General features: G+C 42.5%; 1 protein-coding gene across 4 annotated transcripts; it reads right to left on the bottom strand.

The window, feature by feature from the left end:
• Positions 1–3,527: 3,527 nt before the first annotated feature.
• On the bottom strand, positions 3,528–45,296 carry RANBP3L (RAN binding protein 3 like). Of its 4 annotated transcripts, XM_063128151.1 has the most exons (16): positions 44,745–45,296; positions 43,981–44,020; positions 31,452–31,507; positions 30,346–30,382; positions 28,621–28,698; positions 28,004–28,078; positions 25,685–25,756; positions 24,357–24,493; positions 22,833–22,915; positions 22,056–22,140; positions 20,155–20,257; positions 16,962–17,095; positions 16,358–16,478; positions 15,470–15,612; positions 14,516–14,702; positions 3,528–4,047 (listed from the first exon to the last, which is right to left on the bottom strand). In XM_063128151.1, the coding sequence occupies exons 1-16, from the start codon at positions 44,760–44,762 to the stop codon at positions 4,004–4,006; spliced, it is 1,413 nt and encodes a 470-aa protein (XP_062984221.1). In that variant the 5' UTR covers positions 44,763–45,296; the 3' UTR covers positions 3,528–4,003. The 4 variants fall into 4 exon arrangements, with proteins under 4 accessions (XP_062984221.1, XP_062984220.1, XP_062984218.1 ...); XM_063128150.1 differs by lacking the exon at positions 43,981–44,020 and having other exon boundaries at positions 31,452–31,498; positions 44,739–45,296; XM_063128148.1 differs by lacking the exon at positions 43,981–44,020.
• Between the last annotated feature and the right edge of the window lie 17,303 nt (positions 45,297–62,599).

Below are 62,599 nucleotides of genomic sequence, written 5' to 3'. Positions count from 1 at the left end.
TTAAAGCTCTCCTTAATATCTATTACTGTGCCAATTTTGATGTGTTTATCTTTAAAGCTTACGCAGATGTAGAGCTTTATCACACCAGCGTTATACTGTGCAATCACTGCAAATTGCGTGCAAAGGACTCCGAAGTTTTCCAGTTTATAATCTGCTTTTATTGTGAAGTACTCCCATGCATCCTGCTTTAATTGCACTTCTTAACCAAAAGAAGTGCAATATTTTGCTATTAGTTTTCGAATGTATCATTTGTTGTTTTCTGAGCAGTCACTGGGGTGCAGGAGCAGGATTTGAAGAATAATTAAACAAATGCTTACATCTGTGTAAAGACAGATGTAAGATAAAGACATCAAAATTGGCACAGTAATAAATATTAAGGAGAGCTTTAAGCATACCAAATTTGTATCGGATTGGGTCATCCGTTGATTTTTTATGATTTTTTTTACATTTCCCCCCTTAAACCCATTTCCTGGTATGCAAAGTAGCAATAACAACAACGGCGACAGCTTAGCACTGTAGGGGATAATTCGAGGGAAACAGGTACATGGGATGAAGGCTGTAAGCATTTGTTTAATTTTTCTTTAAACATATCAAATCCTGCTCCTGCTTACCCCAGTGGCCACTCGAAAACAACAAATGGTTCGCTCGAAAAGTAGTACCAAAATAGGGCGGGGCTTTTGCCTTTGAAGCACAATTAAAGCAGGATGCATGGGAGTACTTCACAGTCAAAGCAGATTATAAACTGGAAAACTTCTGAGTCCTTTGCATGCAATTCGCAGTGATTGCACAGTATAACGCTGGTGGTGTGATAAAGCTCATAGATTCCTTGTTTGTGCCACCACCTGGCAAAGCTGGGCAGAAACCATCTTTCTTCAATTTGGTGCCCTCCAGATGTGTTGAACTGGGGCATTCTGGGAATTGGAGTCCAACATATCTGTAAGGCACCAGGTTGAGAAAGGCTATAGATAATCCGAGGGCTCCTAGCATCACACTCTTCCAACACTTCCTAAGAGGTGATGGGGTGAGGCATATGTCCTACATTTATTTATTGATTGCCAATATTTATATACCACTTCTCATTTCCATACAAATCCCAAAGTGGTTTAACAAGAATAAAAGCAAAACACACACATAGATGCACCCCTAGCCCCACACAATAGTATCTTGACACTGGTTTAAAATTGGGATTCTTCCCTAATCTGGTGCCCCTAGATGTGTTGGACTACAACTGTTATCAATCCCAGCCAGCATGCCCAATGGCAGTGCTGGCTATGGATAATGGGAGTTGTAGTCCAACACATCTGGAGGGCACCAGATTGGGGAAAGCTGATCTAGGGCAGTGCCATTTTGGACAAGGAAAATCAACCTCCGAACGGTGGTGAAAAGTGGTAAGCAAGCAGCATGATACTATATATATATATATACACACACACACACACACACACACACCAGCTTGCCAAGGCACAGTCCACAGACTATTCTTCTTTCAAGAGAAGGCACTAATTTTAACAGGATTGCAAAGGGATAAAAGGCTTGCGGATAGCAGCCTCAAGTCATTATATAAAAATGGGGACAAAAGTAGCCCAAATTCACAGTTACAAGGATGAATGATATTGAAGCTGCAACCCTAAACACACTTATTGGGGAGCAAGTCCTATTGAACATAGTGGGATTTACTTCCAAATCAGCATGCATAGTCTTGCACTTCATGAAGGACTTTATGTATGAATAGTGTTATCCATCAACAGGAGGAACAGATACATCCAGACCAAAAAAAGATGGCTCATGTAGTCGTAACCCATGAAAGGCAGAAAATCTTTCTTCTAAAAACCAACAACCATTAGCTTATGGAATTAATAGTATCAATCACTAGCTTTGCAAATACTCTTTGGACTGTTGTGTGTGCTAGGCTGAAAGATACATTCTTTGCAAACAAGATACCAGCTTCTAGTTTTGTATGTAGTTAATAATAAAGCTATTACCATTGGCAATAGGATATCAATCTCACACATTGGGCAAAGTTTAGCAGGATCTCAGAAATATTTTTTGGGCATCCCATTGCATATGCAAAATATACAGCTCTCTACATAATTACGCTTGGAAGAGTGCAATCCAATGAATGTTTAGACAGAAAAAAGTCCTACAACTTCCAGCATTCCCCAGCTGGCTAAAGAATGCATGGCTGGCTGGGGCATGCTGGAAGTTGTAGGACTTTTTTCTGTCTAAACATGCATAGGATTGTGCCCTATTGTAGACAAAAAGTGCAAACAAGTACATTTGCAAATATTGCTGGCTTGCTACCTGCTGATTTGAATTCTTGAGGCATAATTGTAAGAAAAATGGAAGAAAGACAAAAAGAACACAACCCTTGCAAACAAAATCCTAGTAGACAATAATGGATGGGGGGAACACTTTGAGAAGCATATTACTAAAAACAATAAGACAACCAATACAACATTATTTAAATACATCAAAATCCAGAAACAAGCAAGGGAGGTGGTTGGACCATTGGTAACAAGGAAGCTAAAAGTCTACTAGAAGAGGATAAGGAGGTTGCAGAGAAGATGAATGAATTCTTTATCTCTCTCTCCTCTGCAGAATATGTCCCTGAACGGATATTCTGAGGAAGGGAGTCTGAGGCATGGCTCTTAATACCAGATTCTGGCAGCACATGCTATATTGCCATGATATCCTGCTTTTGTTATCTATCTGGCCACTGTGCAAAACACGATGCTGAACTAGACAAGTCTGTTCCAGGAGGGCTGTACTTACGTTTTCATCCATTTTTGTTGTATCCCGTTGAATGTGCATACTGTCTACATTATGTAAAAACTATGCACATAATGTTTACATAAAGATACATTTGTGAAGGGAAAAAAGTGCAAACAGGTGCAAATATTGCTGGCTTGTTACCTGCCTATTTGAAAGCTTCAATCATCGTCTAATGCCCACATTAGTCTGTCGCAAGAATTCTTCAGGGCAGGGCCACATCCATTGTCCTTAATATGGTAGCAATAGCTAATAGTGTTCCTTATTTTACAAAGAAACGTATTATTTAAATAGAATTACTTTATAGGTATTGACTTTATAGACATTGCCCCCAATCTCCAGAGAAGACTATTATGCCAATTGATAAACAGTGCCCAGAACACAACCTTTGGGGAATCCCTACAAGATACAAGATGCGTTATTGTGCCCCCAGCAAAACAAAAAAAACAGATTTTTGTGCACCTGTATGGCAAATCTAACTGCAAACATTTGTTTCTACATTCATATTGTATTTGCTGGTTTGGGCTACCAGTTATTATGCTTTCAACATTAACAAAAATATTTATAACTGCAGTTGATATTATATACGTTTTAGGGATAGTAATAGGCTAATAAATCCTTGGAGAAATAATACAGTCAATAATTCATAGATAAATGATGAGTGCCATCAATATGATGAAAGTACTTGGATTAGATATATTGTTTTCTTTAAAGTGGTCCTTAGAGGTGATTCGTTCCAAAATCTGAAGCATTTTAAAAATGTTTCTAAAAGAGCAGGAGTCATTCTCAAATTCCCATTTGAGTAAAGCAGTGATGACTGGATCCTTTAAAGTGCTTCTTTCACATATAGGTGTCCTAAGTCATCCTTGAAAAGTTTTTAGATGCTTCCTAAAAAGGTTTTTATCTGCAATCACTATGCCTCATTCACAGAATTTTACAGGAGTTCTAGAAGATGTTGTTTTCAACTTGTAAACCTCCTATGTTTTCCCAGCGCTGCTTCCAGTTTTATTTCTTTCCACAAAAAGTCCATTAGGGAAGAAAAGATGGAATACCTTCACAATGCTTTTGGGTAGGTAGCGTTAGGAGCCTTCTGTCTGGAAGAACCGTTTGTCCCAGGGTCATAGAACAAATGCTGCGCCCAATTTCCTCATGGACTGATGCCATAAGATCACTTAGGATATTTTAACAAAACACTGTTCCATTCTTGTTACTTGGTTTGGAGGTAAGGAATTTGTCACGAACAGACCACAGGCTGTCTGCGGATCCATTGAGAATGATCTGGAGGATAATATAAAGTCATTGGTTATTTTATGGAAAAATAGAACCCTTAAGCCACGAAATGTTGTTATCTAAATTCAGACCACTTAAAATGCCAGTGGACACATATTTCTGGGCCAGGGTTGCCAAGTGGCCTGGCCATTTCCAGGCTACCCAACCATTTTACGCTTGGTTTGACAAGATCATTCCCCCTCCTCCTCTTCTTTTCCCTCAAATTTAGGAACAGCGCAATGATATTTGTGGTACTGTAATTTCAAATATTTAATTATTTAAATAAACTTACAAGTAAGCAATAGCTGGGTTTTTGGTTGTGCTACTCTCCTATGGACATTCATAGTTCACCTGCTGAGTGGTTTTATGTCAAATGGGAGGGGGGAATTGAAGGCTGAGCAGAAACAACTTCTTCTTAGAAAAGCTTCAAGATCAGTTTATTAGAAGAGAGCACGTTTCTTGGAGAATTGCTTAGGGTGGATCTATACCCAATGGAGACATCGCAAGTGATGTCAATATCCCATGAAAGAGAATTCAGTGTTTGGCTGGTTCATATCCAATACTAAACCGTAGTTTAGCATAGCAGGAATGAGCCTAGGTTTCCCTGGGTTCATGTGCTCCTCTGATGCAGGAGTTTAGAAGCTTTCGCTTCCATTTTTGATTAACTGCAGTTTACCATTTCATCCCAGCCCATACAAATTGTGGGTAATCTTAATTATGGTCAATATAAACAACAACGCTTCTGAGGTAGGTTTCTGAAGTGGCTTGTTTTCACTAACAGTAGGCACAATGAACCATGTTAAGGGTTCGGGGGACATGCTAAACGGCAGTCAATCTGAGAGGAAAGTAGAAGATTGCCATGTTGTGCCAGAGAAAGAAAAGGGAGCATATAAGTCTAGGGTGAGGCGAGACTTGTTTTCGTAATGATAAATCATGGTTTAGCTCAGGGGTGGGGGAATCTCTTTCAGCCCAAGGGCTGAATTCAATTTTGAAGCAGCTTGGGGGGGGGGGCTTTCAAGTGGTGGGCAGGTCCAAAGGCAAAAAAGGCAAGGCTGAAGGAGCAGGGCCCAAATATCCAGAATACCAGCCTATTGTAACTTGAAGTTCTTTCTGCTAGTAACAGCCTTAGGAGAGGCATTTCAAGCTTTTAAATGTGGAAAAAACTGCACAAGAGTTGGGAAACCACCAACCCATCAGTGGTTGAGGGAAAGGGGTGTGGTCAGGGAAAGGGGTGTGGCTATCTGGGGAACCCTGGCGGGCTGGGCTAGGACCTTCCCTGGGTTTGAGGTTACCCAACTCTGGTTTAGCATTACCTCTGAACTCAGCCACAATCTTGCTCAGCATCATAACAGAAATATCTGCTACGTAATCATTTATCTGTGGGAAAAAATGGACCATGGATGCCATAAGGATTAACTGAAGAGTACAACTCTTGTTTATGCTTTTATGAAGCGTGTTTTGCAAACAAGTGCCTTGCTATGTTTTTCCTGTGGGAAAATCTGTATATGTTTCATCTTGAAGCCAGTATGCATGAACTGTCTCCAGATTGATGCATATCATTTCCTGCATATCATTAGTGTTCTGGCTGCAGTCCAGCGAAAGTTAGTCTTAAATAGGTCACACTGAAAATAACTTGCTCCACCCCTATGCCTGAGGTTCTACTGTATTTAAAGGGGCTCCCCACCCCCCGCTCCCCAAGTATGGCCTGTTGTGATGAAGAGGAAATTTCACCAGGTTCCCCATATATACAAATGACATCTGCTGAAATTTCCTTTTCAATACAACTGTTAAGGATACAGGAGCCCTGTCCTCCTTTTCATATGGTCACCCTAGTGGTGACCAGAACTGTACACAGTATTCTAAGTGTGGTCACACCATAGATTTGTATAAGGGCAGTATGATACTGGCCGTTTTATTTTCAATTCCTTTTCTTATAATGCCTAACATGGAGTTTGCCTTCTTTACAGCAGCCGCACACTGGGTGGACATTTTCATTGAGCTGTCCACCACAATCCCAAGATCTCTTTCTTGTTCGGTCACTGCCAGCTCAGATCCCATTAAGTTATACTTGAAGTTGGGTTTTTTTGCCCCAACGTGCATCACCTTCCACTTGCTTACATTGAACTGTATCTGCCATTTGGATGCCCACTGTCCCAGCTTGGAGAGATCCCTTTGTGTTTCAACAACCTTAAATAATTTGGTGTCGTCATTGGCAAACTCGGCCACTTCACTGCTCGCTCCTAATTCCAGATCATTTATGAACAAGTTGAAAAGAATTGGTCCCAATACTGATCCCTGTGGGACCCCACTATTTACTTCCCCCGATCGGGAGAATTGACCATTTATTCCTACTCTCTGCTTTACTCTGTTCTGTATGTTCCTGTTGGAAGCAACTTCATGCAAATACAGATATAGCCATTCTGTTTCCATGTAGATTGGTCCTATGTTTGCATAGGATTGTAGCTTTAGCTTAATTGTTTGGCAAAATTTTTTCAGGCCCCAATAATGAAATACAGTGGCCTGGCTGGGATTTTGCCCATTTCCAGAAAAGCAAGGGGGCTAGGCCAGAAACTGCACAGCTTTGCCCCAACCATGACAGAAAAAAATGGGATTCCATCCTATGGCTCCTTCATGGACCTAGTCCCTGGGCTCTGTTCTTAAAACCCCATCAAGTTCTCATGAGTTTTCCCTAGTTGGGCAAAAGGCGGGATAGAAGTAATAATAAATATAATAATAGTCCAGCCTTCTCCAGCCTGGTGCCCTACAGATCTTTTGGATTTCAATTCCCATCATTCCTAACCAGATAGCTAACAGTCAGGGATCCTGGGAGTTCTAATCCAAAACCTCTGGAGGGCACCAGGTTGGGGAAAGTTGCCCAAGTCCATGGTCACACATCTGTTTTTATGCACAAAGAGCATTGGGAGGAGGGGAGGATTACGTCCATGATTGATTTTGATTTATGCTGTATTTCTATTTTGTCTTTAGAGTTGTTAAAAAATAAATCAAGGTTAACAAATAGATTTTCCATGTGTCTGTTTTTGGATTGCCTGTAGATTTTCTTTTCCAGTTTGCTCACCATCATATACAGATGTATATACTATTGCCTTATAGATATATCAAAAATGAAACAATAAAGCCACAACTATAATCTAGGAGGATAACAGTGTATCTTATTGGATGGAGCAATGACCTGGAATGTGGGCAGTTCTTGGTACAATGCTGGAAGGAAGGAAAGGAAAGGAACCTCTCGTGCAAGCACTGAGTCATTACTGACTCTTGGAGGGATGCCAGCTTTCGCTGACGTTTTCTTGGCAGGCCTTATAGTGGGGTGGTTTGCCGTTGCCTTCCCCGGCCATGATTACCTTTCCCCCAGCTAACTGGGTACTCATTTTACCGACCTCAGGAGGATGGAAGGCTGAGTCGACCCGAGCCGGCTGCCTGAGAACCAGCTTCCACTGGGATCGAACTCAGGCCGTGGGGAGAGTTTCAGCTGCAGTAACTGCTACTTTACCACTCTGCGCCACACGAGGAACTACAATGCTGGGGGTTAGTACAATGCTTAGTACAATGCTGAAAAGTAAAACTTTTCAGGCTGAACAAAAGTACTCTTGAGTACAAAGCAAAGGGGAATTTTGAGCGCCTGGAGCACTGTGAGCATTCACATCTACCAGTTTTTCAAAGACTTCATTCATATATTATCCTTTTTGTATAAATTTGAGAACAACATTGGTTGTGGAAGGTTTACATTGCATGTTGATAGCGGAAAATACAGAAGAATCAGAGATTATTTTTAAGTTTCCACCACATGCTGAAGAGGCAACCTACTTTTGTTTGATTTTAAACAGCTTACCTCTTCAGCAGTAAAAATGGCTGCAGTGGAAACTTAAAAACAACAACTTGGCTGATTGTTCATGAACAAACCAATTCATCCTCAAGGACATAGATAGCCTCGGTGAATTGTGGCTAAAGACACCAAATGCAACACGTCAATTTTAATTTGGGAGGATTTCAAGTATCATCCCATATGGTGACTACAAGCGAAAGAAAAATGTAGCAGTTTACAAACTAGAACAATAGTTCTTAGTACAACAAAGTTTCCATTCCAGGCATAGCATCAAGGCTCAGCCGTACCACCAGGAGTGGATCTACACATAAGTGAATAAACCTCTTATAAACGTTTTTAATTGCGTTTTCCATCTTATCCCGCCACATGACGCTTAGTTTTTATCGTTTTATCACTTACTGCTCCTGTCGTTATATTTTCTGATCTTACCCATATAAGTAGCTGTATATTTTCTGTAATGTGGCCGATTGTGTCGTTAAGAAACATTCCATTATTTTCAAATGCTTTCCCTTAGCCAATCACCTTCCTCAGGGGTGTTTCCTGTGTTTCCCGCCCAAATAGCAGCCCTTTTAACTCTTTCTTGCCTTGTGTTCCTCTTTGCAGCCACAACTTCCCTTCCCCTTTCTATGATCTGCATGTGATGTAAACAGTGGAAATCAATGGCTTTTGCTTTATAGTAAATCCCCTAACCCTGCTGGAGGCTCCCTGCATGTGTATGGGCATTGTTCAATATGTGTTTACTCCGAAGTAAGACTCTCTCTGTTCAATGGGCTTTCCTCAAAGGGAAGCCAGTATGTGATGTAAACAGTTGAAATCAATGGGATTTACTTGAAAGTAATACCCTAACCATGCTGGAGGCTCCCTCCCTCCGTCCCTCCCTCCCTCTCGGAGGAGGGGCAATGGAAGAAAATAGGAAGCGGGAGGAACAAACCGCAGACGGGGGATTTGAGGAAAAAACTATTAAAAATACATTGTGTGGCCCAGATCAGCACATATCAATGGACAACACAACGGTAAGAAACGTTTTAATAAATACATGTGCCCAGGGATGTATAAAATCGTAATAAAATAATATGTTTAATGACTCAAAAAACGACGTTTTATATATGTGTGTAGATCCGGCCCAGGGCTCATTCACTTGCTCATCCCCAAATGTGATATATGCTATTATTGCCTACAAATAATGGACTTCTGCAGGACAAATAGGCCGATCTCTAAACATACACAAAAAATGGCTCCTGTCAGATGCCAGTGTAAGAATGTTACAAACTCCCAAGATGCTTTGCTGCTGACTTGGAAGTCAACATTATTGAATAAATGAACATCAAAGGAAGCCTCCATTGTGAAATTGCTGGACTAGAATTCATCAACAAATTTGATTCTATTCATTTAGGACCCAGTGAAGAAGATAGCGATTCTCTCTCCCATTCCAGGTGTTAAATTAACATAGCAAAGATGAGAAGACTGTGTTATCACCAATTACTAATGCCAAGTATGTTCATGTTGAGTATGTTGTATGTGTTTATTTTATTTATTACATACTCATCCCATCCATCCTCCAGGGAGCTGAGGACCATGTATAGAGTTCTCTTTCCACCTATTTTATCCTCAGCACAATCTTATGACATGGGTTAGGCTGAAAGATAGTGCCTCACTCAACATCATCCAGTGAAGCATTATGACTGAGTGGGACTTGAATCAGGGTCTCCTGTTTTCCTCCCCCAACATGGTGATTTGTTAATGGGAAAAGCTGTGCCTGGCAATTTCTACCAGTCACGCAAATCTAAAGGGAGCAGGCAAGATTTTGCAAATGTTAGTATTTGGAGCAAGAGCACAGCGAAGTTGGAATGCAGACCTTGTCATGATTAGAGCAGGGTCAGCTAGCAATGGCATGGAAGATAAGCAGAATGAAGTAGACATAGTGAGGATAAATAATATAAAGCAGGAACTGTCACAGGGTTTGCCAAGGTTGCTTGATAACAGATGGGGACAGGGTGTCAGCAGTCACCTGGAGCTAAATGGAAGAGGAATTTGGACAGATGGGCTGTAAGGAATTGCCAGGATTTATATTACTTCAGACTTGACTCTTTTTATCTTTTTATCTTTCACACACACACGTACACAAACACTGAAGCCCATCATCACAATGAAAGGAATTTGCACCACAGTATGCATGTCGTCCAAGGCCTGTGGCCTCTGACCAGCTAACCTGTAACTGTTTTTCCCAAATCTGTGTCAGAGGCCTTCACTTGTCAACATGATTGTTTAACTTGCATGTTGGCGCTCAGATTGGATATTGCCTTCCACTCTGCAAACAAATTTCAGCTTTTTAAAGAACGTCCTCTGGAAAGTCACCCAAGAGTTTTCAGAACGATTCTTCCAGTTAAAGGGAGAGGTTATGAGCTTTACCACACCAGTGTTATACTGTGCAATCACAGTGAATTGTGTGTAAAGGACTCCGAAGTTTTCCATCTTATAATCTGCTTTGACTGTGAAGTACTCCCATGCATCCTGCTTTAATTGTGCTATAAAGCCAAAAGCCCTGACCTATTTTGCTACTAGTTTTTGAGCGAATCATTTGTTGTTTTCAAGTGGCCACTGGGGGTGCAGGAGCAGGATTTGATACTCTTAAGCTTCAAATTAAACAAATGCTTACATCTGCGTAAGTTTTAACGATAAAGACATCAAAATTGGCACAGTAATAGATATTAAGGAGAGCTTTAAGCATACCAAATTTGAATTGGATTGGGTCATCCGTTGATTTTTTATTTATTTTTTACACTTCCCCCCTTAAACCCTTTTCCTGGTATGCAAAGGATCTTAGAAGCTCTGCCTCCCGGGGTGTGATTTAGCTAACAACTACAACAACGGCGACAGCTTAGCGCTGTAGGGGATAATTCAAGGGAAACAGGTACGTGGGATGAAGCTATGTATATGAATGCTGACTGAAGTAGTATTTTAAAGGGAAGAGGACACTCTCTGGCATAGCTCTTTTTATAATTTGAAAATGTCACACTCAGCTCTTGAAGCTTTATTGCCACAGGTTATTTTGTTACATCAGCCTTCTTCACTCTTGGTGCACTCCAGATGTTTTGGATTACATCATCCCCACCCCCCAACATACACATTTTTCAATGAATAAAGTGGCATTTGTGCTCATTTTCCCCAAATGTACACTTTTTGTGTGTGAACAACATTGCAAAGGTAAAAAATGTATGGATTTTGATGGCAAACTGTGTTCCAGTCTGTGTTTAGGTTCAGGACGTGCGCATTGAAATGGGAACCAAACAAATTTCTGACCTATGCCTAATGGTAACTAACCATCCAGCAGGCATTATCCACTTTGACAACAGTCCCACCTCTTGGCCATGTCACTGCTAGGTCAAAGCCACCTCACGGACGCATGCCCAGAATTTAATGTGGATGGAGGGGTCACATGGCAGAACTGTGGGAGATGCTTTAAGAAATAAATAAGGGCTAAAAGGACTTTCAGAAAATGCAGCTTTTCTAGAGGGAAGATGCAGATTCGTGACAACGTCCAGTGTCCCAGTGGACTTCAAACTGCTCTTGCTCTGCGTAAATTGCTTCTGGAGGTTGCCCTCAGGTGACTGCCCTCAGGTAAACATTATTCCAACCTGAAGGGAGGATTAGCAGTTCAAAATAAGTCTTCCTCTCCCTATCTTATATATATACACACACTGCATATATTTAAAATACCAGTACATGTGAAGATTCAAGAGGCTGCATTGACACATGGTGTGGTGAGCATGCATATGTACATACAAACTATCAATAATTATAAGCTCTGTACAAAATAATTGCATTTTGCATAGTGAGCCTATTTACACAAAAAAACAGATTTTCACCTGTGCAGCAGGCCTTTTTTCTGTGAAAAATAGCTCTTCAGCAGTATATTGGAAGATGCTTCAGAATCTCTCCTGTACACTCCATTTTTTATAAGCAATCAACTTCCAGAAGCCAGCTAGGTGCTATTCACACTGCTTCTCTTGATTAAAAGTGCAGTCCTGAGAGTTTTTTGCTGCCTAAGGCGGAGAACAAGATACCATTCCCCCTACAGAGGCCAACTGGACGGGCCATTTAATCTTACTCAACTTTTGCGGTGGGACAGCTTCCTCCACCTCACCTGAGGTTTCACATATTGGGCCCAGGGCATGCCACAAGGAACACACAGTTCTGTCCTATTTTATTTCTTTATTAAAACATTTATATCCCGTCCTATATCACAAGGATCTCAGGGCGGCGTACAGATAAAATCAAACATATAAAATAGAATAAATATACAATTCTAAAACAAATTAAACCATTAATATGTTAAAACCAATATGAAAATTTTAAAACAGTAAAATCCAATTAAAACAAGCCAGCGTGCAGGCTGGTGGGATAATCAGGGGGGCTGCTGCCAGTGCTGTCTCCACACCGCCCATCATCTCTTGCCTGAAATGACCAACTCACTCTGCCTAATAGTAAGACCGGCCCTGCTGTAAATGTTCACCTCTGCATCCCCCCCACTCTGCATTTTAGCTAGATGGGTGTTTTTGCCCATCTAGCTGAAGCATCAGGGAGTGAAGGGATGGAGGCTCGGGAAGGCTGGGGAGAACTCCTACTAGAACACTTTCCCTTCTCTCTGAAGTCACGTTTGCGAGCTTGTAGAGGCAGCTATTGCGGTTCTCTCTGAGCTGGCTGTGAGGGGGAGCTGGAGGGGGTGGGGAGCTCGGACCCCTGGGTTGGAGGTCGGAATGTTGTCACCAGCCTCGGATCCAGGAATCCAAAAAATCCTATGGCCCCCCCAGACAATGTCTAGGGGCCATAGGATTGCTAACTAAGGCTTTATATTAAAGTGAGGCATTTAGAAAAAAAAATAAAATGTTAAAATAAATTGTCTGCTTGTACATAATCCCCCACTCCCACACATGCACGCATGAAATAACAGAAGGGATGACTAGTTCACACCTTATTTTAAGATGAAGGATGTTTATGAAAGGAAACTCACAAAGCTGCTCTCTGCTGTCGTACACAAACACCACATGTTTACAGAAGGAAATATCTCCAGAATGTTAGTAGATAAAAACTGAAAGAGGAGAACAAAGAGTGTAAACTGTGATATATGTTTATTAAATGAAAGAGAAATCTTGTTACTGCTCTTCCAATGGGGCTTATCCCAGATAATTTTCCAATTGATTGTATTCGGTGAGCTGAATTCAACATTGAAGAATAGTGCCTAGTGTTTAACTACAGTTCTTTATGCTCTGATCGCTTCTTGGATGTGTTGCTGCAACGTGTTATACATGGGGCTGCCACGTTGTTTGGTTATGGAAGGTCACAGTGTCCAAGACTGAATGGGAAGTCTCCACAGTATAGAGTCACTACAGCCCTCTCTTAAGTGGGTCCTACATCACAAAGGGGCAGGGACTCTGCTGTAGAATTCCGATGGGAATTGGACCATAAAACTTGCCTTGCAAGAACATAAGAAGAGCCATAGGTCTATCTCATCTAGCACTCTGGTCACACTATGGCCAGCAAGCTGTCGACCATGGACCCACCAGCAGGACATGGTGCAACAGGACAGATAAAAGGAAGTACTTCTTCACACAGTGCTTAGTTAAACTATGGAATTCATTTCCACAAGATGTAGGCCAAGCAGGATATTGCACTATGAAAACGGTATATAAGAGGCAGGGGATACTAAAGGCAAAACTGAAGTACTTTGGCCACATAATGAGAAGACAGGACACTCTGGAGAAGATGCTGATGCTAGGGAAAGTGGAAGGCAAAAGGAAGAGGGGCCGACCAAGGGCAAGATGGATGGACGATATTCTGGAGGTGACAGACTTGACCTTGGGGAAGCTGGGGGTGGCGATGGCCAACAGAAAGCTCTGGCGTGGGCTGGTCCATGAAGTCACGAAGAGTCGGAAATGACTGAACGAATAAACAACAACAAAGCCACACCAAGCAGGATATAGCACTATGAAAGTGGTATACGATATGTGTCAATGGGCCCCAACAGTTGGCAGTGCACTTCAAAAATGCTATAAAGTAGTAGTGTGGCTTCTGCCTTTTATATACCGCTTTCATACCACTTTCATAATGCAATATCCTGTTTGGTGTAGATTAGGCTGTAGTGATGGCCACCAATTTGTGCGGATTTAAAGGGGATTGGACAAATTCCTGAAGGATAAGGCTACTAGTGCTAATGGCTATATGCTACCTCCAGTATCAGAGACAGTATGCCTATGTACACCAAGTGCTGGGGAACTTGGGAGAGAGGGCACTGTTGCACTCATGCCCTGCTTGTGAGTTTCCCATAGGTAGCTGGTTGGCCACTATGTGAACAGAATGCTGGACTAGATGGATTCTTGATCTGATCCAGTATGGTTCTTCTTAAATTCTTATCCCACCACATTTGAAAAATAAAGGAGAAAATTGCAGCAGAGTTATTGGGCTCTCCCTACTCCCAACACACATAGACAGCAAAGCCAGACCCCATTTTTTCCGTGCACATGGGTACTGGGTGATGCCCTGCAAAATCAGGGTTTGGAGCAGTCTCACGCAAAGTATATAATATGGGGTTTGAACAGACTTTGGCTGCTTATGCAAAAATAAAGTTCCGCTTACCCGATTTGTTGTCTCTCACTGGAGTCATTTTTTCATTCTCTTCGTCATCACTGTCACAATTTAGTGGCTGACTATCTGGCTCTGGTTCCACCTGGTTTGTATCACATTCCTGCGTCACACAGTTTCTCAGTGCGACAAGTCGGTGGTGAATTGCTGCATACAGAGACCCGGCATCTTTTGAGCTTGCCTGTGTTAAGACAAAGTGAATGGTGAATCGATGAAAAGTTGAGCAAACTGAAGAAAGATTCCAAAATGACTGAAAAGAACCAAGTTCCTTGGTTGAAAAATTGAATTGCCTATTTATAATCTGGTGAAACTAGTAGTTCCTGCATGTTCCCAGGAGGATTTTTAATTAATGAGCTTGTATGTGCAGCGGAGGAGAGCACACACATCCCTACCACCACATGTATGGGTTAATAATGCACAAAGGTGGTACAAACACATTCACACATATTAGTGTAAATTCCACACGTGCTAATAGTCTGAGAATGATTGGATGAAAAGACGTGATGTTAGAGCAGGCACTGTTTGGCATGGAACTGTCAAGCAATAGGAAACTGTTTGGTATGGAGCAAATAAACATAGTTTTGCTATTAAAACTCAAGGTTTGAGCTTTTCCGAAGTTTCGAAATTTTCTGCACACCTGCAAAGCTCAAGCTTCATTTTTTAAAAAATGAGGAAAATCTGTCTGGTAGATCTTTAGTAATATCTGTTATGCTAACTTATTCTTATATAGATGCACGTACAACCGGTTTGCATGATCTTCCTCTTCCATTTTTTTTTGCATGGGAAGGTTTGTACAAAATCAAACCTACATTGTACACATGTAACAGTGTTTCACATGCTACCTGGTCCCCAACTGCACAAATTCCCATTGACTTCAATGGGATTTACTTCTAAGTAGACCTGCTTAAGATCGCACACTAAAAACACTTCTTTATTTTTAGCTCTTACCTGTATTAGAAACACTTTGACAGTACAATCCTCCAGGTCTGTTGCTGTGATGCACAGACTCTTCCGGTTTGCCCTTTTTATGACCATCTCAGTCCAGAGTTTGGCGTTAAGAATGAGCCTCATGCTTCCTTGATTTCGCATGACTATAAGTAGGAGAAACTGAATATTAAAAAGAAAGGCAAGGAAATTGAAATCCCTCACTACAAAACTCAAGTTACTTCCATTGCCTTCACTCTCTTAGTGTTTAAAGTCTGTGTTTTTTCCTCCTGTTATTATATAGGAATGCTAGTATTTTATATCTCTTTAGAAATTTTACATTGGGCCTGTTCACACAATCATACAGCTCTCTATGGCTTATTTAAACAAGGGTGGGCTGCAGTGTGTGCCAGTGGTCATTTTGAATATTGAAGCGACAATCTTGGAGATGTGTTCCTAAGATGATGATGATGATGATGATGATGATGATGATGATGATGATGATGGTGATGATGATTTTAGGCTGGCATGCTATAAAGTGAAAGACTGCCCTTCAATGCCATCATGTTTTGGTTACAGAAGAGTGATTTTTATGATTTGGGACTCAGACCCCACCTCTGTTCAGTCTTTAGATTCTTGGCCAAGTTACTTTTCTTTTAGTCTCACTGGTTTACCTTCAGGGGAAAGAACCACAACCACCCTGGCATCCATTTTATGAATGGGGAAGCCCTCCCCTCATGGCAGCCATTTTGTGAGAGTGCCCACAACACTTTCAAAATTCCAGATGTGCCCACTGACCCCACCCCAAATTGGGGTCCCTGCTATAATAAGTACAATTTAGATGTGTTTGCACATTTTCTGCAATAATGTATATGGGGAAAAGATAGAATTAAAGATGAAATTAATTCTTACCCAACCTTGATTGCAACATTCCACACTGATTGCTGGACATATCATTAAGTCTCAGGGAGCCGCTGCCTCTTTCAATCCAGGACAATGAGGCTTTATTAAATAAAAAAAGCCTGCAATTGATCTAAGATTGGAAAACTTAATATGAATTGTCATTCAGGGTAGTTACAAGTCACATTGTAACTTTCAAAATGATTGATTATTATTAATGATAAATTATTAATTTAACTACAAAATGGCAATTGATCAATCACAAATGGATATTAGGTTTATTCACTAATAAACCAGAAAAGAAAGGAAGAACATAAATCCCTTCATGTAGAACATCATTTCTCATTCTTCTCCAATTCTGGGAAGAACGTAGGAATAAAATGAACCTGCAAAGTTAGCAAATTAAATAACATGGTAGATGTACACCAGGAAGAGATTATGTTCTTGAATCAGTAAGTGGTCCCAATGCAGAGAAAACTAGTAGTGTGCTTAAGTCCCTTTGACATCAATGATGCAGGTTAGTCAAAAGTCATAAGGCCACTATGTTAAATCAAGGTAGTCTGTTTTTTAAATAAAATAGAAGTGTTCCCAAATAAATCTTTAGCGAAAGAGATACCTGCAACACATTGTGTTCCGCTTCTTCTCCTGTTGTAACTTCAACTTTATCAAACAAGTATCTTTGTGTTGGTTTGCTAGATACATAAGCAGCTGCCGCTTCAACTAGTGTTGTATCCTTGGTAAAAACAGGTGCTATTAAAGAAGAAAGAGAAAAATAGAAACAGAATAATAGAAAATCCTGAAATGTCTAGAGGACGAAATTGGTTGGCCACAGTGCAAACAGAAGGTTTTTCAAGATGGACCGTTGGTCTGATCCACATCTTATGTTCTTAAGAAGGACTTGAAATATTAAAAATGAGTTGGATGTTATGTGTTTCTCTTCAGACTGCCTTTAACTCAGAATTAACTAGCTTTAATTTGTATTTCATTATGCACATCTATGTTTTCTGGCTGGCTCAGTGGTAGAGCACAGTACAGTGGAGGCTGATGGCTCTGATTTTGGTGGAGCTGTAATTTCATTCTGGATTTCAGTCAGAACCAGCCAGAATTCTGAATGAGCTATCCAAGGTGCTGGATCCAGTTTTGGGATAGGGTTCAGCTCCTTGGATAGCTCATTTAGAGTATTGGCTGGTTCTGACTAAAGCCCAGAATGGAACCACAGCCCCACTGAAAGCAGAGTCATCAGCCTCCACTGGCACACTGCCCTGCATGAATAAGGGTCCAGGTTCTATCCATAGCATCTTTAAAACAAAGGTTCTGAGAGGTAGCAGGACTGGGAAAGGCCTCTGCATGCAGCCTTGGAAAGCTTCTACTAGTCATAGAACCACAGAGATGGAGAGGACCTTGAAGAAGATCTAGTAGCATCCACATGCTTGATACAGGTAATCCAGAGCTAGATTGTCCTTAACAGATGGCTATTCAGCCTCTGCTTGAAGTCCTCCAACAAAGGAGATTCCACCTGCTGGTAATTGGTTCCATTGTTGAACTGTCCTCGCCATTAAGAAGGTTCTCCTAATGTTCATCTGAAACAAAGTAAGTACTGGGTTGTGATCTGAGGCCATAGTTAGACAGGACTTTATCCCAGGGTGATCCCCAGGATCATTCCTGTGCATCCACATGATGAACAGGGGATCCCGAGATCAGGGAGGGATGATCCCTCCCTTGCCCTGGGATATAGCCCTCCCCTTTGGCCCCGGTTTTTCCACGGTCCCGGGCTGAGCCCAAGACCGCGAAAAGCGTGGCCGGATGCCATGAGTTGATCCGGCTCAGCATGATTCCTCGTGAGGAGCTGGGAGGAGTGCTGTGCCCATTGGGGGTAGGGTGGAGGGAGCGGGGAAAATAAGTTAAATTTTTAAAAGGATTTACCTTTTGCGCACAAACGTTCGTGCGCTGCTGGCCCTTTAATCTAAAAAAAAAAGTGGGCACAACGCCTCTCCTTCTTAGGTCATCACGCGTTGCGTGTAAACAAAGGAGGGATCTCGCATTAAACACAACATGAGATCTTTCTTCCTCTGTCGCAGGATAACAGGTAGGTCTAGCTAAGGCCTAAGTCAGTATAAGTCAGTTCCGTACATTCACATGGCAACAGGGATTAAACCTGTTGGCTTTTGGTTACCTTTCAAATTAGGCACAGACGGGGATGCACAGGATAAATCCAAACCTGACATCCCTTGAAAGGTCCCATTGACTGAGGAAGAGGGAATCATGATAGTCGGGATGTACAGATTTTGTAAAAACTTTTCCGTCTATGTTTTGCAGATTATCAGGTGCCTTTCATTCCGTTCTCTACTCACTGGTGGAATCAGCCTTTTTTCCAGTTGCATAAATTTGCATTTGTGCACATTCACTCTTGCGAAGATACTCAAATTTCCCCCCAAACATGCATTTTCATGCTTTAGCCTATGGGGGAAATGCTAATTTTTGCCCTGTTTTTTCTTTATTTTACATATTTTCCTACAACTAAATTTGTGTAAAATTCTGGAAAGTAAAAAAAAAAAAAAAAAGCAGCCTGCAAGTCTGCGGTATCTGTGCAACATGAGAGAAGCTGGTCTCCTGCTGCATCTGTGGACTGTCATTCAATTTCATTGTGGATTTCTCCAATAGAGCGCATGTTTTGCATACAGAAGATCCCAGTCACCAGCATATGAGGGGAGGGGCTGTGGCTCAGGGGTAGCTTCCTATATTCTTATGTGTGTGTGTTTTCTAAAAAAGGATCAGGAAATAGGTGATGTGAAAGACCCTGGAGAATGGACTACTGCAACCTTCTTCTCTCTGGCCTTCCTTCATCTCACACCAGTCCGCTGGTCTCTGTCCACCACTCTGCCGCTAAGATCATCTTCTTGGCCCGCCGCTCTGACCATGTCACTCCACTTCTGAAATCTCTTCATTGGCTTCCAATTCACTCCAGAATCCAATATAAACTTCTCCTGCTGACCTTCAAAGCTCTTCACGGTCTAGCTCCTGCCTATCTCTCCTCTCTCATCTCACACTATTGCCCTGCTTGTGCTCTCCGCTCCTCTGATGCCATGCTTCTCGCCTGCCCCAGGACCTCCACTTCCCTTATTCGGCTTCGTCCTTTTTCTTCTGCTGCCCCTTACGCCTGGAACGCTCTTCCAGAACACTTGAGAACTACAAACTCAATCACAGCTTTTAAAACTCAGCTAAAAACTTTTCTTTTCCCTATAGCTTTTAAATATTGAGTTTGTTCTAACTCTATACTGTTAGCTTCACCCTACCGGGTGCCTGGTTACACTTCCCTGTGCCTGTTTGCATTCTCCTTCCCTCTTTATTGTTTACTACAACTTTATTAGATTGTAAGCCTATGCAGCAGGGTCTTGCTATTTACTGTGTTATCTGTACAGCACCATGTACATTGATGGTGCTATATAAATAAATAATAATAATAATAATAATGACTATCAGTCGGAATAGATAACACTGGACTTGATGGACACAATAGTCTAACTTGGTGTTCGGCAGCTTTCTAATTGACTGGGGCTTTGCTCTTAGATCACTCTTCCCCAAATCAGTGTCCTCCACATGCCTTGGACTTCAACTCCCATCAGCTTCAGCCAACGTGGCCAATGTCCAGGAATGCTGGGATTTGTAGTTCAAAGCATATGGACGACACCAGGCTGGGAAGCCTTGTCTTAGATTATCGACATTGAACACAATAACAGCACATACAATATCATGAAAAAAGCAGCACGGTAAGGTTTACGCTATTTCATTTGCTAAGGAACACCACTTACTTCTCCGAGGAGAACTGGTATGAACGCCTGTGGTAAATGTTGATTCTTTTTCATTGTCATGTGACTCTCCTTTAGAATACACCTCTAAGGCATTCTCAGGCCTCTAGGAAAATTGGAGAAAGAAGTTACAGCTGAAGAAATATAACTGTAACTAGAAGCATTTCAGATATTGATGATATTTGACATTTTTTAAATGCACTGTGCTGGAAGATGAATATCTGTGGTAAAGTCAGATCTTATCATCATTGGCTTGATTTGTATTATAATTCTCTGCTTCATAAACCATGACCTGGCTTAATTTCCTGATTTGTTAACCAACATTAAGCTAACCATCCTAGGTTCAAATGTAATGGAGAACTCTGGCTTAATACAAGCCAAGATCTTGGCAAAGAAGCACGCAAGGTAGGAGTACTTGGCCCGAACACTCATTCCAAGCTACATAACCATTATTTATAAAGCTGGGAATAATACTTCAAACCAGGCCATTGTCTATATCACTGTGCACAAGATAGCTGTTCCTACTGTTCTTCCACATACCTGTAAGGCATATAGCGATGGTTGGCACATAATGTAAATCCATGCTGTTTTTTGTTGAAATCTGGCTTGTTTTTGTATCCAAACCCATCCCTGTGAATGAACCATGCTTTGTTAACTAGCTATAAACCAAAAATAGAAGCTATGGCTTGTTGTTGGCTGCAAAGTCTGGGTTGTTTAAACCATGGATTATTGTCAAGTCTGAACCTAGGACCATGACTTATCCCTAGCTTGTTTGAGCTGCTGTCTGAACAGCAGCCTGAAAATCAAACCACTCTGAAGGCTGGTAAAATGGGTAAATAGGGAAAAGAAAGCATGTTTGTCTGCAAGACATGGCTGAAGCAACAAACTATGGTTAGCATAACCATGGCTTGCTGTTGAACATAAATGCAGCCATGGAAAATTAGCACATCTCATTTTTTACTATTAGGACATTTCACACTGAGGAACAAAAACTTGTTTAATCACATGCTATCCTGTGTTTGAGATTTGCAGATCTAGACCTAGTTTGCACATAACAACAACCCATAGTTATACGATGGTTTAGCTATTAGTTATTAACAATGAACAACCCAGAGTTCACAAACCAACAACAAACCATGGGTTCTTTTCCTGGGTTGTTCATGCTTACCAACACATAGTTAAAGAGTTCACATAGTGCAGGGTTCACATGTAACGACAACCCACAATTCAACAATAACCCATGATTCAATGACAACACATATTCAATCCATACTCTGAGGCCTTAGCTAGACCTACCTTTTGTTGCGGGAGAGAGGAGGGGAGACCTCCCGTTGTGAATAATGCGAGATCTCGCCCTCATTTACACGTAAGGTGCGACGACCTCAAGAAGAGAGGCGTCGTGCCCGCCATTTTAAAAAAAATATTAAAGGGCCAGCTGCGCACAAATGCATCAGCGGAAAGGTAAGGGTGTTTTTTTGTTTTGTTTTGTTTTAAATTACTTTCCCCGCTCCCCCACCCTAACCCTGATGGGCGCAGCGCTCTGAACCCTGCCGCATAGGCTTACAATCTAATAAAATCATAGTAAAACAATAAGGAGGGGAAGAGAATGCAAACAGGCACAGGGTAGGGTAAGCAGGCACAGGGTAGGGTGCCTAGAAGATATATGGCAGGGATGCAGATCACGTGGCCCTCCAGATGTTGGTGGACTGCAGATTCTATCATCTCTCACCACTGACTATGCTGGTTAGAGGTTGATGGGAGTTGTAGTCCAACAACATCTGGAGAGCCAGATTTTCCCCACCACTGATATATGGTGCAATATATTGCTGCGGATATAAATTCAGCTGAGTTACTTTTCCTGATCTATTCCCCACCAGAATGAGACTAAAATCTGTAATACTTACCAAAACTCTTTCTACTATGTTTTCTCCAAAAATGAAGTCAGAATGAGTACTGTCTGAGAATTTTTTGCCTTCAGGTAACTGGCTGCTTAAACAAAAAAAGAGAAAACGACATCAACTTTGGGTTTTGAAAAAAGAAAAATTAGCTAAGCCAGTTAGAATATAGGTGTACTAGGGGCTCATCTACACCAAGCAGGATATTCCACTATGAAAGCAGTATATAAAAGACAGGAGCCACACTACTGCTTTATAGTGGTACTGAAGTGCACTGACAACTGTTGGAGCCCATGACACATCTACACCAAGCAGGATATAACACTATGAAAGCGGTACATGGTATGTGTCAATGGGCCCCAACAGTTGTCAGTGCACTTCAATATGGCTATAAAGCAGTAGTGTGGCTCCTGCCTTTTATATGCTGCTTTCATACTGCTTTCATAGTGGAATATCCTGCTTGGTGTAAATGAGCCCTAGGGCTTTATACTTTCTTTCCTGGCAAAGACACAGAAGTTCTGCCAGAAATCCCCAGTACTAACTACAGTACTTTCAGTAGGCTCTACTGCAATCATTCGCTCTTGCTAGAACACATAATTACGGCATTATCTTAGGTGACCAGATGCAAAAGAGGACAGGGCTCCTGCACCTTTAATAGTTATGTAGGAGAGGGATTTCAGCAAGAGTACCTTGCCAACAACTACATTTGCTGAATATCCCTCTTCTGCATAAGAGGACCCATATTTCTGGTTATTCTAAAACGGGAATAGACTTCAGTGAACTTACCCTGTTGTTTTAGGGCCTGAAATGTGAAGAGAGTGAGCTGTTTTTTCTGAGCTATTTATCCAGGAAAATGTGTCTTCAGATACCTAAAAAAAGAATTAATTGAATCAGTTATGCTTCTCTTGGACCATAGCTAGACCTAAGGTTTATCCCAGGATCATCCTGGGTTCATCCCTGCCTGAGCACTGGATGCCCTGTGTGGCACTTAGATGAACAGGTTTGACCCCAGGACAATCCTGGGATAAACCTTAGGTCTAGCTATGGCCTTGCTCTCTAAAAAAGAAAATCTGAGATGTCAAGCCATATAGAAGCAGATTAAATAAAAATAAATAAATAACATACAGCATTGCTAGGTTTGTAGAATAGCAATCCTCAGTTGCTTTATTCCACTGTAGTAGTGATGTCCATCGCTGGGAAATCCAATTCTATTTTGACTTGACAGAATTGCGTGTCATGTATGACTCAATTTGAGTTGTGAGCTGAGCTGCAGGCTTTTCCCCAAACTCTGGGAATGTCTTTGGCACATTTTTCCAGCAGGTTGTGCAATTTGAATCCATCTCTGGGCAATTTACAAAAATTGCTGCCAAATTTGCATGCATTTCTGATCAATTTGAACAAATCATGACCAAATTTGTGCAAATTCGGCCATAATTCGCACACATAAGTTTGCTAACATTTCAGAACCTTCAAAATATGTGCAAAATGCCCAGAAAAATCTGCAAACTGGCCCAACTCAAGGCTCCACAGCAAGAGACAAGACAAAGTCCAGGGGATCAAACCTAGGAAAACACATCAAACTCTACCTGCCAAAGGGATTTCTCTGAAATCCCTACTTTAGTGGCATTAAAAATAAGCAGAATGTTACTAGAAGTAAGCCTCAGTACCTGCTTTAAAACCACTTTCACACAAGAATGTAAGCTGGCTCTTATATTTTAATGCCGGGGACTCAAATGTGGTGGCTCTGGATAATAGTGTGGCTGCAGACATCTCTTGTGACACCCACCTCCTGATTTTTAACATCTTCTTTCTTAGATTTATTTATTCATTGGATTTTTATACGGCCGAATAGCTGAAGCTGGTTTCACATGTCTAACGTGTGAAGAGGGCCACACAGAACCTGCCAATGCCCTCTTGTCTGTGTAACTGGTGCATGAACCTGGTATTCTTTTGCATATGATACACCCAATTATCAAGGAAACTAATGATATATTTTGGGAGACATCAAGGAGATAAAGGCTGCTTCCAGATGGAAGGCTCTGAGTGCTACAAATCAAAAGACATTGTGCACCTATGCCGTCTTTTCCTCCTTAATGATAAGGGGAAAAAGACAGAAGATACAATGAGAAAACACAAGAGGGTTACAAACAGAAGACCTCGTTTGAGCCCCCATCAAATTTCATGTTTGAGGCAGGATGATTGCAGGATAAAAACCTTGTCTGGAAGCACTCAAAATCCCATTCCATAAAATATTTTTAGTCATGTATGGAACAACAGCAACAAAGACTTCCTATTCACACAATATTTTACCTCAGTGACTACTTCAGGTTTATCCTCCAGAACATTTTCAGCACCTATCTTCATTGCTAGTCTACATCTAGGAGTTTGTGGAGGTTGTAAGATGGCAGGCCTTAAAACATCCCATTGTACATTAACTGATGGAAAACCTTGCAAAATAGAGAGAAAGAGGGAGTTTAATTTTTATTGTCACTTCCTGTTGCATACCTTTCTTTTACAAGAGTTTTTTTTAAAAGTCACTCTAACTAAAAACTAACCCTTCCATTATGATAGTGGTAATTTCCAGAGCTGTAGCCGTGTTAGTCTATAGCAGCAAAAACAACAAAGACCGTGTTCAGACAACACGCTAAGCCACGGTGGTTAAGCATTTTGAGCTAAACATTATGGCTCAACTTGTCATGTGAACCATTCCTAACCATGGTGGCTACATAAGCACAGTTTAAACTTGTTCACTAACCGTTTGCTGCAAAAGGGTTAGCAGCCTAACCGTGGTTTAGTGTGTTGTCTGAACAGGCTCTACTGACTCTCAGAAGTGAGGATAAAATAGAGAAGAGGAGGACTATGTAAGCCACCTGGAGTTCCTTACATGTTGTCTGAACAGGCCCAGAGAGTCTTGTGGCACCTTAAATAACGCCTTTATTTATTCTGGCATAAACTTTCATGGACAATGTCACCTTCATCAGATTCAGGAAGTGTCAACCTCAAATTGGCCAATCTATCATAATGGTGTTGTCAATTAGACATCTGTATTATTTTTACTCTAAGAACATTGCAACTCAGCCATCTTAAGGCTTTCCAAATTTTTTGCTTTGTTTTTCTGAAAAGCTCTTTTCTTTACCTCTGCACACTAAAGCTGAAACAAGAGTTTCAAAATTTCAAAATCCTGCATGGATGTATATATGAATATGATCACACACAGGGCAATGGCATTCCTGGTTAACCACGAGTTATGGGGTTTGCCTGCATGGGGGTTTAAAGGGGGCTGGAGATACCTGCAACCTGATCTTCACAGTTTACAAGTCCCAGCCAGTGGAGGCTGGTGGCTCCAATGTTGGTGTGGCATTGAATCCGCTCCGTGTTTTAGTCAGAACCAGTTAGAACTCTAAAGGAGCTATCCAAGGTGTGAGTTCTGACAGTTCTGAAATCCGGAGCGGATTCACCACCCCACTAACCTCAGACCCATCAGACGTCACTAGTCCCCGCAGCTTCCTGACATGAATGGCAGCAAGACCTCATGTGCTAGAGAGGCTTTCCCCAGTAACCTTTATCTTTTCCCTTCACCTCCAGTCTTTAAACAGCAAGTGGGAGTGGTCCTACTATGCTGTGATCATTCTACTTACCCTTCTCTGTGTCTTTCACACCTATGTTCTTTTGTAGTAGTGCAGAGGTCATGAATATGTTATTCTTCTTTACTACAAAGCAAATGTTTGTCCAAAGTGTTCAACAAAATCGGTTTTCTGTTCCAATTTTACATTTTCACAAAATACTTCACTATAATGTGCAAGCTTCATTCTTCCGAACACCCCAAGATTTTTAACATGAAATGCTTTTTTGCAAACTAATTTTTTTACTAGAGGGTGAAGATATGGGGGACAATGCCAAATTCTTGCCCAGTCCATAGGGGTGTGCAAGGGGTGTGCCGGGTGTTCCCAGGCACACCCTAATGTCTCAAACAACAAGTGCCAAACTGAGGGGGCATTAAATAGGGATCCAGAGGGGGATCCAGACACAGCAGGAATGGTCCTCCAGCTGCTTCACTGCTGTGCAGAAGAACTGCTGCCTCTGAGAGAGAAGCATTGCTCCCAACAGCAGGGATGAAAAGGAATCACTCTGCTGGGAGCCTCTCTGCCGGGAGCTGCATTTCAAAGAGGCCAAAAGGAGGAGCCCAAAAGCTAATATTGCTTCATAAGCCCCTTCTCCAGCCAGTCTCACCATGAAGCCCCACCAATGCTGGGGCTTGAGCACTATATCCCATTCCCCGCCTCACCTGCAACAGGCCTCCCATGGTCAGGCAAGCTGAACACAGAGTAGGGCATCGGTGTCTACAGTGTTTAATAAATGTCCTTTATGACTGAGTATCCAATAAACATTTACCTTTTTAAAAAAATCCCTGGGTGCACACTCTAATAAAATGTGTTGCACATGCCTTTGGCCCAGTCTACAAAACCTCAGAAGAACTCTGCTATAGATTTATGTGAGTGAAGAGTCTGAACATATGGGCTAACCCCAAAAAGATGAACCGTGGAGCCAATAACCTCATGGACAGAATAGTTGACGATGGGCTGGAGATGGATGACAGTTTTTAAAAGTGTAACAGGATTAACACACGTTATATTAGGTGGAGGGCTCTGATCTTAGAGCCCTCCATCCATCCATTTTGTCTAAGAGAGCAATCGAACATCTGTTTAGATAGAACAAAGTCCTACAACACCCAGCATTCCCCAGCCAGCCATGAGGGAAGTCAGCTGTGGAAAGCATTGATTTGATAATGCAATCTGTCCTCCCCACCAGATGTTTTGACTACAACTCTGACCATTGGCTATGATGGATGGGGCTGATGGGAGTTGTAGTCCAAACTATCTGCAGGGCACCAGGGTGGGGAAGACTGGAATGTAACAAACACAGTGGTAAAGTACCTGCTGAGTCTTTCTGCATTGAGCAGGGTGTTGGACTCGATGGCCTTGTAGGCCCCTTCCAGCTCTGCTATCCTATGATTCTATGATTCTTCTGCTTTAATGTTAAATCAGATGGGCTGATGGGAATGATCTAGTTAAAATAATCTGGGCGTGATTAATACTAATTTCATCTTTCGTATCATTAAACCCATAAACTATTTTCACCCGAGGCAGTAAATCACTTGTTGTACATGGACGTTGTCAAGGATTAAGTGGGCTCAGAAGATAAATTGAATGTACATTCCCACCAGCAAAGGTTTTACATTATTGAGAATGTAACTAGTATCTAATAAAAGTAATTTGAGAAAGAGTTGATTGAAGCCTAATGTGTGAAGATGCCCCCTTTGAGGTAGGAAACATTTACCAATGAGCCAAAATTCTCATTCTCTCTTTCTCTGTCTCTCTGGGCATTTCTCCATGAGACTTTTATATTGCACATTTACCAAGACTTCTGCTTCTTTGCAGGGTTCAGCTCCTTTACATATGCTTTTTCCTCTAAGTTTCTTTCCATGCCTTTCTATAAGTTTCATTATACAACCACTAGATGGTGCTGTGGTATAGTGAGATTGTGCAATTACACAACTTACTTTCTGCCATTTCTAAATAATACAAGACTTTTCTCTTTAGGAACACCCCACACCCTGCAATAATTGTTATAAAGCAGGGGAGAGGGCCTGGAGGATAGCAACATTGTGTAAAAGACAGTGAGTGAATAGTCATGAGTGCACAATAAAAGCTTCATGTAGAAAGGTTCTCTGTCTCTCTCTCTTCAAAGAGAGAAAGAGAGAGAGAATTTTTGTTCATTGGTAAATGGTTTCTATCTCAAAAGGGGTATCTTCACACATTAGCCTTCAATCAACTCTTCCTTAATTTACTTTTATTAAACACTAATTGTTGGAGAGAAAGAGGGAGGGAGAGAGATTTTTTAAAAAATAACACTTCTGGTCCCCCGAACTGATTTTATGTATTCACTAGTTAACCTACCTGGCTGGGACGGTGGAAATGTTGGAAGGATGGTAAAGGAAGATGATCTCGCTCGCTTTTGGGAGAGAACACTTTCTGAAATTACAAGAAGCAAGTCATAATTTTTCCCAAGAGTACTTTACATTTTAAAATTTTAGCAAACATAATTAGACCTGTATGCAAACGTGAAAATAGTAGTACATTTCTTTGATAACAGAACATGGCAAATATTAGGCATGAGATTTGTTATATTGTTGGAATTTCCATCCCAACACCATCCATTGCACCATTATTCCATCATCATCCATTTCAAGCCATGCTTAAATCCCTTTGAAATCAATGGGAATTAAAGCACACCATTCAGCACTTAATTCCAATTGAGTTCAGTGAGTACAGGTCCAAATCAAATTTAGGCCTAATCTACACCAAGCAGGATATCACATTATGAAGGAGGTACATAAAAGGCAGGAGCCACACTACTGCTTTATAGCGGTATTAAAGTGCACTGACACCTGTTGGGGCCCATTGACACATACCTTATAACGCTTTCATAGTGCAATATCCTGCTTGGTGTAGATTAGGCCTTACTCTCAATGTAAATACATCTCTGAAAATTAAACAGGGTTAAGAAGTCTTACCTCTATACAGTTGGGAGTCTGAGGATTGAAAAGAAAAAGATGAAGATCTTGCACGCTTCCTGGAACAATCAGTGGAAACTAAAGAGGGGAGAAAAAACACAACACATCACCCTGAAATTCAAGTCCTTTCAATTGCAGCAATATGTTACATCGAAACAATCCAAGAATTCTACACAAGACAAACGTACATTTGTTAGGGTGCAATCCTATGTGTTTAGACCCAAAAAAACTCTGACAACTCCCAGCATTCCACAGGCATTTATGCTGGTTGGGGAATGGTGGGGGTTGTAGGACTTAAACACAAATAGGATTATTTATTTATTTATTACATTTCTATACCGCCCAATAGCCGGAGCTCTCTGGGCGGTTTACCTTAATGACCTTAATTTACGCTCACTGTTTGACTGCTGTATAGTTGTCAGGGGGTAACTGGCTGGTCAAGGGACCTCTCTAAACAAGAGGAGGCGATCCTGGGCCCTAGCTCAGAAGAGGGGCAGATTGGCGGCTTGTCCCTTTGTGCAGCTGAGTGGGAATTACTGTAGCTTCAGCTTGGGAGTGCCATGACTAGATGTGATTAAAGCCTGTGGTTGGGTCCCTCCTGGGTTTCTATCTCTGAAACTTGTACCTGTGGCCATGTCTACACCTCCCGGTGTTCCGGGAGGGAGCGGGGAGGATCTTACGATATGCTGATCGCGAGATCGTCCCCCTACATTCACACACAGCATGTGACATCCAGGGAGGAAGGAGGATGTTGCACCTGCCATTTTTTTTAAAGACACGAGCTGGAGCGCACGAGTGTTCCAGCGAAAAAGTAAGTGTTTTTTTTAAAAAAACAAAAACAAAACCCGACCCCACTCCCCACCCACTCCTGATGGCCCTGGATGCACAGGGACAATCCCGGGACAATCCCTGGTATATCACCCAGTATAGACATGCCCTATGTCTTCCACCAGGTGGGTTATGAGCAAAGAGGACCTGCTTCGTGAAGGATTTGGTGGGAGTGAGTTGTTGTTGTTTGTTGTTTTTTATTATTGTTGTTGTTGTTGTTGTTGTTGTTGTTGTTCCACCTTTTGCCCAATACTGGGCCTCAAGGTGGCCTTACAAAATTTAAAACATACATTTTAAAACCTATGAAAAGAAATATACAAAAGTTACAAAACTGAGCTGTCTTCCTGTTTCCTTGAGATCTAAATGAGGTCTCATTCCTCAGTGCCAGTAGCTTCCCAGTGAATCAAGAATGGGGGTACAAATCAAAGAAAGGCAGACAATAATGCACAAGATTTAATCAAAAAGCTGGCATTTCTTTATTCATTTTTGGAATAACAACGTATGCAGGTTAAGAGATATGTGTTTATTATAGCTGAATTTAATACATTAACACGTGCATGTGGGTGTAGACAGATATGCAATTTTATATAAACTGAATAAAAAATATGTTTTGTATATACAGAGGGGTGGGGTTTTTCTGTTTTGTTTTTTTGCATAGACAAGAGAACTCACTTCCAAAAAGGGACAAGAATCTATCCAACATCTGGTTTGGTGCCAGGCCAGATGAGACAGAGAACTGCATAAGGATATAACTTGGCACAGCAATATCCAGTGCCAGGAGTGAGGAGGGGCCGAAAGCCTGTGATGTAGACAAATCTCCAACCACCAAATAAAATGACATTACACCTTTTACAATGAGATTGTGGCATCAGAATTCTCAACTAAATTCAAGATTACCATTTTCAGTCTTGCACACAGGGTCTTCTGCAGGCCGCTGAACACAAAGAAATATTAGTTAGACCTAGGGTGAGAGTTGCCAGGTGTTAATTACTTTTAGAGATACCCCTAGTTTGACACAACGTTCATAGGTCCTGAAAGTATAATTGAGATTATCCCAGTTTCCCCCAACTTCATAGCAGGACATAGAAGAAATGCTGAAAATTTATCTTCAAATACATTTTATTGGTCTATGGCACAAAGGCCGTTACAACCACGACAATAAAACAAGGTGTCTGTATGACAGCCAAAATTCTTACAAACTCAGAGGGAGAGAATTCATATAAAAGAACCAAACTGAGATAAAAGGCTGAGATTTATACTGGTGAAAAAATGCTGCAGACCCTAGTAGCAATCATAAAAGAAAATTATAGCAGGTGGTTTCCCTCTGCAATATATGCCTGATTTCTTTAGAAAATTTTGGTGGATTCTTTGAGCTGCTGCAGCAAAGATTGCAACCTTGATTATAATCACTTTACTATAATGTGCTAACAGATCACAGATAATATCAGCAGTGGGCCAACCTGCTCTTGCTCTCAGATCTCCCAGAAAATAATCTCTAATATCTTGATACAAGGAACAATGTAACAAGTAATATACTACGGCCGTAGCTAGACTTAAGTTTTATCCCAGGATTGTCCTGGGGTCAAACCTGTTCATCTAAGTGCCACACAGGGCATCCAGCGCTCAGGCAGGGACGAACCCGGGATGATCCGGGCATAAACCTTAGGTCTAGCTGCGGCCTACATCTTCCACCTTCCCTGCACCACAAATACATGTCCGCTAAGCACAGGGAATCCCTTTATACTTCTCCTCCAGATAAACTGTAGGCATTGTTTGGAAATGGAGCTCTTGTGACTGAGAAACTTGTTTTTCCTGGATTTGTGATCATGTAGACACCCCTATACACACACACACACACTCATACATATGCATGCTTTATGCAAACACTCAACTGATCATGCGTAGGCCTGCCTCTGCAATCAGACTTTACACACCATGTGCATTCACTTACCCTGGATAGGTTGTCTAAACCAGGTGTAAAAGGAAGGGGCTTCAGTTCTTACCTTGTAAGGCCGTTCCTTCTTGAAAATAAATATGGGCTGTGCAATCACTGATCTGTCTGGAGAAGAAGAAAGTCCTAATATTAAACAGTGCGTGAATGCAGATATATATCCATCTTACTACAAAGAAGATATTTCCGTTGATATGGGATTTCTGTGTGTACTCTGGGAAAGCAATCTGTTTTCCTTTGAAACCATGTCCCCTTCAAATCCATAAACACCTTTTCCATTCCCTCTTGCGGATGCAGCTGTACTAGGTGAACATGCAAAAACTACAATGAAGAAGAGGAATGATCTGTATCCGTAACGCACGTCTGCATTCTTATCTACAATACTTGCTATTCTGCAAGATTTTAGCTTAAGCAGAGATGCATAAAACTATAGCGTATTTGCTACTTCCTTGGATTTTAACTTTGTTTTTGTTTTCTATTTTAAATTTGCCACTTCAGCCCATGATATTGACTTTATTCAATATTAAAGTATGATTAGTATTATGCCACTTTATTGTCACTTTTTAAATGATACAGTTGTTTATGGGCCTCTTCAGACAACATGTTAAGCCATGGTTAAGCTGCTAACCCTTTTGCAGCAAGTGGCTAGTGGGTGTGTTTAAACCGTGGTTATGTATACACCATGGTTGGGAATGGTTCCCACGACTCGTTAAGCCGTAACGTTTAGCTCAAAATGCTTGACCACCATGGCTTAGCTTGCCTTCAGAACAGGGTCAATCTATACATTGTGTTTTACAGTTTCCCCTAAGGAAGGTATCTGAAACATGTGGGAATCATCATCATCAGAGGGTGAAGTTCGCCAAGCTTTCATCAGCCCTTGCGCCCCCAGACTTTGGCTTACTTACCCATGAGCTGGCCCAACTTAATGCAGATTGAGCCCACAATTTGCACAAATTGCGGGTACAATTCGCAAAAACTGCAGCCGAAATGTGCGCAAATTATGCAAATTCCACCCTCAAATTGTGTAAATGTCAATTTAGAGGGTGGGTGTGTGATGAGAAGAGTTCCTGGATTCTGGGAAAAAGCCTTCATCTGAGCTCACAAATGCAAGCCAAGCCAGGGGCTGTGGGGAACTTCTTCGAGCTTAAAACAGCTGGATTTCCCTGCAACGGCCATCCCTACTGCTGCCTTACCAGGGAGCAAAGGGTTACTCTCTTAGAAGCAGTAATCACAGGGTCATCATCCAGGAATGATGCAATTATGGCCCATACAGCCATCTTTAAACGGACTGCTGTTCGGCTATGTATATAAATCTATTTAAAGAAACGGAATAATGAACTATTTCTCCTGAGTCATTCATTATTATAGCCCAGGTAGAATTCTATTTGCAGAGGTACTTATTGATAACTTAACTGCTTATCTCCAGTTGGAGATATTCAACAAAGGTATAATTTGTACAGCCATCCCACAAGATCTCTATAACCTGTATGCGCATCCCGCAAGAGAAACATATTAAAATGTTAATCGATTCACTACACACACAGTGAAGCAACTTTATATAGAGAGCTTGGCTTAGCTAACATACCCATTAATGTGGGAACATTCTGGAAAAGTTGCCAACTGCAGAATTGGCATTTCCCTTACAAGGTGTTTTAAAGTGTATTTTTAATTTATATATATATATATATATATATATATATATATATATATTAATATATAATCTTTCTGTGCATATATGTGCATATATACAGAAAGTCTCCAAAGTATTAGGGGTGGAATCATCATCATTACAAATCTTGTGCAATCCCATATTTCCAGTTCTCACAAAACTGGATGCAAGAATGTGTAATGAATTGGTAATTATAATATTACATATGAAATAATATAATTTTCAAAATCAAACTAAAATTCCTTGAATGATACGCCAGTCCCAATCTGGCCTGGTATGGGAAGGAAGAAATAAGCATAGCTCCTCGCCTATTTGGCACATGGTCCACCCCTCCACCACCCACGAATGCAGGAAGGGGACATCCCAATGTTGCCTATCCATGAATATAGTACAGTGAATTCAGAATTAAAAATTAAAACACTACATGGCAATTCACATCACAACATGGCTGAGGACTACCTGGGAGCTGTGGAAAATTGACAGAAAAGTTTTACGGGCTATGCTTGACCCCAATTTGTTGACAGAGGATTAAACTTGAACCTTCCAAATGTCTGCACAGGGCCAGCCCTAATATTGGGTAGAACAAGGCGATTGCCTCTGGCATCAGATACTAGGGCAGTACCGGCAGCCTTCCAGCTATTTCTTCTCCTAAACAACCCAGCAATTACTGTCTGAGGATAGAGCCATATATGCCACACAGCCTCTCCTGGGGAGCCCTGAACTAGCCTGCTGCCTCAGGTGTGGTGGAGTACATTATCCCATTGCTAATGTTGATGTCAGATTGAACTACCAGATTGAACTACCAGTCCATCTGGCTTATGTACATAGAATCATAGAATAGTAGGGTTGGAAGGGGCCTATAAGGCCATCGAGTCCAACCCCCTGCTCAATGCAGGAATCCACCCTAAAGCATCCCTGACAGATGGTTGTCCAGCTGCCTCTTGAATGCCTCTAGTGTGGGAGATATTAAGAGGGGGCGCCATCTTGTCCTTTGCATCAGGCACTGCCAGTTGTAGCTTTTGGAGAGCCCATGGGCAAGAACCACTTAATGGGTCCCCTCCCTCAGTGAGTCTACCTTCTCACTGCCATTGTCACCAGCTGATCTTGCTCCTCAGCCTATTTCTCATCACTGCTACCACTTGCTTCTTGACAGGGAGCAAGGAGGCAATGGCATATGTACCTTCCCTCTTTTTCACCACACCACTTTCTGGGCCAAAGCGAGAGGCAGGTGAACAAGCAGGTTGCAGAAAAGGGCAACTAAAATTATCAGGTGGCTGGAGCATCTCTCCTATGAGGGAAGGTTTCAACAGCTGGGATTGTTTAGCTTGGAAAAAGGAGGCTAAGGGGAGGCATGACAGAGGTGCACAAAATTATGCATTGCATGGAGAATGTGGATAGGGAGACATTTTCCCTCCTCTCCTATATACTACAACCCAGGGTCGTCCCATGAATCTGATTGGTGGGAGATTCAGGACAGAAAAAAGGAAGTACTTCTGCACACAGCATATAATTAAACTATGGCACTCACTACCACAAGAAGTAGTAACAGCCACCAATTTGGATGGTTTTAAAAGGGGGTTGGATAAATTCCTGGAGGAGAAGTTCTGATGGCTATGTGCTACTTCCAGTATCCGATGCAGTAAGCCTGTGTGCACCAGTTGCTGGGGAACATGGGTGGGGGGTGGGAGAGTGCTGTTGCACCTTGTCCTGCTTGTGGGTTTCTGATCGACAGCAGATTGGCCACTGTGTGAACAGAATGCTGGACTAGATGGATCCTTGGTCTGATGCAGCATGGCTCTTGTTATGCTCTTAATGGTGAAGGGGAAGAACAACTCCATTTAGCTTTTGTCAATGGGCCCCTGCGCTCTTAACAAGTGCCCAACTATGCCTACCTTTGATGCTAGCTCAGGCCACAAAATATCTCAGGCCAGTCCTGTTTCTGCGGCATCACTAGTTTTAGTGTTCTCCATATAGGGACTCGCATACAAACCACAGTCTACCACCACTACTGGAGTTAAAAGAAAATCTTTGTTTATTAGTAGCTATAAATAGCTCATGATACCAAGTTGAAGAATTCTGATGCACAGCAGAGGGCAGTCGTGGCCATTTCGTTACAGCAGCTTTACACCCATCTTTTTTATGTTCAAGACTGCAACCTTATAGGCTTACTAACCCATTCATTTAAGGTTCTCTTTTAATGAGGGCAAATTTGGCAGTCCTTCCCAGGGATTTTTAATGGATGGGTAAGATCTCCTGAAATAATAATAATGATGATGATGATAATTTATATCCTGCCTTTCCCCCAGTACAGGGGCTCAAGGCGGTTTACAAGATTTAAACATGTACAATTAAAACATATAAATAGAAATTTACAAAAGTTAAAATAGAGTTAAACCCACAGTAAAATTTAAAATGTTTTAAACAAATTAAAACAGTAACAAACTTTCAAAAAACTTCTTTTAGAAAAGCTCTACATTTCTTTTAGAAAAGCTCAAGTTCAAAGACTTGAAGTTCAAAGTCTCAAAAGCGGACACTTTTTAAAGTCTTGTGTCTTTCAAACATATTGCACTAATAAATAATGAAGTAAAATGAAGAAGAAAGGAAGTGAGAAACAAAATACCAGACTCATTACAGTTAGCTATCAATGAATTACTGTTTAGTGAAGCTGCAAGGCTTTAGAGAGCTGGCAAGAATCACAAATATTCTGTGCCAGAATTAGGAGAGGAAAAAACCCTGTTGCAATAGCTGAAGCTCTGAACTGGGAGGAACTGAGGGAGGGTTTCTGACTGGCTGTTTTTCTGACTGGTAGAAAAATCAGGCGATTACTATTATAAACAGCAATAGACTTATTCAGGAAAAATAATAATCAAAGGCATATCTCTGTCAACTGCATCCCAGAACAGAGGGTAAGGACTCCTTCAAAACGGTTACTGATAGCACCTGGAGGACCCATGTCGATTTATTTCCCAAGGATCCCCCATAGTAAGTTCCGTACATTGCCAAGAGACAAACCCAAACTCAACAGGGCCCATCACCTTTCCCTGATGAGTTTACCTTTATTAGGGTTGGGCAACAACTTTTGGTGCAGGGGCTCCAGTGCCCCCCCCCCCGGAACAATCCAACAGGCCAGATGACAACAAGAGGGCAGGACCCCTCCCTCTCTTGTGACATTATCCATTCCTCCACCCCCTTTTCTTTCCTCTGTTTAGAGGGAGGCACAGAGCTTGCAGGACTGGCTCCTGTGAAGGAATTCCCAATGGGATAACAAAGCATTTCCCCTGCATGCCACATACCCTCCCATTGGTAGGGGGAGCAACACATAGGGTTATCTCCAATTGCAGGTTAGAGATAACATGGAGATTCTTCTTCCCTTCCAGGGTGTGGGGCTTGGAGAGGGGAGGGGAGAAGAGTGGCCATGGATGGTGCTAAGACCTCCCTGGGCCAATTCAGGAATCTCTGCAGACCAAATCAGGCCCATAAAGCCGAGGTTTCCCACCCCTGACCTATATAATAGGCATTTTGACAGCCACATCTTTGTTGCATTCACAAGTTACATACTTAGGTGTACACTTACAAAATGTAAACTGTGAAGCAGCCTAAGACACATACCCTCCATCATTTCACAGATGAAAATAGGGGCAATTTCTGTCCATGACTGGATTGGGCCTAGTGCACAGGGCAGCCATGTGACCCACTTTACAAAGGACAGGCCTGTACTTGAAGGGTTGTATTTCTTTTTAAATGAATGTAATTCTTTATAAAGTTGGGTCTAAACCAGCACATGTAAATTTTATGTAAATCTGGGCCCTGTTTTTTGGTGATGTGTAATCGGGTGTGTGTGTGTGTGTGTGTGTGTGTTTGTGTGTGTGTGTGTGTGACACAATCCAGAAGCAAATGAGTCACAAACAGAAACTGCATGCAACTTCAAGCAAGGCCTGCCCTACCATTAGGCAGAGTGAATCAACTGCTTTAGGCAGAAAGGGCGGTGAATAGTAAGTTGTTGTTGTTGTTGTTGTTGTTGTTGTTGTTGTTGTTATTTTGCCACCAAGGGAGGGCAGAGGTGTTATGGGATTTTTCTGCCTCAGCTGCCAAAATAACCTTGCTGGCCTTGTACTATGCACCTTGATTTGGGAGTGGAGCACCATTGCCTACACACACACACACACACACACACACACACACACACACACACACACACAGACAGCCCTACAGACACTCACCCTGAGGTCAGCCCCTATCTGCCTCTCCCTACAGCCTCTGAGGATGCACAGAGGAACACAGGCAGTGAGTGAGGCCGAGGAAAGGGGTGGAGTAGGATACAAGAGCCTGTCCTCCTCATGAGCAGCAACAGGAGATGCCCTGCCAGGCTGGTTTAGCAGGAACTGGTTATGACCGGGTTGCTCCAATTCAGAGCAGTACAGCAGCTACTTTTTGAGTACAAGAGAAGGTTACTGGAAAAGTCACTGCAGAAGCCTGCCAAAGAATGGGCTGCCTCTGGCCGGCAGGACTGGAATAATCCACCCCTTTCTGCCAAGAGAGGACCAAGCAATGAATCTGCCTGCCAACGTCATAAATAATGTCTGCAGACAGACCAGGGCTCTTATTTTCTCTCTCTTCCTTTTCTAGAAATGTCCCGTGGACTTTTCAGAGCTTCAGCAAACACAATTAGCCATTTTCAGGAAAGAGCACAACTTTACATCTGTACTGCTCAGACTCTCTTTACGTGCCCCACTTTCCCCCCTAAAAGAAGCATTGTGTGGGCAGTACTTTCACTGTGGGATTCCCTGCCCCAAAGAGGCCCATCAAGCAACCTCCTTTGCTATTTTTACAGCTGGTTAAAGCATCTTTTATTTTATTTTACAAGCTGTCTGGAGGATACGGCTGAGTAGAGTTGTTTACATGTGGTGGTTTTGGGTATGGTGTGTGAGGTGGGCTGTGTATATTGGTTTTATATTAGTTTTATTGGCTTGTATGAAATGTAAACTACATTGAAGAAGGACCGGTGTCAAAGGTAGGCATAGTTAGGGTGGCCATTTGTGAATTCCCCAAAAGGAAGACAAGCATCCATGAAAAGAGGACAAAAGAGGACAGTGACTTGCATCCTACTTGCATATGCTAATGTATAGATATAGATACAAAATTAGAAATAATTATTATAATTTAAATAGAAATTCCATACACCTCACCATACTGTTTAGACTGTGACCAGGTGACCCGTGTGCCTGCCTGCTCAGTCTGCTGTCCAGCTACTAATTGTTGATAGGCAATAGTTCTTATAGTCCTTTATCTTTAAACTGGAATTGGACAGGACAGCCTTTCAAAGAGAGGATGTCTTCAAATAGGGAACAGTCCTCTGGCATTCCTTCAAACAGAGGACTGTCTATCAGCCTCAGAGGTTCTGGTGCTGCCATACTCATGGCCTCATATTTCTGGAGCTCCTTTCCTAGGGAAATACACACGACCCCTACTGTACTGGCTCTGAAAGAAACCCTGCAAAGATTTTTTTTTAATGTTTGTAAAAGGGTGTCTTTTTATAAATGGCCCATTTACGCCTGCAATGCCATGTAAATGGCTGCCTTACGTCTGTCATTCGCACAGGATTTTTTTTATGGAAGTAGACGAGTCTGCCTGGAGCATGTTCAGAGGAGGGCAACCAAGATGATCAGGGGTCTGGAAACAAAGCCCTATGAAGAGAGACTGAAAGAACTGGGCATGTTTAGCCTGGAGAAGAGAAGATTGAGGGGAGACATGAGAGCACTCTTCAAATACTTAAAAGGTTGTCACACAGAGGAGGGCCAGGATCTCTTCTCGATCCTCCCAGAGTGCAGGACACGGAATAACGGGCTCAAGTTAAAGGAAGCCAGATTCCGGCTGGACATCAGGAAAAACTTCCTGACTGTTAGAGCAGTGCGACGGTGGAATCAGTTACCTAGGGAGGTTGTGGGCTCTCCCACACTAGAGGCCTTCAAGAGGCAGCTGGACAGGCATCTGTCAGGGATGCTTTAGAGTGGATTCCTGCATTGAGCAGGGGGTTGGACTCGATGGCTTTGTAGGCCCCTTCCAACTCTGCTATTCTATGATTCTATGCCTTTGAAGGGGTGGGTGGCTGCGGGTGCTCATGGTGGGTTCAGGTAAGGAGCAGGGGGCTTGGCTTGTGTGCGCACTGGGGGCATCCGGGGGGGGTGCAAGCAGGGGCAGCTGTTCAGCAGACTCCTGGGAAAGCTGGATGTGAGGCCAGCTGTCCAGGCTGTCTGGGCTTTGACGTGATCTGAAGCACTTTGGATTGATCCAACCCACTTCGGTCTGCTCCGGATCCACTTTGGATTCAGATCGAAGTGGTCCGAAGTGCCCCACTTCAGTTCAGAATTCAGATCTGGAACCAAAGCAGTGCACAGCCCTTGTAAGTAAGGAATAGTGGTAAAGTTTTAAACATTTTGAAAATGAATCTGTCATTTACTGCGGCGATCAGTGAAGGCCTTGCTCCAAAAGAGCTGCCCTCTTAGGTGAAGCGGGTGCTAAAAAAAGACAAGGCCTGCTCAGTTGTAGCACCCTGCTTTTGGAAAGCCTTGCTTGGGGAAATTCAGTTAGGATCACCACTGCTCGCATTTAGACTGCAATTAAAATCGCTTCTTTTCCCTCAGGCATTTTTTGCTGATGGTTGCTGTGTATTCATATTCCGCTTCGCTGATTTTGTTTTGATATTTTTGGCCTTACTGTTTTGTTACTGCGGTGTATGTATATACGACGTTTTTATGATTTCACATAAGCTGTCTTGGGTCTCAGTTCAAATGATTGAAAGGCAAGGCATAACCATCTAAAACAAATACAGATGCATTTATTAGCATACAGTCTAAACCTAAACTATTATCATATGTGAAACACAATTGATGTTCATTTTGGTCCACTTCCATTCAACTTATACAGAGGCCTTTTTGAAAGAGTTCTGATGACTTCTACATTTAACATTTATTTCAATGCACAGTGCGCTAGGTACTGGTAGTTTGCGAAACAGGATATATTTAGCTTGTTCTACTGACACCTATATTCTTGCCAAGAATCACTATAGCCTTAAAGCTAAAAGCAGGACTTGCCTAAACCTGTTGAAACTTAAACAATGGGTTTATTTTAGAAATAGTAATTAAAGTGTTACAATGTAAACCCAATATTGCTTCTCATCCAAGTATAACTACACTGCTGATTTCAGCTAATTTGAGGGCCACATAGGGTTACTTAACCCAAATGTCTGGACTTGCTGCAATTCAGCCTTAGCTGACCTGGGGCCTCCAGATGTTTTGAGGTATTATTCAGATAATGCTTCTTTTGTTTATATGTTCTGGAAATGCCCAATAATTGCCTCCTTTGTGGAAGAAGTCATCAGACAGGTAAACTTGGAAAGCTCTTTAATATTTTCTGATGTACATGTTTTCTTAAATTATGTACCTGCTTCTTGGAATGTAACACATGGTTGGCGTAAATAGATTTTTCATGCCCTCTTGACTGTTAAAAAAATGATACTACAACATTGGAAAGATGAAAGCTCACCGCCTATACTGCAATGGATTGAAGAACTAACAAAACTAGCAACATCTGATTGGGTGCTATATAGGCACCAATCATGAATGGATTTAAATTTGGATATTTGGTCTAGCTTTACTGAAGTTTATGTGTAATTTATTCCTCTTCCCTTTTCTTTTCTTCTTCTTTTTTAGAATGCTACAATATTTGAAACTGAGGCTTTAAAAATATGTATTTTATTTTTATTTTGTCTTACTGCTTTGTTTTGTTGAAACTTACAATAATAAAATCGATGAGGGGGGAGAAAAGGAATGCTGGGAATTGTACTCCAAAATCTCCAAAGTGCACCAAGTTGAGGAAAGCTGCTGTAACCAGTGGCGGTGAATCCGTTCCAGGTTCCAGTCAGAACTGTAAAGGAGCTATCCAAGGTGCTTTGCAGTTTGGGAGTAAGGGTTTCCCGCCTCTTCTAGTAAGTCAAGATTGGAAGTATTTTTAGATGACGCCTCAGCATTAAGTCATTTACTCAGGGAGGCACCCTGCCAGCAGAAACTGCCACCAGACCACAGAGACGGTGCCAAACATGAAACATGGGATACTCTGACACCTAGGCAATCACTAGGACGTTATGTTTGCCTTTGTATTGATGCTCATCATGTAGGCTGAGAAATATAAAAGATTAAGGAGACCAAGAATCCTGGAGTCACCCAAACTGCAGTGAGCTTCATAGCTGAGTGGCATTTGAAGCCAGGTCTCCCTAGGCTGAGTTTGACACTCTAGTTCAGCCCTCCCCAATCTAGAGCCCTCCAGATGGCCATACTGGCTGCGGATGATGGGAGTTGTAGTCTGGAGAGCACCAGTTCAAGAAAGGCTGCTCTATCCATGGCACTACACTGGTGTACAACATAGTGCAACTGGACTATGACCAGGACGATCCAGGTTCAAATTCCTTCTTAGTGAGGAAACTCAGTGGGTGAATTTGGGCTGGTCACCATCTCTCAGCCTAAGCGATCTAAGGGTTTCAGTGGACCTAAAATATACACTGCCCTGAACTTTTTAGAGGAAGGACAGGATAAAAAGAAAAGGAAGCAGTGCAATCACTAACGAGCAAGTATGCTCCGAAATGTGTAGAACCTTTACCTGAAATAGGTGCTTGACAACAATGAAGGAATAGCAGCACGGACAGAACTGATTAACGTGCAAAGAGACAGACATATTTTGCATGCAAATCCACTGCTTGGGCAGAACTGTGTCACCAGCAACTGAAATAAATAGGAAAGCTCATACTCACATGGAGTATTAGGACACTAACGCTGCTGGATCAGGGCCAGAACAGATAAGCTCCCTCAGGCCTAATCTACCCCATGCTGGATATTGCACTATGAAAGTGGTATGAAATTGTTATATAAAAGGCAGGAGCCACACTACTGCTTTATAGCGGTATGGAAGTGCACTGACAACTGTTGACACAGACCATATACCACTTTCATACCACTATATCCTGCTTGGTGTGGCTCCTGCCTTTATATACTGCTTTCATACATTTTCATAGTGCAATATCCTGCTTGGTGTAGACATGCCCTCAGTCTCCCCACAGAAGGCCTAGATCCACTCTGATTGCCTCCACTTTGTTAACACTCATGTAGTAAGACATTTTGTTACATTCACAATACAAATGTTTAAACCTTTCACAAATAGAGAATTTCTCATTTCCTTTTGCTGAGTTTTGCTGTGACAGAACTGAGTCTTGACACCAGTCCAATTCAGCTTTGGCAATTGCTTCACATCTTGGATAGCTCCTTTAGAGTTCTGAGTGGTTCTGACTGAAACCTAGAGCGGATTCACCGCCCCACTGACATTGGAGCCACCAGCCTCCACTGAGCTGTACCTGTAGTTGGACAAATATGTATTGTTTTCTGATTTAATTAACATATATGCCAATGCTATGCAAAACTGTATCATCTTTTGGTGGTGTGAATTTCCTATTTTATCTATTTGTATTATTTATTTGATTTGTACTTTGTCTTTTCCCAAATATATATATATATATATATATATATATATATATATATATATATATATATATCACTCTTTTCTGGCCATTGTATGTAGCCACCCTACAGACGTAGTCAAAATGACTTGAGATAGTCACAGAAACTGAGGAAACCCAGTTGAAGATGTTTGGAGAGCAGCTGTAAGAATTTAAATGAGGAATGGCCCTCAAGGGGCTGAAGAGTATCTGGCTGATATTTTAACAGGCTCCTCTTTGAATTTTCAGTGTTTAGCACCTTCTGAATAGATTATTGTCCTTAACGCTCAGAAGTACAAGAAGCAGACCCTAGGATAATTGGCACAGAATCAAACTAATTTCAGGTTTCATTTTTTTAAAAAAGTTCTAGTCCTCATTGTTTTAAAAAAGTTGGAACCACACAGGTAATGTCTCAAAATGATAATCTTATTGGCACTTCAGGAGATCTCAGCAGTTCTAGTCTCATAGAATTATAGAATCATAGAATAGTAGAGTTGGAAGGGGCCTATAAGGCCATCGAGTCCAACCCCCTGCTCAGTGCAGGAATCCACCCTAAAGCATCCCTGACAGATGGTTGTCCAGCTGATTTCCATTGATCTCCACCACTCAATTTTTAGTTTTAAAAAATCCATCTTTTACTGAAAAGAATTACCAGCAGTACTATAAATTACGCAAATGTATTCATAATTTATGCAGGATCCAGACAAGTCCAGAGGACAGAGCACTAGGTTTGGATGGGATAGGTCCAGCTTCTTAAACCACACTCCGCCATGAAGCTGACTAGGGGGCTGTCTAAATTTCATCTTTGTCCCGGGGTGACTCCGAATTGGTGCTGCATCGGTTACATGATGCACCCACTGATTCAGAGCCACCGTGGGGCAAAGAGGCGCAGGAAAAACATCAGGGACTTACCCCGACTTTTCCTGCAGGAGCGAGGTCAACACAGCTCTTCCACCATCTTTCTTTGCTCTGGTGCTGCGCCAGGGGCGTTCCTGGGTGGAAGGTGACCTTAGATTGGTTACCAGAAGCTGGGTGAGATGGATGGGGTGGTCCTGGCAAGTCTAATGGGATGCCTCCTTCCCTCCAGATTGCTCACCGCAGACAAAATTCTTGACCTCATTGAAGTAGTTCTACAATGTAGTCCTTCTAAAAGCATTGACTGTACACTGCCTACACAGTAGTAAACAATGTCCCCAAATTTCAGCCACTTACCATTTTCAATTTTCTTTTGGTATGCAAAACCACCATCACCCCACTAATAAAAAATCCCCTCCAAATCCCCAACTGATTCCTGTGTTCAGGGTGATTGATTTATTTAGTCTCAGCCAATGAACCATGTTGGAGTAAAAAGAAATTCAAACAAAAACTAACCCAGAGAAGCAGATTTCAATGCCCATACAGAGTTTTCTTCCTGAAAGACAAAAAGAACCTGGGACATACACAAAAAAGAATCCTAAAGAGTCTATTGATTATTGCTGTTGGGATCTTTCTTTCTTTCTTTCTTTCTTTCTTTCTTTCTTTCTTTCTTTCTTTCTTTCTTTGTCTCAGCTGATGGAAAATATTTGGATTTTTTAAAAAATGCCACAAGGGCTTTTTCAAACAAAAAATTATTCAAGGGAGCAGACTTAGGACACTGCCTCTTTGGAGTCTTAAGTATACTGGGGCTCCCTCTCTGTGGAACTCCCTGCCTGTTGATGTCAGGCAGGCATGGACATTGTTTCTTTTTTGGCACCTACCGAAAGCATTTTTATTTAAACAAGCCTTCCTTGATTGACCAGTCATAGATTTATTGATATAACCTAATTTTAAAATGTTTTAATTCTTGATTTTGATTCTCTTTTTTTCTTTCCTTTTTTTGTTCACTGCTTGGGAATCTTGTTGGATATAGCAGTATATGCTTCTTGTAAATAAATGAATAAGTAAGTCCCATTGAACTCAATGCTGTTTGCTTCTGAGTATACACATCCGTAGGATTTACATGCATGGATTTGTTTTGGAACATTCTACTACCATAGGATATAATTGAAATTAAGCGTGGGGTAATTAAATATACCTCAAATCGTTTGCGTACATGTTAAAAATTCCAAATCATTAAGCTTAAATCATTTAAAACAAACAAACCCAGCAACACTTACCTTCATCATATTCATCATTGTGTCTGTTGCTGGCTAAGCTGTGTAGCGCGTTCATGTTCGTTCTGGCATCGGCTGCTTGGTTCATTGTCCATGTGTCACAGATAGCTTTTTTTTTTATTAAGTGAGGTTTGCCCTTCATTTGATGCTCAGAGACGACAGTGGAAGAAGAGCCTCTACTTGCGCATGAAGCTCCTAAAGGCAGTTTGCTGGCTTCTCCTAACCACGCTCCATAAAGCTTGCTAAAAACATTCTAACAGAAGTGTGTAAATTTAAAGCCAACTTTATGTCCCACTCTTTAGATTTAAAAAGTGCTGTGCTGGTCACGACAGCTTCCCAAATACGTGTTCAAACGCTGCTTGATTCTTCTTTGTGTTCAGCAATGCCACAACTTTCTTCAGAAGCCTAAAGCGTCTTCTTGTGCTCGAGGCTGCATGCAACATCTGGGTTTAAAAACGCACACTTGCAAAGACCGGGGGAGAGGAAGATACATATCACAGCTCTTGAGAAAGTGAGCGTATCACCCAGGGAAGTCGTGCGCTTACTGTTTCTGACAGCTCAGGCTGGTGTACTTAAGAGAGGCAGGGCTTTGGGAGGGGATATGTAAAGGCACAGAGATTAACATAAAGTGGGTGGGCCATTGGGAGGCCTTAGATTTTCTTTGCACAAGAGTTACCAATAACAAAGTGGGAGATTAGCTTTCCTGTTCTCTCAGCTGCAGAATGGTTGGAAGAAAAATCTTCATTGCAGAGCGTTTCTCCAGTCCGCCTGCTTGGAAATTCGATAGTAAAAAAAAATCATTTCATAAGCTGAAAAAGGAGGATTTTATCAAAGCTGGTATATTAAAGATCATCTGAGTAAAAATGCATATCCTCCAACATTTCACAGATAAAATAGGAACACATACAGGTAATTCTCTCTTCCTCTTCTTCTTCTTCTTCTTCTTCTTCTTCTTCTTCTTCTTCTTCTTCTTCTTCTTCCGCAGGATTCATTGACTTATTTATTTATTTATTTATGAGATGTATAAGCCATCTTTTATGGAAAACCCTCCCAAGGTGGCATAAAAATTTTAAACCACACAAAAAAACCCAACCATGATGATAAAAATATCATAAAACAATAATAAAATCAACACTGACATTTAAAAACAGATAACCTATACACAACAGCATCCAATGAAATCCTGACTCTATTATATGCCAACATAAATAAATAAGACTTTAGGGCCCACTTGATGGCCTGCAATTAAGGATGGATGAATCTGTTCTTTTTAAATCTCAAGCTCTTTCTATCCTGTTTATGAAGACATTTATTTATTATTTTTATTTTATTTATTTACTACATTTATATACCGCTCCCATAGCCAAGGCTCTCTGGGCGGTTTACAGAAATTCTAAAATTGAGGTAACAAGTATACAAAATTTAAAACTCTAAAACACAGAACATACACACATAAAGCATTAAAAACCGATTAAAAACTAAACATGTGGGTGATTAAGATGTGCCGCCATATGCCTGGGCAAAGAGGAATGTCTTAACCTGGCGCCGGAAAGATAGCAGCGTTGGTGCCAGGCGAGCCTCGTCAGGGAGATCATTCCATAGTCTGGGGGCCACCACCGAAAAGGCCCTGTCCCTCGTTGCCACACTACGAGCCTCTCTCAGAGTAGGCACCCGGAGGAGGACCTTAGATGTTGAACGTAGTGACCGAGTATATTCACGTCGGGAGAGGCGTTCCGTCAGGTATTGTGGTCCCAAGCCATGTAAGGCTTTATAGGTCAAAACCAGCACCTTGAATTGGGCTCGGAAACATACAGGCAGCCAGTGCAAGCGGACCAGAGCAGGTGTTATATGGTCAAGCCTTCTGGTTCCTGAAATCAATCTGGCCGCTGCATTTTGCACGAGCTGCAGCTTCCGAACCGTCTTCAAAGGCAGCCCTACGTAGAGTGCATTGCAGTAATCTAACTTGGAGGTTACCAGAGCATGGACAACTGAAGCCAGGTTATCCCTGTCTAGATAGGGGCATAGCTGGGCCACCAACCGGAGTTTGTAGAAGGCACTCCGTGCGACTGAGGTCACCTGAGCCACTGAGGTCACCTTTTGCAGCACTGAATACTGAAATATGAAATCTTCATGTAGCATGAACATCCTATCATGCTTTACAGAGTAACTGTCATTAAAGCTTTATCTCAAGCTCATACTGTGCCTTATTACCATTTGAAAATTATCACCCATATGCATTGGAAAAATTCAATAGGTGCAGCTATTTTCAACGTGGACAGGATCATGTTGTACCTGCCTGCAATGTAACTGTTAAAGATAGGGAGCCTGTCAGAAAAAAGAGGTGGAAACCCTAATTAATCACCATAAGCACAGTTGAACACACAGAGGCCTGGTTCGGACGACATATTAGGCAACGGAGGAGGGAATACCACACTCGCTGTTCATTATTTTGCCAGTACTCCCCACACGACATGTTGTCCGTCCACCTGTCTCGCAGGCTGAAAGTCCTGGCGTCTTTCTCTGGCCCTATCCCATCAGCCATTGCGCGTTCTGCCGGCTGTACAGGAGCAGCTGGGAGCATTTTCGGTCACTCCTGCCAGAGAACTCTATCATCTATGGAACAGTGCACTCGACAGGGGAGGGAGACCTCCACACAACATTTTAATCCATTGATTATTTGATAAGCAACGGAGCAGCCTTGTTTTTCTGCATTGTTTAAGTGAACAAAATAATGTACTGACAGTTGAGTGTCCATTTTGTGTGTCCCCCCTCACACATGACACAATAATCAACTCAAGGGACAGCTGCCTCTCCCCACTCCCCCGTTGATTGTCATGTTGTCTGAACCAGGCCAGAGATTCAAAGCCAGACTTTTAAGAGATAAGCACTCAAAGAAATTGTCAGTTCTGCTTTTTTTCACATTCAGATTTTTTAAATCTCAAGTTCTTTATGTCCCATTTACAAGTTCTAAGAAGCAAGTATGCAAGAAGAGCCATGCTGGATCAGATCAAGGGTCCATCACATGGTAGCTGACCAGCTGTTGACGGGAAACCGACAAGCAGGACATGAGTACAACAGCACCTCCCACCCATGTTCCCCAGCAACTGATGCACATAGGCTTAATATGTTAAAAATGTTCTGAATGAAATTCTGACCAATCTCTAGTACTTTGGGGGTCAAAATAGCTTTTATTGAGTTAATTTCTTTCTTAAAACAGTATGACACTGGAACCAATTGCTTAGGGAGGTTGTGGGCTATCCCATGCTAGAGGCATTCAAGATGCAGCGACAGCCATCTTTCAGGTAAGGTTTATGGTGGCTTCCTGCATTGAGCAGGTGGTTGGACTCGATGGTCTTATAGGCCTCTTCCAACTCTACTATTCTATGATTCATGATACACTAGAAGTTCTCTCATGGCACAATACTGTGGTCAGAGGGAAATGAAATACAAAAACTGTGACAATTGCAGTCAAGTTTAGATGTATGAAAAGTTAGGGTAACCATATGGAAGGAGGACAGGGCTCCGTAACAGTTGCATAGAAAAGGGAATTTCAGCAGATGTCATTTGTATGCATGCATCATCTGGTGAAATTCCCTCTTCATAACAACAGTTAGAGCTGCAGGACCCCTGCCCTCTTTTGTATCTGGTCAAGAGGGCAGGGCTCCTGCAGCTTTGGGATGAAGAGGGAATTTCACCAGGTGCTGCATGCATACAAATGACACCTGCAGAAATTCCCTTTTCTATAAAACTGTTAAAGATACAGGCATCCTGTCCTCCTTTCCATATGATCACCCTATGCAAAGTAAAGACACTGAGCATTATATGAACGTCACAGTCAAGGGTCCTGAACATAGAAGTTAAAGTAGGTCACCCATGCCAGTTTCAACTTCCACCCTTGGGAGCAAACGCAAAATCCATCACTCTAAGCAGGGCTGCGTTACGCTTTACTAAATAACAGTGGGCAGGTCTAGGCTAAGAGATGTCAGTTAAGCATGTGCTTGTCAACACCTTATTCATTGCTTCCAAATCAGACCCAGTGATATCTATTTATATGAATAAGGAGCGCTCTTGTTACTGAGGTTGTTCAGTTTAAGCAAAAGTGTTGCAAGAGTGTACTCCTTCAGGTGCCAAGTGAAGATCTTTTTATTTTCCTAGTATTTTAGCATTTTACCATCCTAGGCTTTAAGCTCTGCCGTTTTAAGTCTGTATTTTAAATTATTTATTTATTTATTTATTTATTTATTTATTTATATAGCACCATCAGTGTACATCTGTATTTTAAGGTACATTACAGTGTACATCTGTATTTTAAATCTGTATTTTAAGGGTTTTTTCAGGAAACATGCTAGAGTTAGGCTGCTAACTCTTTTGCAGCAAGTGATTAGTGAGCGTGTTTAAACTGTGGTTATGTAGCCACCATAGTTAGTAATGGTTCACACACAACACCCTAAGCCATAATATTTAGCTCAAAACCACTGTGGCTTAGTGTGTGATCTGAACAGGGTCTAAATCTCTGCATTGCTGCTTGGTTTTATTGTAGTTTTACTTTTATATTGTGGTTTTAAGCTTCCATATTTTATATTTTATACTGTACCTTATATTTTATTTTTGTGTGAACTGCCCAGAGAGTTTTGACTATTGGGTGATATAGAAATGAAATACAGTAAATAAATATTAATGCCACTATTGGATGGTATAGAAATGAAATTTGTACCACTATTGGGGAGTATAGAAATGAAATGAAATGAAATAGCATGAAAAGAAGCCAAGCAAAGAGTAGATCGGGGTGCCCTTCAGATCTTTTGAACTACAACTCCCATAATTCCTGTCCATTGGCCAAGTTGGCTCGGGCTTATGGGCACTGTAATCCAATAGCTTTGGCTATTGGGCAGTATAGAAATAATAATAATAATAATAAATTTATTTCTTACCCGCCTCTCCATTCTGATCGAGGCGGGGAACAACAATAAATGATAAAATACATAAAACTGAATTAAAACATAATATACATTGTTAAAAACATCCTAAAAAACATCCTAAAAATATTCTAAAAACATCTTAAAATGCAACAAATAAATAAATAATCCAAAATATCTGGAGAGCATCAAGTGGCTTTCTGGCTGGATTGAACCTTAATGACAAAAATTATTATTATTCATGTAATTATGGATTCAGTGCAGTTATCATGTGAAAAGTGTGTTACAACTTAAACAAATTAGCCAATCTGATCAAGAAAGAGGGACAGCAAAGGTGGCAGGAGAAGAAGGGACAAAAGGCTCCATAGTAAAATTCAAAGGTGACACAATTATAAGTAGTACACACAGCTGCTTAGGGTGCATATAAATGATGAATTTGATGTGGTAACAGTGTTTCTCAACTGAGTGCCTTCCAGGTGTTTTAGACATCAACTGACATCTGCCCCAGCCAGAATGGCCAATGTCAAAGAATGCTGTGAGATGTAGTCCAACACATCTGGAGAAAGCCAGGTTGGAGAAGGCTGTGATAATGGACATGCTGAAGAATCTGCTGTGGAAGAGGAAGCCATCTAATGACACAAGCAACCCAAGTTGTGTTTCTTAGGCTGGCCTCAGAGAAGCAGTGTGCAACCTGACAGGCATGCCTGGGATCGCCTTGGAGATGTGGCAGAGCCTTATCCGCCATGAATTTGTCTAATCCTCTTTGAAAGTGGTCCAAGTTAGCAGCCATCACTACATCCTGTGGTTGTGAGTTCTGTAGCTTAACTTTGAACTGTGAAGAAATTCTTCTTTTCACCTATCCTGTCCTGCCTTTTTATCTGTCCTGAGAGCTCCATCAGATGAGTGTTTTATTGCACGCTCGTTACTGGGCACTCACAGGTTTTTGCGGGTCCCTCTCATGATGTCGTCTGCCTCCCAAGCCCTTGCAAAACTTTCCCAGGGCATAGTTCTTTAGCAGTACCTCTGGCTCCATAAATCCTCTCCTTTCTAAAACCCTTCCTATCTCACAACACTATACTAAATTGTATGCTTCAGAGGAGATATGTAGACACCACTATCATTTCTCTGCTCTCACAGCTTCATTGCTGAATAGGGATGTGAACCTGGGTATCTGTGGTCCAATTCCCAAGACTCTACCCACTACACTGCACTTGAACTCCAAATAAAGCCCCATGGAACACAGTGGTATTTACTAGGGGTGTGCACGGACCCCCCGCCCTGCTTCTCTTCCAGATCCACGATTTGCGGATCGGGCCGCTTTGCTCCGCCCCCGCTCTGCCTATGTCCGCTCCGCTCCGCTGCGGAGCTCTGGATCCGGATCGGAGCTCCGTTTCCCCCCCCCCATAGGCTTGCATTAAGCTAAAAAAGTATACACCTTTTTTTCTGTGAAAGTTAGAAACCTCAAGTTTGGCACCATGACACCTCATGGAGGTATACACACGCACGCCAAGACTCAAGGCAGTCCCATCATCCCCTGATTTTTGGGGAATTTATGAAAACCGGGCACCCCATTCACACCCCTTTCGATAGCTCCATCAATTTGCACGTTAGAAACCTCAAACTCACCACCATGACAGCTTATCCAGGGATACACATGCACGCCAAGACTCAAGGCAGTCCCATCATCCCCTGATTTTTGGGGAATTTATGAAAATCGGGCACCCCATTCACACCCCTTTCGATAGCTCCGTCAAATTGCACGTTAGAAAGTTACCTCAAACTCACCACCATGACAGCTTATCCAGGGATACACACACACGCCAAGACTCAAGGCAGTCCCATCATCCGCTGATTTTTGGGGAATTTATGAAAATCGGGCACCCCATTCACACCCCTTTCGATAGCTCCGTCAAATTGCACATTAGAAAGTTACCTCAAACTCACCACCATGACAGCTTATCCAGGGATACACACACACGCCAAGACTCAAGGCAGTCCCATCATCCGCTGATTTTTGGGGAATTTATGAAAATCGGGCACCCCATTCACACCCCTTTCGATAGCTCCGTCAAATTGCACATTAGAAAGTTACCTCAAACTCACCACCATGACAGCTTATCCAGGGATACACACACACGCCAAGACTCAAGGCAGTCCCATCATCCGCTGATTTTTGGGGAATTTATGAAAATCGGGCACACCATTCACACCCCTTTCGATAGCTCCATCAATTTGTACGTTAGAAACCTCAAACTCACCACCATGACAGCTTATCCAGGGATACACACGCACACCGAGACTCAAGGCAGTCCCATCATCCCCTGATTTTTGGAGAATTTATGAAAATCGGGCACCCCATTTGCAGACGTGGACTGTTCTCTGACAGATAAAAAAAAGGGAACTGGGCACACTCACAGATGCCATCTAGACCCACAATCATGCCAAGGTACAAGGCAATCCCATCATCCCCTGATTTTTTGGCGGGGCTTAAACCTGCAGACAGCTCAATGGGGCCATTTCAAAGGAAATCCCAAGTTGCCATGAATTGGGGAGTAGAGATCATCAACCTAATATGAATCTTCTTCCACACTTGAAAAATGGATTTGGAACTTCCAAAACTCCAAGTGAGTGCAGGAAGGACTTCTCCCCTGAGTCAAAGCCAGACACAAACCATCCCTGCGAGGCGGGCAGGGGAGGAGGGAGGGGAGGCAGGCAGGCAGCAGACATTTCTGGGGGCATAAGGAAGTGAGCCAAGGATAAGCCAGTAATGCATATAAATGGAATAAATAAATAAATAAATAAATAAATAAATAAATAAATAAAGGAGGGGTGGAATTAAAAGCAGCAGTGTTGCTGAATAAACAACAAGAATAACTTTTTAAAAAAGGCTATATCTGTCTTTTACCAGTAAGAGGGGGACGTGCCCAGGGGAGGGGGAAGCATCTGCCAATTTGACTGGTCCTAGTAGTGACCAGTCTTTTAAGAAGCAACACTCTCAGTTCAACTCATGAAAGGCATTGCTCCACCAAGCTACTCTCTTTGGAGGGCTCTGAGACCCAGTCTTAAGAAGCAACGCTCTCACTTCAACTCATGAAAGGCATTGCTCCACCGGGTTACTCTCTTTGGAGGGCTCTGATGGCCTTCCAAGTACAGGAGAGAGTGAGGGCACGTCCACATGGCATGCCCTAGGGGAGCTCATCCCCTTGCACCACATCTTTTCAGTTGTTCCCCAAAGTTAGGGTGGGTAGCAGTGCTCTCTTATTATTGGCTTAGTATATGATTTCAGGTTGTGTTTGTGCATTTGGTGGGGCTACTGTTTTAAAAAAACACTGGGAAAAGTCTGTTCAGACTAAGAAAGAGAAGTTCCCAGAATCCCAAGTTACCTGTTTTGCCTATCCCCTCCTCCAACTTTGGGATCATGTGATCATGACCGGGAGTTGACTCTGCCCCTCAGCCCTTCAGAAAAGGTATTTTTCCCGCTGGTTTTTTAAAAAATTCTAGCAAGCGAACTGCACCACGCAGAGAGCTGAGAGTAGGCTCAAAATGTCCCCCAGCCATGACTCTCTAAGCACAAGAAGTTTCAGAAAGATAGCTTCAAAAACAACACAGTTATCCCCTTTTCTTTTCCGCAATGCAATCCTATGGGCAAAATGTTTCAAAATGGCGATCGGATCGGTCCGCGGAAAGAGAAGCGCTCCGAAAATGGGTGCTTCTCTTCGCCTTGCTTCTAGGGGTCCGCAGTCCGCTTCTACTCCGCCTCTGGGCAAGGCAGAGCAGGCCAATTCGCTCCTGCTTCTACGCTTCTAATCGGAGCGGAGCACATGCCTAGTATTTACGTCCAAGTAAACAAGCAGAAGATCCAGTTGTGCAACACTCTCCATTGAAACCAATGGCATTTAAAAGTTCTTAAATTTGGCTACATTATGTGCTATATCAGTAACGGGTAATATAAATGTTATGAAATAGCTGGGAAAGTGACTGTTGAAAGGATGTCTGTAAGATTTACAATGAAAACAAGGCTAAAGATAAACTACCTTAAATTAAATGCTTGAAAATTTATTGGAATCTTAGATTTTTTAAAAATAATAATAATTAAATTGAGTACGGAACTGACTGACTTCTACTTCCCCCATTTTCATTATAGGTTTCTGAAATGCAAATGAGGCTATTCAGGGATTTTGAGGTCACAGAGAGATTCTAAAACATTTGAAGTCATCTTTTATGCTGCAGAACATGCTGTTCCTACATCAGCAGCAATTCTTGTCCTGAACATTTCAGTCATCATATAAACAGCCTCCCCCCAATTAGTTGTGATAGCTGCAAGCCCCAGTACTTAATTGTATAAAGCGAATTAGGTGTTATATGGAAATTCAGTTTGATTAGGTTGAAACAGCAGAGTCCCCATGCTTATTGCTAATCTAAAAGAAAATGCCTTTAATATTTAACATCAGTGGTCATTTTACAGCTGTGAAATTTGCACAAAAACTATAATTCCCATTCTTGCTGGATATGGAAAATCCCTTTAAAGAAATATATTTGATGTAATTGTAAATATTCTAGAATGTAGCAGGTAAAAGTAAGGTGCCACAATACTAGGAAGGTCTGTCCAGGGATGGGGGAGTTGTGTGGATGAAACCAGGTAGCTGTCTATACACTGACTTTGCCCTGGGGTGGCTCCGAATCCGCGCTGCATCGGTTATATGATGCAGCCACCGATTCAGAGCCACGCCGGGGCAAGAGCTGAAGATGCGGACGGTGGGTCTTCCCCATCTCTCCTCACTCGGATGCTGCTCCAGGGGGTATTCCTGGGCAGAAGGCGATTTGCCATTGGTCACTAGAAGCCATGGGAGGGGGTGGGCCTGGTGAGCTCAATAGCCGCTGAAAAGCCCACACTGCCTCCCTCCGTCTGGATAATTTGCCACCACCCCGCATCAGCGAAACTGTTGCCGCCAGAACAGCACCAACTCGGCACCATGTAGACAGTCTCCAGGGGTGTTTTGAATGTATTTATTGCTGCGGATCATTATCTGAAGAGGAGGTTGTAGCGGCCTGTAGAGGGGCAGCCTTAGACTAGCTGCCAGCTACTGTCACCTTAAGCGAACCATGCAATCTGTGCCCCCAAACCCCAAGGCCAGATCTAGGCTGAAGTGTATGGTAAACTGGGAAACATTTGGGGCCTATATTCCATTTAATGAAGAGGCAACCCTTAACCATATCTTCAGAAGCAGAAATATTAGAATTTATAATAAAACATGCCCAAAATGTTGGTTTTCAAAATAAAAATTAAGCATTGTATCTGCACAGAGGGTCTGATAAAAACAACAAAGGAGATAAGCACAGCCTGGATGTGGGGTCCCTTGGAGAAGGGCCCCGGTTGCATCCTCGGGGTGACATGGCCGACAAGGTACCACTAGCCCCTAGGCTCAGCCCTCCGAGGTCAAAGGAAGAGGCTGTTCTTCGGGGGGAGGTGGCTGTTACTCCTTGCCTCCAGCAGGAGTAGCAGCAGAACAGGAGGATATCCTGTGTCGTGTGAGGAAGGAGCGGGTCCATAAGGTGAGCAAGTGGCCCAGATTTAGCCCTGCCATCCCCAATTGTTCCCTCACTCACCTCCACAGCCTCAGTCATATCCCCCCCTTCTACATGCCCGGGGGATTGAAATAATGACATCCTCATTATTTTATTTGTATTTTTATTTGAATTCCCCCTCCCATAAATTTGGCACCTTGCATAGCTTGCAACAGCCTAGTTCCCCTCTATGGACAGGCCGCCCCTCTGGAAGCACATAAACAAGGTAATGATACTTAAATGAGTATTGCTCCTTTAGGCCAGGTGATTGGTTGCAGCACCGTTTTCGAGAGCTCTTGGACTGTGCACAGACTTTCTCCCTGTCTGTGGATATGCCTGTGTAGTTGTGCTTATATTTATGTTTACGTAACACTCAAGGAGGCTAACAATAAAACCCAAATAGTATTTATGTCCTTATAAATTCCCCCTGGAGGAATCCCCGCTGTCATCTCTGATCAGATATAACAGCAGTGATTCATCTACATGCCGCTTCCCCGCCCTATGTGGGAGGGACACCCCAGTCAATTCAGTGAAGCTTTAACAATGGGAAAATATGTGGTCAAAAGGTTTAAAGTTTACATTAAGTTCTTGCCTTAAAGATATTTTTTATAAGATGATGTAAAGATGGTATATGTCCCCTTCGAAATTGGCCAGGGGCCTCGGGAACCTGGTGGAAATGGGAACAACAAGAAGGAACGTTTTATCATATTTGGTGGACTTGTAAAAAGCTCATTTTTTTTTGATACAGATTCATTCTTTAATCCAAAAGATATTGAAGATCAATATAAAATTGAAGCCAGAATATTTCCTTCTGGGTTTAATGGACAATCAGGTGGAAAGGAATTATGGAACCTTGTTCTTATATATGATAATGGCAGCGAGACTATTCTATGCACAAAGTGGAAAGGATCAACATTACCTACAATGGATGAATGGCTGGTGAAGATGTTGGAGTTGGTGGAGATGGCAAAACTTAGAGAAAAGTCAACATCTAGGTTTATGATCGAATGGAAACCTCTTATTGAGTTTTTGCGGGAATTAGAAAAAAATGATTTGTTTATCTGTGGATTCAACAAATAAGAAGACAACTTTAAGATAATAGAAAGAGGGAAACTTTGTTTTTTCTTTGTAATTTTTTTTGTAATTATAGAGTAAAAGAAAATATTGTTACATATTTTTGCTGTGGAGAAAACGCCCATTTTAAGTTTGTATGTTTTGTTTTGTTGTTGTTTCTGCGATGTTTATTTGTTTGTTTGTGTGTTTTTTAAACAATAAAACATTTAAACATGGGAGAAAGTAAAAATAAATAAATTCAGTGAAGCTTACTGAACAGACATGCAAAAGGTGTTCACCTCTCCTTATGTGGTGCTACAGCAGTGAGAAAAACTACACCTGCCAAAACTTACCTCTTTCTTAAAACACCTAAGGGTATAGAACAGAAACCCTATTCCATCCATCTGGTCACCCTCACTATTCAGGAGGAATATTTAAACTTCACTGTGTGGTCAGAAGCCATTTGACTAACTGCATAGGATGTTTCTTGCTGATTTGTGTGGGTATCCACCCCGCCCACACACACATGTAACACGGGAGAGAAAAACAGGAATTGTTTGCATATTTGCAAGGCTGATTTTGCAGAAAGCTGCTCCGCTGGCTGTGTGGCCCTTATTTTGCTTCTAGGAAAGCCTTATTCTGTTTGAGGGTTCTTTTAAAGTAGACACGTTCTGGATTCTCTGTCCTCTTGTTCTATAAGAGCAAAATCCCACAGGGAGAGGGGAGGGAGGGAGAGAATATCATATAAAGGTCAAACCTGTCAAGGAAAATGGACAGAAAACAAGAAACACAACAATATATAGTAAATTCTATATATTATTTCTTAATTGTCACAGCATTCTAGGAACATCCAAATATCTACAGCAAATATAATCATAATCAGTATGCATACTTTTTTATGGTCATGAGAATTTTTTCTGAATCCACTAACACCAGAAATATATTCCATACACTGGAATGATTCAGATTTGCCAAAGACAATCTCAGATTTCTGGTACTTGGCCCTAGTAAACCATTCCCCATTTTGTTCCTATTTTGCCATTTGGGGAATTTTGTGTGCGTATATATGTGACAGGGAATTACTAGAATGCTTTTCATTACATTTTTGCCAACTCCTCTAGAATTTAAATCTGTTGGGGGAAGGAGTATATGTGGCACATCTTATATCTAGGACACATCCATGTAAATACAGGTGCTTGAAACACTGAGGTTCATCAAACGAGCTCTTTATCACACGCTGACAACTGCCCACTTCTGGATGTGTGTACATCCTTTAGACAACGTCCACCTCCCGCACACCTCCCCCTCGTTTTTCCATCGCAAAATAGATCCTTTTTAATCTGACTTTTTTTTTAATGGAATGGACCGCAATCTTCTGTGTGCAGGAAAAGTGTGATTTTTTTTAAAAAAAACTTGAATGGGTCACGTGGTCTTTGTTTACTTCTTCTTTCCCCTCCTGGCAGAAAGAGGAAGTAATGAGGGGGCAGAAAAGTGACGGTAAGGAAACATGATTTTCCCCCGTGTGATGATGCTCTGAGGCTGTTGTCCTAAACATTGTTACTTGGAGTAAGCCCACAGTGAGCACAGTGGCCCAGTTTGGACAATATCTCAGTTTAATGGTTAAGGATGGGAGGGGGAATAGCTGGGAGGAGGAAGGGGGAGGGGATATGGCCTTGCTGCTAGCTTTTCTGGCAATTGGCCCAGACAAAAAAATGGCCAGGCCACTCTCAATGTATAAACCTATTTGCACATAGAGTGGATTCTTAAGAATCACCAACAAAGAGGACAAAAAAGGGAACAGATTTACATAAAATTTGCATAACATTTGCATAAGCTTTATATAAATGTAAATTTAGAAATAATTACTATAGTTTAAATAGAAACACACTACATCTCACCATAGTGGAGGAGACTGCGACCAGGAGACCTGTGAGCCTGCTCCGTCTGCTGTCCAGGTACTAACAATTGATGGGCAACACCAAGGGTTAGGGTTAGGGTTTGAATACATCTTATGAATGAAATAAATCGGGGGTGGGGTGGGGGTAGGGAGCCTTGTTCCCTCCAGATGTTTTAGACCACAGCCCCCATAATAACATGCTGTCTGGGGCTTATAGCAGTTCTAGTCCAAAACCTCTGAAGGGCACCAGATTCCAGAAATAAATTGTGCAATGAATAAATTTTATTCATGCTCAAGTGAATAAAAGTTTGAAATGGGCCTGAAACTGTCCTGAAACCTGCCAAAGCTGACTCAGTGTTCTTGCTGAGAGCAGACAGTAGAAGGAAGCAGACCCCAGGAAGATAGCCGTGAGCTTTCCACCATTCTGGAAGGGAAAATGGGGGAGTGAACCCAAGAGGAGAAATATAGCACAGAGAAGAGGCCGTGCACGCATGTCTAGATTTAAGCTAGTTCATCTATCTTTTTATCTGGTTTATTTTCCACTGCATTCTGAACTCTGCTTCAACAGAAAATGAAACTGGGGCATGACACAGTGCTGTACATTTCAGTCGGCTTATCCACCTCTACAGCAGTGGGAATGAGGGAAGGGCTCACTTGAATACTCACGGCATCACTGAAATGTAAGTATATATGTCAACATGCTCAGGTTCTTTTCCCAGAATGAAACCCACAGGACAGGTCACCAGAGCAGAGAAAGGGAGGGCTAGGAAGCAAAGCGTAGCATTCTATTTGCTTCTCCAGTTATGGCTTGAGTGTACAAGGAGAGCCCTTGTGGCTGATGGATACTTCCATCAGCAGCCTTGGGCTTTGTAAACAGGAACCAGCACCTTGCATGGGTAATGTCACGTAGAAAGGGACGCTTTCCTGAACCTTGGGTCACGCCTGGGGCTCTCTGGAGGCTTGAGGGAGCCTGTTGAAACCAGAGGGGACGATGCAGAGCATGTCACAGCAAGAAAGCTGAGCCAGTGCTGGTGGAGAAATAGCTGCTTTAATCTGACCCATAAAAGCCCAGGACAAACGCAAACAAGGAGAATGAAACAAGACCTTGTGCTTGTAACAGATTTGGCATATCAGTGACACATGCGATAAAACAGTGAGAATCTGAACCAGTCAGATGCAGGGTGGCCAGGTGTGCTCTTTTACAGAGAACTGTCCTGTATTTGAAGGGCTATCCACTGTTAGTACCTGGACAACAGACTGAGGACCTTTCTACACCGTTGTTTTCCCCCAGGGTCGTCCCTGTGCATCCAAATGATGCACAGGGGATCCTGGGGTCAATCAGGGATGACTCCTGGGAAACCCTAGGAAAATGGGGATTTCCCGGTTTTTCTGTGGTCCTGGAACCATCCTGGGACCATGGGAGATGTGTGGGCACCTGCCCCTGCTTCATCTCTCCTCCTCACGAGTAAATGCGAGGAGGTGGGAAACCAGCACAAGGCGCTCCATGCCATCGGCGGGGGGGCGGGCGGGGGCGGGGGAAGCAGGGTTGGTTTTTTAAAAAAGCTTACATTTTTGTTTGGAGCACAATTGTGCTCATCTCCATCATCATCGTCATCATCATCATCATCATCATTTAAAAATGGCACGCACGACATCCCTCTTTCCTCCCAGTTTCCTGCATACAATCTTCCACACTATGGTGAGATGTATTGGATTTCTATTTAAATTCTAATCATTATTTTTAAATTTGCATCTATAGGTATAAATTAACTAATGCTAATTTAACTTACATTTTAACTTACATTTTATTAACTGCTTTCTTGGCAGAAGACATTCAATAAGTCAATACTGTATATAAACAGTTAAGAATGTAAGAGGAGACATGCTGGATCAGACTGAGGGTCCATCTAGTCCAGCATTCTGTTTATACAGTGTTCATACAGTGACCAACAGCTGCCTGTGGGAAACTCCCAAGTAGGACCCAAGTGCAACACCTCCCTCCTTCCCTTGTTCCCCAGCAACCGGGTACATCGGATACTGCCTCTGATACCGGGGGCCTTGCTAGCCCTACCAGAAAATTTGTCTGGGAGGTGAGGCGACGGCGCGCTACAGCTAGCGCACGTCGTCGCCCTTTTCCACACGTCAACACATGATGGGGCAAGGGAAAGCCCCGTTGCGTGCTCTGCTTTTCCGCCATTTAAAAGGCCATGTGCGCAGGAGTGCACCGCCGTAGGTAAGTGATTTTTTAAAAAACAAAGGGTTCTCCGCTCCCCCTGATTCCCCCCCACGATGTGTGATGCCCCTCCTGCCCACTCGCTCGCCCATCCTCCCCCCATCCGGCATGCCCTGTCCCCGTCCCCACTCGTCATGCCCTTCCCCCATCTGCCATGCCCGTCCCCGTCCGTCATGTCCAATGCCCCCTCCACGCCCCCCCGGTGATTCCCCTCCCCGGCCCGATGGTCACAGCACTCCTATGGAGTGCTGTGCCCAGTCCGTGGCTTCTCCCGGCTAAGCGAGCAGCCGGGAAAAGCCACGGAAGTCGCTGTGGAAAACCCGGGCCATAAGCGAATCTGCTTATCCCGGGTTAAGGGAGGCATTAGCCTAGCCTGACCCCGGAATCCCCTGTGCGTCATCTGGATGCACAGGAGGGAGACCGGGCCTCACACTGCGCTAACGCCTCGTCTAGCAACGGCCTGGGTAATATGTAGCCATCATCACTAGTAACCAAAGATAACCTACTCCTCCATGGATTTATCTGTTCCCCTTTGAAAAGCATCAGGATCTACATGATAGCACTCTTCAAATACTTAAAAGGTTGACACACAGAGGAGGGCCAGGATCTCTTCTCAATCATCCCAGAGCGCAGGACACGGAATAATGGGCTCAAGTTATAGGAAGCCAGATTCCAGCTGGACATCAGGAAAAACTTCCTGACTGTTAGAGCAGTACAACAATGGAACCTCTAGGGAGGTGGTGGGCTCTCCCATACTAGAGGCATTCCAGAGGCAGTTGGATAGCCATCTGTCAGGGATGCTTAGAGGTGGATTCCTGCATTGGGGAGGGGGTTGGACTTGATGGCCTTATAGGCCCCTTCCAACTCTACTATTCTATCATCCTATGATTCTACTGCTTTATATCAGTACTGAAGTGCACTGACAACTGTTGGGGCCCGTGACAGATTCCATATAACGCTTTCATAGTGTTATATCCTGCTTGGTGTAGATCCGGTCCATGAATGGTACCCATTACTACATTTTGTGGTAGTGAATTCCATAGTTTGATTTATGCACTCTGTGAAGAAGTACTTCCTTTTGTCTGTCCTGAATCCCTCTCCTCTATTGAGCACACTGTGTACTTCCATATAACCCAGAATGTGAAGTTCACCAAAATAAATAAATAAACTGCTTTTGTTTACTATTTTTCTTTCTCGGGCTTTCATATCCGTAAATCTAATCCTCTTCCCCTGAGTAGTCAAGGCTTTAATCCTAAATTGCCACTCCATGAAGAGACTCTTGAACCTCTCACAATTTTTGCCTAATCCGCGTTTTGGACACAAGAGCCCCCAAGGCAGTTTACAACAGAGTGAATGTAAATGCATCTCAAAATCAAAATGAAAACACATGTAAAAAGTCAGAGCACATTGGGAGGGCAATTTTCATTAGGGTTGCCTTATTGTGGAGTATAATGCTATCCTGGAGGATATCAATGGAGGATAAGGCTTTTACATCAGTGTAGTGCAGTTTAGAATAGAGAAAATTAACAGAGACGTAAAAAAAAAAAAACAACCACCTCCATCCTTGCACAGTGATTCTTTTTCTGCGAACGTGGTGATTATTTGAGTGTCCCTGATCTCATTTGTGAAAAGTGGGAGGGTATAGGTCAACATCCAGCCTGACAAAGAGCTCTGTTGAACTCAAAAGTTTGCTTACTTCTTTGTGACCTAGGGCCTTCCTAGACGAGGCCTTAGCGCGCTTTGTGGGCCGGTTTCCCTGCTGTGCGTCCAGATGCGCACAGGGGAATCCGGCGCCAGGCCGCACTGAGGCCTTCTCTAACGCGCCATAAGCGAAGTCGCTTATGGCGCGCCTTTTTCACAGACTTCGAAACGTCTAGGAAGGTTCGTGGCTTTTTGCGGCTACTCGCTTACTCGCGAGTAGCCGCGAAAAGCCACAGACCTGGCACAGCGTGCAAGGGGGGGGTGATCCGGGGGGGAGATGGGGGAGGGAAGGCCGGACCGGCAGGAGAGGGGATGGCAGTGGGCGACGACCAGGAGATGGTGAGGGGGGGTGGAGGGCGACGAACGGGAGACGGCGAGGGGATGGCAGAGGGCGACGACTGGGAGATGGTGAGGGGGGGGCGGAGGGCGACGAACGGGAGACGGCGAGGGGATGGCAGAGGGCGATGAACGGGAGACGGCGAGGGAGGGCAGA

This window comes from Elgaria multicarinata, chromosome 6 (genome assembly GCF_023053635.1).
Source record: "Elgaria multicarinata webbii isolate HBS135686 ecotype San Diego chromosome 6, rElgMul1.1.pri, whole genome shotgun sequence".
Taxonomy (NCBI): Eukaryota; Metazoa; Chordata; class Lepidosauria; order Squamata; family Anguidae; genus Elgaria; species Elgaria multicarinata.
Note: the sequence above shows the minus strand (reverse complement) of the source record. Positions and strands in the feature narration are given on the sequence as shown.

What these genes read in the sequence shown, in the direction of transcription:
- RANBP3L (XM_063128148.1), bottom strand. Translation starts at nt 44,883, where the DNA reads ATGAAGGGCAAACCTCACTTAATAAAAAAAAAAGCTATCTGTGACACA. An exon ending in AGACTCCCAACTGTATAGAG is followed by an intron (nt 28,079 to 28,620) that starts GTAAGACTTCTT and finishes TTGTAATTTCAG; the next exon opens with AAAGTGTTCTCTCCCAAAAG. An exon ending in TACCAGTTCTCCTCGGAGAA is followed by an intron (nt 17,096 to 20,154) that starts GTAAGTGGTGTT and finishes CTTCTTTAATAG; the next exon opens with CACCTGTTTTTACCAAGGAT.